At 36.2% G+C, this 72,089-nt stretch overlaps 3 protein-coding genes and 2 long non-coding RNA genes across 5 annotated transcripts; 3 read left to right on the top strand and 2 right to left on the bottom strand.

Moving 5' to 3' along the window:
* Nucleotides 1-6,382: 6,382 nt before the first annotated feature.
* LOC104104141 (endoglucanase 17) lies at nucleotides 6,383-9,850 on the top strand. The gene is made up of 8 exons (XM_009612146.4): nucleotides 6,383-6,977; nucleotides 7,651-7,857; nucleotides 7,944-8,144; nucleotides 8,236-8,328; nucleotides 8,444-8,605; nucleotides 8,688-8,799; nucleotides 8,880-9,043; nucleotides 9,121-9,850. Exons 1-8 carry the CDS (start codon nucleotides 6,723-6,725, stop codon nucleotides 9,451-9,453), a joined length of 1,527 nt encoding a protein of 508 aa, XP_009610441.1. The 5' UTR covers nucleotides 6,383-6,722; the 3' UTR covers nucleotides 9,454-9,850.
* Nucleotides 9,851-10,182: 332 nt separating this feature from the next.
* LOC117278705 (uncharacterized) lies at nucleotides 10,183-11,999 on the top strand. Its single transcript, XR_004509047.2, has 2 exons — nucleotides 10,183-11,262; nucleotides 11,782-11,999. It is a non-coding gene; the product is annotated as an uncharacterized lncRNA (long non-coding RNA).
* LOC108946482 (uncharacterized) lies at nucleotides 10,536-11,788 on the bottom strand. The gene is made up of 2 exons (XR_001970793.3): nucleotides 11,423-11,788; nucleotides 10,536-11,341 (listed from the first exon to the last, which is right to left on the bottom strand). It is a non-coding gene; the product is annotated as an uncharacterized lncRNA (long non-coding RNA).
* A 21,870-nt stretch (nucleotides 12,000-33,869) lies between the features above and the next one.
* LOC104104139 (uncharacterized) lies at nucleotides 33,870-38,577 on the top strand. Its single transcript, XM_009612144.4, has 7 exons — nucleotides 33,870-34,017; nucleotides 34,312-34,479; nucleotides 35,277-35,342; nucleotides 36,749-36,823; nucleotides 37,602-37,731; nucleotides 37,829-37,951; nucleotides 38,107-38,577. Exons 2-7 carry the CDS (start codon nucleotides 34,322-34,324, stop codon nucleotides 38,248-38,250), a joined length of 696 nt encoding a protein of 231 aa, XP_009610439.1. The 5' UTR covers nucleotides 33,870-34,017; nucleotides 34,312-34,321; the 3' UTR covers nucleotides 38,251-38,577.
* Nucleotides 38,578-43,380: 4,803 nt separating this feature from the next.
* Nucleotides 43,381-58,810, bottom strand: LOC104096609 (sucrose synthase 2). Its single transcript, XM_070187932.1, has 16 exons — nucleotides 58,673-58,810; nucleotides 58,481-58,585; nucleotides 57,817-57,949; nucleotides 56,910-57,061; nucleotides 56,630-56,822; nucleotides 56,169-56,287; nucleotides 55,845-56,061; nucleotides 55,324-55,419; nucleotides 55,067-55,240; nucleotides 54,459-54,575; nucleotides 54,185-54,351; nucleotides 45,903-46,127; nucleotides 44,448-44,769; nucleotides 44,118-44,362; nucleotides 43,857-43,995; nucleotides 43,381-43,693 (listed from the first exon to the last, which is right to left on the bottom strand). Exons 2-16 carry the CDS (start codon nucleotides 58,576-58,578, stop codon nucleotides 43,658-43,660), a joined length of 2,433 nt encoding a protein of 810 aa, XP_070044033.1. The 5' UTR covers nucleotides 58,579-58,585; nucleotides 58,673-58,810; the 3' UTR covers nucleotides 43,381-43,657.
* Between the last annotated feature and the right edge of the window lie 13,279 nt (nucleotides 58,811-72,089).

Below are 72,089 nucleotides of genomic sequence, written 5' to 3'. Positions count from 1 at the left end.
AGAGCTTCTTTAGCCTTTCCTTCTGTTTACTTGGTTGATCATCTAGCCTTCTCCTGTGACCCTTTTATATGGGTGTGGGGTTAAGTAGCCTCCAAGAAAACCCTATTGGGTCATTGGACTTGAGGCTCATGGCCGACTCAATTGATAGAAGACCAACTAATGAGCTAGCCCAATAGTATATTAGACTTTTATTTAAATCAATTTAATTAGATTTAAATAACAAACCCAGTTACACCAGTCCATATTAATTAATTGGACCAATATATATTTAATTTGTGGTAAAATCCAAATTTCTTATGAATTTAAATTTGATAAAATTTTAGTTGTCTACATGTCCATTCTTTATAGATGGTGGGATTATCTTTCGTAGTTATAATCTCACGATTATAATCCTATAATAACTTAATTTTTAACCAAACGGCAAGTGGATGGAAAATACTTACCCGCACTGAATGTTTACACCTGACTAAACAATTAACCTTAAGAATCAACAAATTAAAGTGAAAATGTATGTCACTTTAGTATGGTTAATTGTTAAAAAATATGAATACAAAACATATGTTTTACATTTATTCGCTTGATGCATGTAAGTTTTTACCTTAGGGGATAGGTTGGTAAGAGTAGCTTCCATCAGTGTTTTAAAAGGCGTGGGCGTAAGGCGAGGCGTTTTACATATGCCTTAGCGAGGCGTAAGCCCCGAGGCACGGGGCGTAAGCCCCATAGGTATTTAATTTTTAATATTTTATAAAATAATATAATTACAGTAAATATTTATAAACATATAAAATTGCATAAAAATTGAAAAGAAAACTATATATATATATATATATATATATATATATATATATATATATATGTGTGTGAGTGTGTGTGTGTGTGTGTGTGTGTGTGTATGTGCGCGCGTGCTTCATTCTCACAAAAAACTAGTCAAAACAATTTATTATACGTTACTTAGAAACCCAAGTAACTTGAGTCGAAAAGAATAAAGTTTTCTACAAAGAGGAACAAAAAGGATGACTAAGCTTCAATTTGAGCTTTGAACTTGCTGCTATGAAGGAGAATGGAGTTCTCTTTGTATTTGTAAAAAAAATTGAATATTCATTGCTTTTGGGAAATGTTAGCAGACTAGCGGACAAGATAAAGAATTGGGAAAGACCATAAATTGGAGCTTCAATCAATAAAAAGGTCTTGACTTTTAAATTTAATACATTTCAGTTCCTTTTTAAAATTTTTGAGTAATTACCAAGCTGAATTTTGAAAATTTGGGTATTATATGAAGGACTTATTCAACAAATTTTATTTTAATTTTAAAAAAAACTCTGGGGCATACGCCTCACTAAAAAAACCCGCTTCAAACGCCCGGGCGTACGCCTCTTGAGACTTTCGCTCCACACCATCGCCCCGGGACCTTTTTGGTGCGCCTCGTCCTGAAAACGCCTTTAAAAACACTGGTTTCCATTTTGTCATTTCCCAGAAAAAAACCGGGTTTTTCCTTTTTAGCGTATTGGCACGTCAAGATAGTTTAGGAATAAGAAAAATATTTATTCATCAAATGTAAGAGTCTGTTCTGTTTGTGACTTTGTTCTTACTAGCAACATCTCCTTTCCAACGAAATTTAAATGTTTCTTCTTCTCTTTGCTCTTTGTTCTTCTTCTCATTAGACTATTTAACATTGTACGTTTTCTATCCTCAAAAATCTTGAAATTGCAAGAGAATTTTCCAGTAGTATTTTTGGAGGAAGAGTGAGGCTGCATGAGATGGTATGATGTGTAAAGCAAATCTTTCACACCCGAAACTTAAAGGGAGAGCTCACCACAAAAGAAAACTAACTAGAAATCAAATGAGAGAATACCAATGGCATCTGCCGTAACACGCAAAAAAATACTAGAAGGCACACTACATAAATACACAAAAAAACTACTGATTACAACATACAACAATTAAGCCTCAATTTTGTGGCCGATCGAGTAAGGGACTTTAACAGGGACAACGACAAAAACAACCCAGTATAATCCCACTAGTAGGGTCTGGGAAGGGTAGTTTGTACGTAGACCTTACCTCTACCCTAGGGTAGAGAGGCTGTTTCCGATAGACCCCCGGCTCCCTCCCTCCAAGAACTCCCCACCTTGCTCTTGGGGTGACTCGAACTCACAAACTCTTGGTTGGAACTCCCCACTTTAACCGGGAAATTCAAGAAAATACTCTGCAATTGCCACACTTAGAATCTGAACTTTTGACCTAAAGCAAATTTTGAACTATTATTGCCACTATACTAATAGCTTCCCTTATAATGGGATTCAATAATTTATATATATACACAAATAATTATTTTTACCTTTTTGTATAGTACATTTTTATGAGGAAACTGATTCAATTGTTCATAGCTCCACATGTGCCTCATCCCAAACAAGTTGGGATCAATTTTATGAATCTTTATTGTCCATATTATAATTTTATTTAAGTTCGTCTTAGTCCAAATGTATAAAAGAATTTAGTAACATGACCTACAACTATGTAATAATAGGATCAGGAAATGCATGCCAACTCCAAAGGGATGAAACATGAAAAAGAATGTAAAGAGAGATTGGAATGATGAATCCTATAACAGCACATGCCCATGCCCCTTATTAGTTGTTATAGATGCACCCCACGAAGGGAAATAGGGAATGAATGAGAAGGAATAAATATACCCTCTCACTCTCCTATTATTGATTCCAAATGGGGGTGTTTTGGAATTGATAGAAAATCTAGTAGTAATGAGGCTGTCCATGATACTTCTCTAACTTTTAATCTTGAGGCAGTTTCCTCTCTTCAATAGAACTCAGACAAGTTTGCACAGGAAAATAAATCCAATGAGAATTGAGAAAAGGATAAAGTAGACTTTTGAGGTAACTGCACATGAAATGTGAGCTTTTAGCATGTGGAGAGAGATCAGAACTTCAGAAGAAGCACATGCTGATATGACAAACATGCTTCTAACTTCTGGTCTGGACCCAATGCCCTTAATTTGCTTTTTTGCTAACCAGAAGTTAGATTTTTCATGGCTACCTTTCCCTTACTACTTGTTTATATTAAGTAGTAATAACTATTTTCACTTCTATCAAAGAAGAATTAAGCCCCCCTCCTTGTATTATTTTTATCACATGGCCATTTGTGGATGATGTTTTTGGTATTTAATAATGGCACTTCTCACCCAATCCACAGCGTCCACTGCGCTGCTTTCATTCTTCGGCATCTTTTACCTGTCAGTCTCTATTGACTACACTTGCTCTTACTACAAGGACAATTATACCCTTCTTTTACAACAGTGGTGTGCGGGTGTACCTGTATGTATATCGACTGTTCCACTAAAGTATCGATTAGTTTTGTCTACCAAGATTTAGACTCAGAATAAAAATAACTTACGTAGAATTTTTTGTGATCTTCGTTGGATTTGAATTCTAGTCTCTTATGGTTTCACCTTTTTATTGATTGCTTCGCCATACCTTTTCGGTACACAAATCATGCACATTGTATTTGCACCCTTAACAGTTCTCACATAAACACGCACTACCAAGTTTGTATCTCTGCATTCCCAATTCGATCAGATTGATTACGATTAAAGAAAATAGCACAAAACGAAAACTTTGTTATCTTTACAGTTTTCACATAATCACGCACTAAGGAGCTACCAAGTTGGCCAACTTAGTAAGATTTTAGTATCAATTATGTGTATCACGAAAGGGAAAACTACAGATGTATATCTGCATTCCCAATTCGATCAGATTGATTAGGAATAAAGAAAATAACACAAAACGAAAACTTTATTATTTTTGATTCTTTTTTATCTTCATTGGGCTCAATGAGACAAATGGTGTGGCCAATGAGTTTCTTTTTCTTTCTGTTTTTATGGGGAGACTAGCTTAACAGCTGGAAATGGAAGCAGGGCATGTGAAGAAAATCCCATTTCTTTTTTCTACATCTCTGATCTCTAGACATACTATCAAAATGAAAGAAGAATTCAAAGAAATCGAATTGGTATATATTTATCCGCACATATTTGGCAGTCCAAATTAAAGTGAAAGTGTATATTACAATCATGGTTAAGTAATAATTAATATGTGAACAAGAGACACAGTCACACAACTTATTGATTTAGTGTAAACACAAAATAGAATAAAAATAAAAAAATTAATTACAAAATCGGTGATTAATTAGGTTCAGCGGCAGAGCCATAATATTAAATTTTATGAGTTCTAAATTGTAGAATAATGATATCTAGTGTTAGTAACTTAAGTTTAAAGTTAATTTTTGTACATATTTTTGAACTTTTTAATACATACTCCCTCCGGCCTCCGGTCCATAATTAGTGTCTTTTTTATCTCTGGCACACCTCTTAAAAAAATACAACTCATAGAGGAAAAAAAAAGATATATTCACTAAATTACCCTAAATTAAAATTTGCATATTGTTACCTTGACATATTGAGATATGTAAATAATGATAAATTCTGGAAAAATAAAATTAATTCCTTCTTGATTATATAAAAAGACACTTATTTTGGACCAAAACGAAAAGACAAAAAAATCACTTATTATGAACGGAACTGAATATATAAAATTTAAACTAAAGTTATTAAATTCGGCCAAAGCTCCTACTTAACCTTCTAGCTCCGAAAGAAGGATTGGGAGTTCTTAGTAGATTGTGCAATATAGTCTTTGTCCTGGATCGATAAATAGCTTCTTGGTTCAAGTGCATGAACATGAAAGCATGAGATTAATGAAGGACAAGGCATGGGCCTTTTGTTGACTCTTTTTTTGACTCACTCACTGAACTCAAGATTCAAGCACCAAATAAACCCATCCTTATTTTCTTTGCCTTTATCCGACACAAAGCTTCACTCTTTACTGCAGCGTTTCCCTTCCATGTAAATTGTTGCTAGTACTTTAGTATGGTGTATCTTTGACCCCAAGTGTTCCAAAGAAATGGGAGTGGCTATCTCCACTACTATATCAATGTCCGTATCCATCTTTAAAATATACTGCAATTTTGCAAGTATTTTCACAAAATTAGACGGTCGAAATTCAAGGTTTAGTTCAGTATCTAAAAGTACTAATAGTTTCACTACAATTGAACATGTATTAATGTCCATGTTGAGTATATAAGAACATATAAAAGGGATAATGAAGTATTAGATTATCTAGTACATTATTTTTAAAATTTTATATTGAACGTTCAAATTTTGAACTCCAAGATTGAATTAAGAGAATGCGTTTTTGAAATATTACATAATTTTATTAAAGGTCAAATATGTCATCAACCAACCTCACTAAACGTACGATTGGAAACAAATATCGTTAGTGATAGATATACAATTAATTGCAAGAATGAACATCCTTAAAGTTTTCCTTTTCTATGTTTTGAGCTTGTCTTTGCTTATTAAAATTATGACTTTGTAGATCAACCTTACAACTTTGAACTTCATTGTATTGCACCAATTAATTGCAAACTATTCACCAGAATATTAAATTGGCATGGTTGGGAAAGGATTGCAAGGACCTGCTTTTATACCTCGTCCATCTTAAGGATTTTCTCTTTGAAGAAAAGGGGAAAGAAAGGAGAAACATGTGACAAGTCACTCTCGTCACTAATGCTAACCCAACGTCTCACTATAACGAATAGTAATAGTCTATGACAATACCATGCCGACTTGCGTGATATCGAACTGCCAAATTTTGCAGTCAAAAAGCTTTTCACAGACAATAAAGGGTTCCCACGGTAAAAAAAAGAAAGGAAAACTAATTCTTGCTCCTTAGTTTAAACTAGTATTTGGACATAAATTTGGTTGAAACTTGAAAAATTAATTTTTAAAGATAAGATATAAAATGATGTGGTTGGACTTTTTTTTTTTTTTTTTAACTGAAAAAGAATTTGAAGTTTTGTGAGTAAAAAACTTTAAAAACTACTATAGAGTTGTTTTTGGAATTTGAAGATTTTATTTTTAAAATTTGCCCAAAAAATAATTAAAATCTATAAACAAACGGATATTTGAAAACAACTAAATAATCATGTAAAGTTAGCAGAAATGGATTAAGAGGAGGGTACAGTATTTGTGTCTGTAGAATGCTTGTGAGGAGTTAAACTGAGAAGTGTTGATTGTTGAAAAACATTTCGCGTTAAAATGCATTATTGACAAGATTAATTTTCTTTCGTGTACTATGAATAAATTTCTATTATATCTACCATAAAATGAAAGTACGCATAACTTTGCTATGTGATTTAACTAATTAATAGTATGTGTCACTTGTTCTTATGCAAACAACCCAATTTAGTGGTTCTTTACTATCCTTTTAATAGGGTATATATTTTTTTATCTAATCTTTGAATATAAAACACATTTTTCATAAAACAGTTCAGGTGATTTTACGTTCGCTAAATTGTAAGGGTACATCAAATTTTGGGCAAGAGAGAGTAATACTAGACTAATAGCCATCAATTAATTAAATGAAAGCCAAAAAAAAGTCACTAACTGCTAATGGGGCTTAATGATTGCAAGCAGGCAGGACGTTAAAGAAGCAGCTTCTTCCTTTGCTTTGCTTTATAAATTATAAATACGGAGAGGGGTTTCTTGTTTCTCTGCCACTGCAGCCCTTTGCCGGTAGTTAGTCGTTTAGCAGGTTTGTTGGTTGGTTTTAGGGGGCTGGGGGTTTTAGAGTGTACTTTTCAGTTAGGCAGTTTCCATTATGGCTTCTTCCTTTTCTTCTTCTTCCACATTTGCCATAGCCACTTTCCTTTTATTGCTATGCTTCACTACCCCTCTGTTTCTTGCCAAACCTCAACACCACGCCCACCATCCTCGCTTTGCTTCTCATAACTATAGAGATGCTCTCGCCAAATCCATTATTTATTTTGAGGGTCAGAGGTCAGGGAAGCTCCCTTCTAACCAGAGGATCACTTGGCGCAAAGATTCTGGCCTTTCAGATGGCAAAGCCATGGGTGTATGTTTTTAAAACTTTTTTCGTCTTTTTAACTCTACAAATAGTTGTTGTTCTATGTTGTTTTTGTTTTGTTTTAACGCTAGAAATGGTCCTCTTTTGATGTGTTTAGTTGTAAAGGGAGAATCTTGCACTTGTTTTGTTGATTTTGGGGTGAATAGTGGCAATGCAGGTTTACTTTTGACATGTATAGTAATTTTGGGGTGAATAATGGCAATGCGGGTCCTCTTTTGATATGTTTAGTTGTAAAGGAAGAATCTTCAAGCTGTTTTGGGTAATTTTTTTAGGTGAATAATGGCAGTGCAGGTCCTCTTTTGACATGTTTAGTAGTAAAGGAAGAATCTTGAATTGTTTCGTTGATTTTGAGGTGAATAATAGTAATGCAGGTCCTCTTTTGACATGTTTAGTTGTAAAGAAAGAGTCTTGAACTTGTTTTTGTTGATTTTGGGGTGAATAATAGCAATGCAGGTCCTCTTTTGACATGTTTCGTTGTAAAGGAAGAATCTTGAACTTGTTTTTGTTGATTTTGGGGTGAATAATAGAAATGCAGGTCCTCTTTTGACAAGCTTCGTTGTAAAAGAAGAATCTTGAACTTGTTTTTGGGGTCAATTTGTGTTTGTTGATTTTGGGGGTGAATTTATTTTTGTTGATTTTGGGATGAACATTGGCAATGCAGGTCGATTTGGTTGGTGGATATTACGACGCTGGAGACAATGTGAAGTTTGGTTTCCCAATGGCATTCACAACCACAATGCTGTCATGGAGTGTGCTTGAGTTTGGTGGAATGATGAAAGGAGAGCTACAGAATGCTAAAGAAGCCATTGGTTGGGCTACAGAGTATCTGCTCAAGGTCACTGCCCATCCGGACACCATTTACGTTCAGGTTCAATTCTGATCTCAAGAGTGGAATATCTCAACTCTGAAGTGAATAATTATTTTGTCTTGAAGCAAGTCTTTATCTTGTTGTAGGTGGGGGATGCAGGAAAGGACCACTCTTGTTGGGAGAGACCTGAGGATATGGACACCCCAAGAAGTGTTTTCAAGATTGACAAAAACACTCCAGGGACTGAGGTTGCTGCTGAAACTGCTGCTGCTCTGGCTGCTGCTTCGTTAGTCTATAGAAAATGCAACCCTTCTTACTCCAAACTACTAGTCAAAAGGGCCATCAGGGTATTTCTCAGAAACACCATCATTTGTTGTATATAGATCAAGAAAATGGGTGGCAGAACCTAAGTTTTTTTTTGTTTGTGTTCGTTTTTAGGTATTTGAATTTGCGGATAAGTACAGAGGTTCATACAGCAATGGGTTGAGAAAAGTAGTGTGTCCTTATTATTGCTCAGTTTCTGGATATGAGGTAAAAGAAAATCAGCTATGTACTGCAGTTTAGCTTGATATATTCTCAACACCTTAAGGTGAAACAAAATATTTGGTCTTAGCTGGTGCACTGATTTTGACTGATAAATGTATAGGATGAGCTGTTGTGGGGTGCTGCTTGGTTACATAGAGCCACAAAGAATCCATCTTATCTCAGTTATATCCAAAGAAATGGTCAAATTCTTGGGGCTGCAGAGACTGATAATACATTCGGGTGGGACAATAAGCATGTTGGAGCAAGGATTCTTCTTTCCAAGGTTCAATCTTTACCTGTGCATTTTTTGGTACTTGTTAGTTGGCTAGTATCAAGTTAATGGATTATTTTGTTTCTCATTTCAGGCATTTCTTGTTCAAAAGCTTCAATCTCTCCATGATTACAAGAGTCACGCGGACAACTACATTTGCTCCCTTATTCCAGGCACACCGTTTTCTCAGGCTCAATATACACCAGGTTAATTTCCTAGTTCATTTTTCACCTTTCTCTTAGTTTCCAGTTCAAAGCTGTGGATTAAAAAAACTTCAATTTTACAGGAGGGTTACTCTTCAAGATGGACGACAGCAATATGCAGTATGTGACCTCTACTTCTTTCCTGCTAGTCACCTATGCCAAGTACTTAACATCCGCTCGTATGGTGGTTAAATGTGGTGGAGTTGTTGTTACACCAAAGAGGCTACGAAACATAGCCAAAAAGCAGGTTTGGTAAAATCAATTTTGTAACATTTTAAGTATATAGTAGACCATCAGTGCATAAATTTAAACCCGTGCATGCAGGTGGACTATTTGTTAGGAGACAATCCATTGAAAATGTCATTCATGGTGGGATATGGAGCTAGGTATCCACAGAGAATTCATCACAGGGGATCTTCATTGCCCTCGGTCTCGAACCATCCATCAAAAATAGAATGCAGGTCCGGATTCAATGTGATGAGTTCACAAGCACCAAACCCGAACGTACTGGTTGGGGCTGTGGTTGGTGGTCCGGATGAGCACGATCGTTTCCCAGACGAGCGTTCAGATTATGAGCAATCTGAACCCGCGACATACATTAACGCTCCACTAGTTGGAACACTGACTTACCTGGCTCACTCATTTGGCCAACTCTAGAGAAGAAGTGTCATGGGCAACTAGAGATAGAATAGTAGAATCAAGAATGAAGCCATGTTGGTCTTTTTACTAGTGAAATAGGGAGTAATATAATATAGGTTCTAATTATCCTACTGGTATGTGCTGGTGTGTCGTGGGTGTATTGGCCGAGACCAAAAAAAGAGGCTCGAGCCCCCCCCCCCCCCTGCGGGTTCTTTGATGCCCCTTATGCACAGGCCTAATGCTGCTTTCATTTTTTGTATTGGCCTTGGAGCGTATCAGTATTATTAATGTATAACTTTCATGTTATGTTCCAGTTTTGAGTTTTGTAAACTTTGGAATAGTATAGGGTAATATCATCTGAATTTCGTCTTTGCAACGGTGCTTATTTGAAGTATCAAAATCAGTGACTTTCTAATTCATTTTTTCACTTTACGTAATTATGTAATGAAAAAAAGGACAAAAAGTGATAACTTTACTTGTGATTTCCATGTGTGGACGAACAAGTGCACAGCAGCTGAAAAACAAATTATGCATAGGCCAGATTTGGGTTTTAGGGGCAAACGTTCAGAAAGGAGATGTAATAGCTAACAAAGTACTACCATGAATTTAGGGGCCAAATATTTGACCGTTAGTTCTTAAAAGCTAGTGTAGCGAAGAGCCCAATAAGTCCTAAAACTCAACAAAATAACGACTCAAAATTGACATTGAAGTGTGAAGGCTGCAAATACTGCAGACTAAAGTAAAAATGTCAGTGACTTACATTTCTCTCTCAGTACCGGTAAATATTTAAAATCAATTTAATTTAGGCAGAATACAGCCCTTTAAATGTGGCCATTTTTTTCATTTGGATACCTAAACTAAGGTAGGTACCTATTGGGCACTTTAAGTGAACACAAATTGTGTCAATTAGACACACCGGTGAAAAGCCGTTTCTTTTTTGGCCAAATACATCGACAGCCCTTTAAACTTGATGCCAAATTTCACTTAGACATCTCAACCAACTTAGACACCTCAACCAACGCTTGTTCCTATTAACCACTTGAACTTCATATAAAATATACCTATTAAACACAAATTTGATAATTTCATACCAACACTAATACGTAAATCTCACTCTCTTTTAAAATGGAAGACCAAACCAATAAAAAAATTTCATGTCAGCAAAAATAAAATAGGCAATATTAAAAATAATCTGACCCAAAAAAGAAAGAGAAAAACAGAGTTAATGGCCGGGAATACCATAGCGGTCATCGGCAAAACTTGCTATCAACCAACTTTAGCTACAACACAAATCTAAAATGAAAGCTTTTTTGTATTCAAGTCTTGATGAATGACATCCCATAGCAGGCGGTCATTAGCTTGTCCGTTAATCCTTCATTTGCTTCGATTCTTCTTCCAAAAAAATAAATTTACTTAGATTAAAATGCGATTGTGGTGGTGGACGCCCAGATCTGATAAAGGGATGAAAATAGCAGTGATAATGGTCAAATTTGATAAAGAAGAAGGCAATGGTGGTAGTGATCGGACTTGAAGGAGGAGGTGGTGGTGGTGATATGTGGTAGCAACGCCGAATCCGAAGAAGAAAAAGATAGTGGTGAATATGGTGGCCGACGGCTGAACTGGAAAAGATTGGGGAGGAGATAGTGGTCATGTTGGTGGTTAGATTTGAAGGAGAAAGAGGTGGTGATGATGGTGGCAGTGGTCGAATTTAAAGGAGCAAGAGGAGTCGGTGATTATAGTGGTCGCCGGCAAGATCTAAAAAAAGAAAGTAAGCGGTGGAGATGGCCAAAGAAGAAGAAAATAGTTTGAAAATTGTTTAGAGAAAAGGTAATTGGTGTAGATTACTTTCCGGCCAAAAACTATGCATTTTTCGGTGAATAATATGTAAGACTAGCTTTTCACGCGCCTGTAAGATGTAACAAATACGTATTATTATATTTTAATAAGAACAATTTGTATAAAGTTTAGGTGTTCAATACAAACAAACCTCAGTTGAAGTGTCTTAAGTGAAATTTGGTGTCAAGTTTAAGGAACTGTGTATATATTTGGCTTTCTTTTTTCTTCAATATTCCTTCTTCTTCCTTTGTGCCGCCACCATCTCCACCACTATAACTGTTGCTTCAGCACCACCAGGCTTGCTCCACCACCATGCCAATCACTCTGTACTTGTCAAATTCGATTCCAGTGACCAAAAATTACCGTCAACACTATAAATATTTTTAAGAATACACTTCACATTCAATAAAAAAAAATGGTCAACTAGGAATGAAAGAAGCGTTGTTTGCCGCATCGCCACCACCCCGGACGAAAACCCACCTGAGGACCTAATAAAAGTAGTTTTTGCAGGTGTTTGAAGATGAAGAGGATAAGGCTATTAGAGTACCTTTCTAGTGAGGGATTACTGCGGTGGTGGGTTGGGTGCTGCTAGTAGGGGTGGCAAATCCATTTGCTTGCTGAAAGTTGCAATGGATGTAGGCATGTAGCTGAAAAGATAATGGTGATAATCAGCAAGAGTTGTTGAGTTATGAGCTTTCAAGTCTCGGCGGTGTCCATCGGCGGCGAAATAGTGGGTGGAGAAAGTGACGAGTCTTCATCTCCAAGGGCCCTTGAATTTTGGCTTTTTCCCTTTAGTGACATGTTTTTTTTCTTATTGGTCCTACTTTGCCACGTTGGTAGCAAGTGAAATACACACGCTTTAGTTTGTTTGGAGCCGCAAAATATGTGTCTAATTGGCACATTTTTTCTTCGCTTAAAGTGTCCAATAGGAACTACTGCTAGTTTAAGTGTTCAATTGAAAAAAAATGGTCAAGTTTAGGGACCGCCAATGTATTATGCCTTTAATTTATCATGCTTAAGTGAAAATATGAATTATATAACCATAATTAAATGATAAAAGTTTATATACAAACGCATGTGATGCATTCTTTTAACATATGACACATTATCGAACAAAACCAAAGTCACATGTACACTTTGCTTCTTGCAGCTTCTGACTTTGAGCTTTGAAGTTCTATCTAATTTACCTCTCGTCTTTAGAAGTTCGGAAACGGAGGTGACATTAGCCAAAGTAGAAAGAACGTATTTAAATGGAACTAAAAGATTATATTACTAATACAACTTGATGATTATAATATATTATTCACATCTACTAAATTAATATTCTTGCTTATTAATGATTATTTGAGTATTATTTTAAATAACTTGGCAGAAAAAATCATTCACTCTCTTAGTGCAAAACTGCAAACTTAGAACGATAGGAAAATATGATCCTAGCTAATGACACTTGATCTCCGGTTTCAAGATGACCAGCAAATAACATTGCCTTTGGAAGCTGGCTGAAGCCGAATGCAACGCTTGAGATCTCGTAGATAATAAACTATTTCATACTGTTCAACGTTCGCATAATATGATTCCTCATCTAGACCAAATTCATTAGTGAGTCCCCACAGTGATTAGGCGTCACACCAACTATGTAAATATAGTTCAACGGAAAGGACATTATCAATTGATCAAATTTGAAACAACCTTTAAGTGTCTTACTTTCCATCATCATTACCAGCAAAAATCTTCATCAAATCTTCTATGAGATTGAAAATTTGATATTAACATCTTCAACAGTTGTTGAATGGGGATTAAATCCTTTAGTAATAAAGTTTGTGAGAAGCTAATAAATTTTCTTATTATCTCACTTTTGTGCTTTATACCCAATAAGTAGACCATGGAAATGAACAACAGACAAGCTTCAAGAATGATGGTCCGATAGCTTTCGTAGCAAAAGATGTAGAAATTTAAACACGTTCACAGAGCCTACACAGTGGAATATTAATAGGAACGTACCTTCAGCCATGGTTGTTCAAGTGATGTGGGGAAGTTCAAGTGATGTGGGGAATTGCCTTAGAAAAACCTTGATAGAAAACCTAGAGCCTTCTAGCATGTGCCTTTCGTTGGTTGCCAGACTGATGGAGTCACAAGCGTATTTATAGATAGGCTAAGGACTCTTAGGCAAATACTATAGCCCTAAGGACTTCTTCATAAACTACGGACTCCTAATAAAATTATTTCTTTCCATTAAAGAAACTACCATATATACATAACTATAGAATATTATCTGATATACCATTTACTTGGGAGACAAGGTAAATAATTTATTACCTAATATGTGGGCCACACTAGAAGTCTCTAGAAGAGATGGTAAATTTCTAACATTCTCCTACTTGGCCCACGTATTAAAATCAGATAATCCTTTATGAGAGATAAACATATAATATGGCCATAGACTTTATTATTCAACTAAAAGTTATGCAATAATCACTTTAACTAGAACATATCATTACATGAATCATGGTGGTCATGCTCTTAAACAAACAATTCCTTCCATATATTACAATGTACAATATGTTCTAACAAAGTATCAACAACTTTATGAATGAACTTAATATAAGTTATTCAGAGTCCAACTTTATTGGTCCAATGATCACAAAATAATACATGAAAAAATAAAGTGTGCACTGTCATGTATATCAAAATAAACATAATGTCCAAACAAACTGTGAGGGAACAAAGCAAGGCTAAATTGAGCTACTAAGACCCATATGGGTTACATGATCCTTGAAAATATTGGCCGACAGACCTTTAGTCATAGGATCAGCAATCATCAAAGTAGTATTAACATGCTCAAAACTCACATCTTGCTTCTTCACAGTCTCTAACCATCAAGTACTTTATGTCGATGTGCTTGCTTCGGCTGCCACTTTTATTATTCTTAGAAAAGAACACTACAGCTGAATTGTCAGAGAAGATTCTCAATGGCCTTGAAATGGAATCGGCAATCCTAAGGCTGAAAATAAAGTTTTTCAACCATAACGCGTGTGATGTAACTTCAAAGCATGCTATAAATTCAGCTTCCATTGTGGATGTTGCAACAATGGTCTGCTTGACACTTCTCCAAGGTACAACACCTCTAACAAGAAGGAAAATGTATCTTGAAGTGGATTTACCAGTGTCTTTGCATCCACCCAAAGCAGCGTCTGAATATCCAATCACCTCTAATGAGTTAGAATATTTGTATGTGAGCTTAAAATCCTTGGTTCCTTGAAAATATCTCAAAACCCTTTTACCAGTTTTTCAATGGTCAAGACTAGGGTTACTTTGATATATGTCAAGCATTCTTACTGTATAAGAAATATAAGGTCTAGTACATACATGTGCATAGATAAGGCTCCCAACAAGCTGTTACACCTTATATTTTCGTACGCGAGAGTATATCATAAGTCAATTGATGTAAGCTCAAAAATGAGATCGTCTTTGAAAGTACATAAAGTAAGTTAATCATGTTACCTTGGAGGTTACAAATCTTTAAGATCATGGATAACAACTACCAAGAGGGTTGAAAGGCTTAGGAGGTAAGCAAATTGAAGAAAATAAGTTTTGTCGAATGTCGACAAGTTGGGAATGTTATAACATGTACTTTTGGGGTAATACTAGGGTTCTTAACGTGATAAGGAGGTTATGTTATGAGTTATTTTGGTCGTATGATAGTCATGTATTACATTTTGAAGTCAAGCGAGTTTTGGAACAAAAGTTGGCAAAGGTCATCACAAGTTACATTCATAATGTGCTGAATATTATGTCAAATATAGCAGAGCTTTTATCCTAATATACTTGGAATTACAAGATTATACATATATAAAATTGATGATCATATCCATTCATCGATATGATATCGGAGTAGAGAGATATTTGCAGTTTTACGAGACTGCGCAGACTGCATAGGTGACAAGTAGGTGGGTCACTAAAGCCTTTTGAGCAATACCTTACATGTGTTATATGAGGTCTTTGGGGGACATGTTATATACCAAATTGAAGGTCTTGGAATGTAGTTTCCAATGATTTTAACTGTTTGCTCATATGACATACAGATAAAAAGATATAAACATTGGAAGAAGGGCTAATGCTAGGGTGCCAAGTAGCACCTTTTTGACTTTTTAACAAATTGGATATTTATATCCCTTATATCGTCTCTTTCTTCATTTTTTCAGAGACCGCGACTAAATAAGACCCATAAACTTACCCTTAAGATCTCTACAAGGATTTCAAAGAAGATTAACATCCCCGGTATGAAATCAAGAAGCGATAATATTAGAACGATCCCTACGACGTAAGTATTGCTATATCGCCTCTCTTTTTCTTTGTAGTTTGAGTTTTGAAAGGTATTTAATAGTTAAGAAAATTCCTACTTTATGTATTTGAGATCTTAAATATCAAGGAATGTTGATAAATTCATTTCTTAATAGTTAGAACTTATGGGACGGTGATCGAAAATAGTGAGTTCGAGTTATTCGATTTGTAGTGGACTGTTTTGTGGGTTGTTTCGTGTTGTTTCTGGGCTGTATATTTTGATACTATTTAATGGAGTTTTGGAGGATAAATTGTATGGATAAACACCACATAATGGTGAAATGGTGGATTAGTCATTCTTTGTAATATTTTCGGGGTGTTTGACACTACTATAGTTGTCGTTTTTGGTATGAAGTGTCCGGGGTGTGTTGGTCTGTTGTAAGCTAAATATAACATGGATTTGACTTGAATACACTGTGGGAAGTAATTATACTGTGTTCTTACAAGTTCTTAAGGTTATCTTGATGTTGATTAAGTTAAATGGATGCGATAGACATGAACTAGCGAGTAAAGTTGCTAATTGAGGATAGTTGGAGTTGTGGATTGCTTTCTTTGTTATCAATATATGGTATAAGGGTGGAATCATTGAGAACGACTCCATTATCATGTTAATGATACTGTTAAGTTAAATTAAGGAGTTTATAAGGGGTGATATGGGGTACATAGGTTTCAATCGGAGTTTGCCGCTCGTCGTGAAGTAGTTGTGACTTGTTATTGTTATATGGTGTCTTGTTATTCATAATTATATATTGATGGATTCCTCTTGTCATTGTTGTTGGTATATGGTATTGGAGTTTGTTACAGGGGAGATACTTTCCAAATTTACATAAACGAGTTACTAGTTTAAGTTGCGGACTTAGCCTTTACTCAGCACTGATTTTGAATCTCTTTATGCTATGGTAGATTGAGTTGAGTTGCTTGAAGAATGCTTGGAAGATATTAATGACTCAATGGAGGTAAGGTATGTTAAGGCTATCCCTTCTTTCCTTTTGGCATGATCCATATGATGCAACGAAACGAGCAAGCACGCAACTTTCACAAATGATGATATTCCTAGAAGTACTAGGGTTGCCTATGTTCTTGATTTCCCATATGTCCTACTATCATATCGTCTGTTCATGGGTCTCATGTCATTCCGAGAGAGCTTATTGGCTTACTTCATTATGCATTGCATTCATTTATGCATGTATATTTACCCATGATTAGATGGCTTTATATACACGTACAATATATGTATATAGGGTATGGGGAAATATTATGGCGTTATATACGTACCTCCACCTGGTCAGATGGTCTACGTTGATGATTTCTCCCACAGAGGCCGAGATGATATGATGAGATACCCTCAGAGACTTAATGATATTATGTACGCACATACCTATGCATGATGTGACATTTATACGCTTATGCATGACATTATAAATGTTTCATGATTCACAGAGCTATTCAGACTTACAGGTTGAGTTCTTTACTTCATGTTTCTTTCATGTCTTTTATATACTGCTTTCATGCCTTATATACTCGGTACTTTATTTGTACTGATATCTCTTTTGCCTGGGGACGCTGCGTTTCATGCCCGCAGGTCCCGATAGATAGGTTGAGAGTCCTCCCAGTAGGCTATCAGCTCAGCGGAAGGTGCTGGTGCACTCTATTTGCTCTGGAGTTGCCTATTTGTTCAGTATGATTTTGACATGTATTGATTAGTATGGCGGGCCCCTATCCCGACCATTATGACGTTTATGTACTCTTAGTGGCTTGTATTCATATCCCATGTATATGGATACTTGTATGGCCTTGTCGGTCTATGTTTTGAGTGTACAAATGATCATGTCGGCCTTATAGGCTCGTATGTCACATGTATAAGATTGTATTCCATGTTGGGTCATCCTATGCCGAGTATTCCCTTATATTTTATTCTGGTTATATCATGATGGCCCTTCTGGTCCATTTACCCATGATGGTATAATAAGAAAGATACGTTATGTTGGTGCTCGGTTAGGTAAGGCATCGGGTGCCCGCGGCCCATCGGTTTGGGTCGTGACACAAGCGAAGCATAGGGAATGTATTTCATTTGCTCCTTTTCCAATGCATTTTGTGGACATTGATTCAATGAGAATTTGTCACCTTTAATTATTGGTGCTTCTATAGGTGAACAGTTCTTCATCCCGAATCTTTCTATAATTCTTTCAATGTAGGCCATTTGAGACGGTCTAAGTAATCTTTGGGATCTGTCTCTATAAATCTCTATGCCAATGACATAAGAGGCTTCACCCATATCTTTCATCTCAAAATTTTGGATAAGGGATGTTTAGTATCGTACAACAACCCCAAATCACTACTTGCAAGCAAAATGTCATCCAAATATAGGACTAGAAAAATATATTTGCTCCTATTTATCTTAAGGTATATACACTGATCAATGATATTCTCCGTAAATCCAAATGAAGAAATAACATTATGAAACTTAATATACCATTGGCGGGAAGCCTACTTTATCCCATAAATGGATTTATTCAACTTGTAAACAAGGTGACTTTTGTCCTTATCACAAAATCCTTCAGGCTAACGCATGTATACCTCCTCTTCAAGATCTCCATTCAGAAAAGTTATTTTTACTTCTATTTGATGTAACTCTAAATCAAAATGAGCTACTACTGCCATGATTATTCTCAATGAATCCTTCTTTGATATTGGAGAGAAGGTTTCATGGTAATGAATGCCTTCCCTTTGAGTAAAATCCTTGGCTACAAGTTTGGCTTTATATCGTTCGATATTACCATATGAGTCTCTTTTAGTTTTAAAAACCCATTTGGAAGCTATAGTAGAGGATCCCTTTGGTAATTCGACGAGATCCCAGACTTTATTTTTAGCCATAGTTTCTAACTCTTCTTTCATGGCATCATACCAAAATGTGAAAATTTCTCCACTCATGGCTTGTGAAAACAAGCATGGATCATATTTTAGTCCAATATCATAATCAAACTCTTCGAGATACACAGCATAGTCACTAGAAATTGCTGGTTTTCGAACTCTTGAGGATTTTCTTACTCCCATTGTGTCAGAGACTTCTTCAGTGGGTTCAAGTAAAGCGGGTTGTTCTTCATATGGCTCCTCAAGTGGCGGTGGATCTTGAACTTGTTCTTTCTCAAATAATTCATGAGAATTTTTCTGAGCAATATTCAAGTTCCCAATATATAAAGGTATCACACGTGGTTCCCTAATTTCTTTCAATTCCACCATTTGAGTCAAACCACTCCCACTTTCTTCATGCTCCTTAAAAAATTTAGCATTTCTAGCCTCAACAATTTTTAGGAGAATGAGAAGGAAAATAAAACCTAAATCCCTTAGAATTAACCGCATAGCCTATAAAATAATCGCTTATTGTTATTTCATCCAACTTTTTTAGTTGTGGGGTATAAACTCTCACTTCAGTTGGACATCCCCAAACGTGTAAATGATTTAAACTAGGTTTATATCCTTTCCATAACTCAAAAGGTGTCTTGGGGACAACCTTGGATGGAACCCAATTTAAAATATACACAATGGATTTTAAGGCTTCATTCCATAAGGATAAAGGTAAACTTGATCTGCTAATCATGCTTATTACCATATCCATTAATGTCTAATTCTTTCTTTCTGTCACACCATTTTGTTGTGGTATTCCTAGCATGGAATATTGAGCAATTATACCTTTACTTTCAAGGAACTCAGCAAATGGACCCTTAACTTGTCCCTTATCTGTGTACCTACCATAATATTCTTCACCCCTATCAGATCTTACAATTTCGATCTGAGCACAAGTTTATTTTTGTACTTCTGTTTTATAAACTTTAAAAGCATCAAGTGCTTCTAATTTGTTAAACGGAAAATAGAGATACATATATCTTGAATAGTCATCAATAAATGAGATAAAATATCTCTCACCATTCAAGCAAGGGGTAGGAAAAGGTCTTCATATATCTATATGTATGATCTCAAGCAATTGAAAACTCCTTTTGGCACCTTTAGTTGATTTGTTGGTCTCCTTACCCTTTATGAAGTCCACATAAGTCGCAAAGTCAGAAAAATCAAGAGTTTTTAGAACTCCATCATTAACCAATCTTTTGACTCTATCAATAGAGATATGTCTCAATCTTTTATGCCAAAGACTTGATGAGTTCTCATTGATAATACATCCCTTAGTGCCAATTTTTTTGTCATGCAAAGTTAAAATATTGCATTCAAATGTGGGGTCTAGCTCAAGTTTATATAAATTTTTATTCAAATTTCCAAAACTAATAACTTTATTATCTTTTAAAAGTTTCACAAAAAGATAATGAAAATTCAAATCATATCCACTAATCGATAGTCTTGAAAGAGAAATTAAATTTCTAGAATATTCTGGAACATAAAAAATATTTTCTAAATCTAAGTGAAAATCATCTTTTAAAATGAGCCTATAATTCCCCACGCCTTCCACATGTGAACGCGTCCTATTGCCATAATAGACATATTGTTCACTTCCTATCGGCTTTCTCTGAGTTAGAAAGCCCTGCATGATTTTGGCAATGTGAATTGCAGCACCAGAATTAATCCACCATGTATTATCAGAAATTTCAGTAAAATTAGATTCATAACATACAAAGGTAAAATTACCTTTATTCTCAAGCCATTTCTTGTACTTCAGGCAATCTTTCTTCCAGTGTCCTTGTTACAGAAACGACAAGCATCTTTGTCAAAAGTGCCTTTCTTCTTCATGGGAACACTTTTGCCCTTCTTTGCATTTGTCTTATTATGAGTCACCAAATTAACACTTTCAGGTATCTCATGCTTCAACCTCTCTTCTTCTTGAACACACATGGTCAAGAGTTCATTGATTGACCATTTATCCTTATGTGTATTGTAAAAAATCTTAAACGGACCATATTCCGCAGGAAGGGAGTTCAGAATTAATGAAATGCACAAGAAATGGTTCGGACGTATCCACCTCAAGGGACTTGAGTTTAGCGGCAATGTCTCTCATCTCCATAATGTGCTCGCGCACTGTACGACTTCTGTCAAAAGTCATACTTGAGAGCCTCTTCATAAAGGTGCTGGCCAATGCCTTGTCGGAGCTTATAAATTGTTCATCAATTTTCCTTCATGTAAGGTTTGACCTTATCACTATTAGGGATAGAACCCCTAATACTTTTGCTTATGTGGGCTTTGATGAGCATTAAACTTAAGCGATTGGATGCCTTCCACCGCTCATAATTAGCCTTAGTCATTGGCGTACTTGATTCCGTGGGAATAGGTGGTTCATCTACACAGAGTGCCAGGTCCATATTCGAGCACCCTAAAGTGAGAAGGACTTTCTCCTTCCATTCAGCATAATTATCATCAGAAAGCATTGGAATTTGAACATTCTCATTAAAAATAGCGGTAGGAAAAGCGGTAAAGACTGCAAAATAAGGATAAACATACATAAGCTATGAAGTACAATCCATCAAGGTGTGTCACATAAAATACCGAATCTAAGTAAATTCTAGACCCTCCTGTGAGCAAAGGTTGCAACCCATGCATAGAATTTACTTTACTTATTAAACTAGTAAACCAAAACACATAAAATTAATCTGTACCTGTGACCATAAGATGATTTTAAACCGTGGCTACTCCTAAGTACATCACATAAAAGAAAACTCAAAATGATATCTAAGTAATTAACCTTAATAATCAACTTAAGCAAAATGTTGATTAGCTTCAAAAGGGTATACTGGATATAAGCATGACGCCACATTTTCTCAAAGGTTAATTTTTATAATTAAAAAATTATTATAAGAACTTGAACCATAGCATAGTTGTAGAACATTTAGCTATTCCTTTTCTTATAACTTACTTAAGGACAAAACCATACAAATTTGGTGAAATATGAAAAGGAAACTTCAGAATATTAAGCATAATCATGGGCTTAATTAAAAATGTATAGATGACGTGATAACCAAAGGCAAACAAATTGTTATCAACACGTTGTGAATGCAAGCACCGTATATTTAACCCATCGTGATTTAGTTACCAATTAAATACCAAAAGTAGATTCAATTCTTTAATTATTGTCAAACGTGGAACTTCCTATTAGTCATACCACAGACTTGAGAAACCAGATCATGTCAAGTATTCATATAAACAGTAGGTTCTTACATATAAACAATCAAGTCAAAAGATTATTTTGGCCAATAAGATCTTCTTGTCAAGGTCAAAGGCAGAATCTTGAATAAGATCAATTTTCACAAAGGCTAACAGAAAGAAGGCAAATCACGGTTTCTTATAGAAGGCTAACAGTAAAAAGAGAAGTCACGACTTAAGACTACCAGTTAAGTTCAAAAATGTTCAAACAGAATACGCCGTAAAGCCAAAAATACAAAGAACACGATTTCATCAAATTTAACCCTCTTTCTTAGAATATATCATCAACGTATACAGCAACAATAGAAATGAGGGTCCCGTTTGTTTGAAGAATAGGGAGTAGTTGTTTAGAGAGAAAGAGAATCCTTTAAAACCGAGGGCTCCGACAAACCTGGCATACCATTGTCTTGAAACTTGCTTCAAGCCATAAAGGGACTTCTTAAGTCGACAAACATGGTTGGGGCTGGGAAAGACAAACCAGTAGGGAACTTCATATAAACCTCTTCCTGCAACTCCCCATGTAAAAAGGTATCACTCACATCAAATTGAGAAATAAACCACCTTTTCTTGACTGCAATAGAAAGCAAACATCTGATAGTTTTTATTTTGACAAATAGAGAAAAGGTTTCTATGTAATCAATGCCTTCTCTCTTCACATCATCCCTTATAACCAATCTAGCCTTTAACCTTTCAACACTACCATCAGCATGGTGCTTGACCTTGTAAACCCATTTACAAGGAAGAGTTTTCTTGCCAGAAAGTAAAAGAACCACACCTCAGGTGTGGTACTCTTCCAAAGCTTTGAGTTCATAAAACATGGCTTGGACCCAATCTGGATTGGAATAAGACTAAGTGTAACTGGTAGGTTCTGAAATGGTAGAGAGAGATTGAATAAGATGCTGATTAGGGGTAGAGAGTGCAGAAAAGGAGAAGGTAGGTGGTGAGCGAGGAGAGAAAAAATAAGAGGTGGTGAGATCAGTGAAGTAGATGTTATTGCAAATATAGTCTTTAAGATAACCAGGTAGGGTGCCTATATTATCTATGTTTGATCTCCTGAGGGGAATTGTTGGGGATGAAGAGGCAGGAGAAAGAGTAGATAAAGTAAGGGAAGCAGGTGAATGAGCAGGAAGTAGTATGTATAGGAAAACAAGTAGGATTGGTGTGAGGTGGGAGGTGTGGGTATAGATTGTGGTGTAGGAGAGTGCTGAGAAAGAGTATCATGAGTGAAATGACTGGGAAGAGGAGGAAAAATTAAAGGAGTTTGGACTGATGGAGGAGAGGAGCCTGTTGTAGAAAAGGTGAGATATGTGAATGGAAAAATATGTTCAAAAAAATGAACATTCCTAGAAACAAACGGTTTCTTAGTAGTCAGATCCAATAGTTTGTAACCTTTTTGTCCAATACGATAGCCAATGAAAACACATGCCTTTACCCTAGGTTCAAACTTTCCTCTATGATGTGACAAGGTATAGGCATAGCATAAACAACCAAAACTTCTCAAGAAAGAATAGGAGGGTGCCTCGTCAAACAACATTTCATAGGGAATTTTACCTTTAAGCACCTTAGATGGGAATCTGTTGATCAGAAAAGTAGCTGTCAATATGCATTCTCCCCAAAAAGGTATAAGCACCTTGGACTGAAATAATAGAGTCCTGGCTACCTCTAATAAATGTTTATGCTTCCTTCCTACAATACCATTTTGTTAATGAGTACCCACACATGAAGTCTGATGTAAAATTCCTTGAGATTGGAGAAATATAGAGGCAATATTGGCTTTCCCTAATTCTAAAGTATTATCTCATCTGATACTCTTTACTTTAGCATTGAATTATCTTTCCACCATGTTTAAGAAACATTTCAAGACAGAAAATGCATTGCTCTTTGTGCTTAACAAGTAAGTCTAAGTTGCTCTACTGAAATCATCCACAATGGTGAGAAAGTATTTATATCCATTATGAGTAGGTATCTTATAAGGTCCCCATGTATCAATGTGAATTAGATAAAAAACTTGCTTAGTTTTGATGTGACTAATTGGAAATGGTAATCTAGACTGTCTTGCTTGAGGACATGCATCACAATCACAAATATGAGTAGAGATAAATGAAATGGAACTGATGTGTTTTATTGCATTGAAAGGAAAATGCCCCAATTTTACATGCCATAACCTTACATTAGATCTGCTTTTGCTAAGATAGGAAAAGAAAAAGAAGCTGAAATTGAATTAGAAAAAGAGTTCTTAAACAAAGATGTTGTAGTTTTTGAAGATAGGCTCCTAGATTTTGTCACATTAGGCTGCAATAAGTAAAGTCCTTAGCTTCACCAGAAACTTAAGGGCTCTTCATGAGAGGGCCCTGCAAAATGCACCCAAAAGAAGTGAAAACTAAAAGACACTTGAATTTTTGACAAAGCCTATGTATATAGAGTAAGTTGTATCTGAAACTAGGAATATGAAGAACATGTTCTAACACTAAACTTGGAAATATGGAAACACTGCCTGAGTGATTAACTTTAACTTTAGAAGAATTAGGCAACCTCACCATTAATGGAGTAGGTAATAGTATTAAGAATAAGAATGTATTGGCATTGAAACATATGTGCTCAGTTGCTCCTGAATCTATGATCCAGGAGTTATCAAGGTTAGAATTAGCAATTGAATAACAAGTTGGAGAGTTAGTAAGTAATATACCAGCAGCAGAATTTGCATTAACCTCCTCAGTGCCTCCCTGCCCTGTTTGCATTTGATTCAGAAGGCTAACCAATTGATTGAACTGGTCTGATGAAAGCTTTTGAGCAAACTGAGGTCCTTCTGTCATGTTGCTATGAACTTCTCCTGTATCCTCTACTGCAGCAGCTGAATTTCCTTTTGCAATATTTTGCACCTTCTTGTTCTTAGTAAACTTGAAATCAATAGGAAAACCTATAAGTCTATAGCAATTTTCAATTGTGTGATTAGTCATCTTGCAATAAGAACACATCTGTGCATTTTTCTTCCCTTTGTATTCAGAGTTTCCTTTGTAGGAATTATGTCCAGTCTTCTGTTGAGTGCTAAATTGATAACCAGTAGAGGTTTGATGGTTTTGAGAAGCTTGATTTCTCACCATAAAGGAAGAACCATCTGTTAAAAATTGAGAACTGGCATGGATTTCCCTTTGATTCTCATCTTACATGAGAAGGGAATATGCTTGATTGACTGAGGGTAATGGTTTGATCATGAAAATATTTCTTCTAGCCTGTCCATAGGTCTCATTCAACCCCATGAGGATTTGAATGAGCCTTTCATCTTCCTTGAATTGCTGCATTTTCTTCTAACCACCAAAGTCACAACTACAAGAACAATACATGCCAGTGTTAAGTGTGTCTAACTCATCCCATAGTCGTTTCATTTTGGTAAATTAACTGGCAATATCTGGTGATCCTTGAACTAAATCAGCTAGTTCCTTTTACAGGTGGTATAATTTGGGTCCATTTGATTGGCCAAATATGTGCTCCAGATCCAACCACAAATCCTTAGTTATTTTTGAGTGAAGGACACTGTCAGCAATCACATTGGTCAGAGAATTCAACAACCATGATGTAACCATGTGGTTACATCTGCTCCAAGTTTGAAAGGTAGGATCAGTTAGGGTTGGCATAGGACAAGATCCATCAATAAAGCCCAATTTATTCTTCGCTAAGAGTGATATTAAGATAGATCTGCTCCATCCAGCATAACCTCGATCATCAAATGGTGTATTTACAAGTATCATCCTTGGTGCATCAGATGCATGAAGAAAGTAGGGATGTGAGAAATCAATGATGTTTCCATTGCCTATTGTTGTTGATGATGAGCTATGGACGATAGGAGTTTCAGTAGTATCGGAAGGAGACATGATTGATTTAGAAAATTGAAAAGAAGAGTTAATGCTCTCATACCATGTAAGATTTTGAAGAAGAGAATTGTGAAATTTTCTGTATATTTCTAAATGAAATTGTTGTATAAGATGACTGTATATTGACACAAGTATTAACTATTTTAGAAAGAATCAGAAAATAAAAATTGCCTATGAATTATGTACACTTATCCTGTTTCTACTAACTCAATTCTAACAATATAACTAATAACTATTATTCCTTTAGCATGTGGGTCTTTGTGTGCATGTGAGAAGGGTCTAGAATGTGACCATGCTTTGAACGGTCCAGATTAGATCCTTGATTATTTTACTTGTTGGTTGAGATGGTGCCACGTTGCATGTCACGTAGCTTTTCAAAGGATGGGCTAAGACTAAATCTTAGCATTGTTTTGTCCGAATTTATTTTGTCTAAGACCTTCAGTCCTTTCTTCTCTTCTTCTTCATCGATTCCTTTCTTCTCTTCTTCTGTACAAATTCCTTTCTGAGAAATCAAATAGTTAGAGTGATATCGATGTATTCCAACTAAAAATGTGATATGTCGGCACAAATATGTATAAAGGTCACAGACTTTATGAAATCAATGCCAAGCCAAACTGTAGTTTTCTCTGTAAACTAGAGAAATCCATGTTATATTAACACGACGACACTTAATGGTAAACAATATTCATAATCATTATCAACGGATACTAAACAACACAGCTAAAAGGTTGGATTTGATACCATGATGTAGAAATTTAAACACGCTCACAGAGCCTACGCAGCAGAATATTAATAGGAATGTACCTTCATCCATGGTTGCTCAAGTGATGAGGGGAATTGCCTTGGAAGAACCATGACAGAAAACCTAGAGCATTCTAGCCTGTACCTATCGTAGGATGCCAGACTGATGGAGTCACAAGCGTATTTATAGGTAGGCTAGGGACTTCTTAGGCAAATACTTTAGCCCTAAGGACTTTTCCATAAATTACGGTTGCCATAGGGACTCCTAATAAAATTGTTTCTTTCCATCAAAGAAACTACCATATATGCATAACTATAGAATATTATTTGATATATCATTTACTTGGAAGACAAGGTAAATAATTTATTACCTAATATGTGGGCCACACTAGAAGTCTCTAGAAGAGACGGTAAATTTCTACCAAAAGATACTAACTCATTCTCCAAAAAATAAAATTCAATATTGTTTAAAAATAGCAAATGAAAATATGAAGTGAAGAGAAAATAACAATTCTAATATCATTCACATCAAAGAAATTAGTACTGCCACTGTTCTCTTTCAACTGTCCACAATAGATTTTGCACTCCCCTTAAAAAATGATAAATAAAGTATATATTTTATCATAATACATATAATAATGATAAGTAGTTTCAATAAATCTTGAAAAATAATTTTGGGAATGAGTAGTTAGTGATAATGGTAAAATATAGAAGGATTATTTTTTTATTGATTTGCTAAGGCGGACAAGTATAAAGTAAAATATATTTTAGTGGACAAGTAAAAGAAAAGTGAGAGAGAGTAATATGCAAGCTGCAAAAATGATGCGCTCATACCATTATAGCAAATAATACTAAGTCATACTCAAAATGTAAACTAGATGAACAGTGAATAAGAATAACAAATGATACGTAGAGAGAAATAGCAATTTTGATATTATTTAATATTTTTTAAATGAGTACAAATAAAATATTCAGATAGTATACTTAACTCTCAACTAGTTGCCTCTATATTAGTGTAACTTTTTCTTTCTCAAGTGAGATGACTTAGCTCCCGTTTAGCCATAGATTTTGGCTTCATTTTTTCAAAAAAAAATTGAAAACATTATTTGTTTATGAAATAGAATCATGTTTTGAGAAAAAAAAATTTCAAAATTTTTCAAGTTTTCAAAAACTGATTTAGGGCAGTTTTTGGGTGAAAATTTTTCTTCTACTCATAGAACTTCAACTTTTCTTCAAATAAAATGTATGTCCAAACAGAACTTCAATTTTCAAAAATTATTTTTCAACACAACTTCAAAAATTCAATTTTCAAGTTTCAATCAAATGTATGTTCAAACGCTAGCTTAAAATATATGAAGACTTCAAGAGAGTAAATGAGTCAAATGATATAAAAGTAATGAATAATTATTCTAGATAATTTCCGGACAAAATTTCTCGATGCAATTTCTTTTCGTATTTGAAAAATAAAAAAGAGAACCCCGGTTGTACGGAAATAATAAATAAGGTAGTTGAATTGATTTAAGAATTGGTCAAACAAGTTTAAAAATACTTTTTGGCTTGTACAAACACCAAAAGTGCTTTTCAGAAAAATAAATTAAGTCATACCCAACTTAATAAAGCTATTTAACTTTTACCAAGTATTCCATAATTCCTAAAATACCCTTCATAACAAAAAGTCCTAACTCTATTATTTTCTTTCCTTGTTGTTTCCTCTGAATCTACCCTGGATTCTTATTTATTTCTGCTTTACATCTACGTCTTTCGTCAACTCTGTGGAGACAAGAAATTAAACAAATTGAGCTTCGCATATAGAGAATTCTTTATTTCTTTAAAGCATATGCAAAAAACCAATCAACTGCTTCTACAATAATAACATAATACACATAATAATAAGTAGTTGCAAAAGGTCATAAAAAATAATTCGGGGAAATGAGTAGTTAATGATAAGGGTAAATTAGATATTATTTTTCTATTTATTTGCTAAAGTAGACAAGTAAAAAGAAAATCAAAGAGAATTGAGGGAGTAATGTAACGACCCAGCCAGTTGTTTTGAGCATTTGTATTTCGTTCGACTATTTGAAATCCTGAGCAGCATCGTATGATATATTATGACGTGTGTGAATCGTCGGTTTTCGTTTTCAGATGTTTCGGAATTAGTTTGGAAGAATGAATTTCATGTTTGAAGCTTTAAGTTTGAAGAGTTGACCAAGTTTGACTTTTGAGTATTTGACCCCGGATCGGAGTTTTGATGTTTCCATTAGCTCTGGATGGTGATTTTGGACTTGAGCATATGCCCGGATTTGTATTTGGATATTTCCATAAGGTTTCGACGCTAATTGGCGAAAGTTAGAAATTTGAAGGATTGGAATGTTCATAAGTTTGACCGGGAGTTGACTTTGATGATATTGGGTTCGGATTGTGGTTCCGGAAATTTGAATAGCTTTGTTATTTCATTTGGAACTTGTGTGCAAAATTTGAGCTCATTCCATGTTGAATTGATATGTTTCGGCAGGAGTTTTGAAAATTAAAAATTTAAAGTTCATTAAGTTCGATTTGAGGTGTGATTCGTCGTTTCGATATTGTTATGTGTGATTTGAGGCCTCGAGTAGTTCCGTATTACATTATGGGACTTGTTGGCATGTTTAAACGGGTCCTGAGGGGCTTGAGTGAGTTTCAGAGTAGTTTCGGACTACTTCTAGGCTATTTTTAGTTGCTGATTTTTTGCTACAGCAGTGTGCATTGCGATCGCGTAGTATTGGCCGTGATCACAAAGAGTAAAATGGGGAAAATGAGCTTGTGAATCGTGATCGCGGAAGGCTTTATGCGATCGAGTAGAGAAAAATTCTATTGTCACTAACCAAATTTTGGAAGCTTATATTTTGCAATCTATAAGGAATTTGGAGATGATTCCAAAATAAAAGTTGTAGCCATTGATATCTAGTTTTCAGAAATTTAAACCGTTTGTAATTTAAAATTTTATACAAAATATTATAGCTTATATACTATAGGCTGTCTGGAAGAGTTTGGGAGGAGTTAATAGAAGTTTGTTTGTCGCGATCGCAGGGATATGGCCGCGATCGCATAGAGTAAAATTGTCCTGGAAAATTTTTGTTATTGCGATCGCGAGGTTTTGACCGCGATCGCGAAGGGAACCCCTGGAACAGACATTTAAGTACTCTATTTCGATGGTTCAGGTATTTTTGCATATTTGGAGCTATATAGCTCGGATTGAGGCGATTTTCACCATATGGATTGGGATAAGTGTTCACTACTCGATTATGATTATATTTCATGAATCTATCCTTGCTTTGGCATTTGTTTGATAATTTCAAAAGAGAAATTGGGGGATTTTGTCTAAAATTTCTTAGAGTAAATTTTCTATTTTTGAACACCGATTCTGAGTCGGATTTGAGTGAAACTAGTATGGTTGGACTCGTAATCGAATGAGTTATCGGATTTTGCGAGTTTTGTTTGGCTTCAAGGCGCGGACCCGGGTTGACCTTTTGGTTAACTTTGAGCTTTTGATTAAAGATTCGACCTTTAGCAATTGAGTTTATTTTCTTTGGCATTATTTGATATTCTTGGGTTGCTTTTGGCTAGTTTCGAGCCGTTCGAAGATTGATGCATACGGGATGGAATTTCTAGAGTACTGTGTGGATTGCTCGGTATTGGATTTGGCTTGTTCGAGGTAAGTAATACTTCTAAACTTGGTGTTGAGGGTATGAACCTCTGAATATACGTGATATGTGTTTGGTGTTAAGGTGATGCACATACTAGGTGACAGGCATGTGAGCGTGCACCATGTGAATTATGACTCGATTGATTATGTGGTACTGTGTAGTGACCTAGTCTTGTTTGTATTCATAAAATTTCTACGTGCTAGAGTAATTGAGTTGTAATCTATGTTAGAAATCATGTCTAGGCTATATGCTTATCATGTTGAAGCCAGTGAGGTCATTTCTATTGTTGAGTTATTTGCTTACATTGCAATTACATACTCAGTCATACTCATTTATTTGCATATCATATCTCAGTCTCTGTTGCCACTTATTGATATATCATATCATCATTTTGGGCTGATTTTCATGACATTGTGAGCCCGAGAGACTTGAGAGATTGATGACTGAGTTGAGGCCTAAAAGCCGGATTGTGAGTTAAATTGATTTGATCGGACTGCACGACGCATCAGGCTTTATTGATTCATGCCATGATTGGCTTATTATAGCGCTTGGGATGGATATGTCCCTCCGGAGTACACACCCACAGTAAGCGCAGTTGTTATTGATTCACGATGGGATCGGGTTGCGCGCCGCAACAAGATTTATTAGCATTGGGGCTGGATCTGCCCTGTACAGTGTTGAGTGACTGAGTGTGCTGAGTGATTGAGCGTAATGAGTGGGAATGTGGAACTGTGATATTGAGTACTCTGAGAGTATGAGTACATGAGTTCATCATTATGACACATCGCATCTGATATGCATACTTGACATGCAGGCATAGAGATGCATTTCCTCATTTATACGGTTTTGTGATATTTATGACTTCACATGTACATTGACAAGTAGGCATAGAGATGTACTTTCCTCATGCTATCTGAAATTGAATCATCGTATCTGTTGTTGAAAATTTTTGGGAAAAAATCAAAGGTTTCTCACTTACTCATATTTTGGTGATTTCAATGAAGGATTTGGGTTTTATTGTTATACCTGAAAAGCATGACTATTTTCTATAACTGTGAATGAGCTGAGCATCATATCTCTAAGTTATTTCTTTTATCACTTTTATTATATTATTATGAACTGTTGTTGGCCATTGGTGTTGGACTCCGACCTTTGTCCCAGCTTGTCACTACTTTCAACCTAAGGTTATGTTTGTTACTTATTGAGTACATGTGGTCGGTTGTACTCATACTACACTTCTGCACCTTGCGTGCATATTTTTTATGCTGATGTTGTTGTGTACGATGGGTGTTGGCATTGAAGACGTACCTGCGTTCCGGTCATTGCTGTATTTTGTTCTTGGTAGTTTTAAAATTATTAATCTGTTCATCTATATTTCAAACAGATGATGAATTTATTTCATATCAGCTTTGTAAACTCTAAATCTTAGAAGCTCATGATTTGTACTACCAGTCCTTGAGAATTTTTTGTATAAAAGCACGGTTGTACTATGATTACTTCTCTTAATGAATCTCATTGGAATTAGTTTATTGTTAATTGGCTTACCTAGCGGGTTAGGGTTAGGTGCATCACGACTATTTGAATTTTGGGTCGTGACAAGTAAGAGGCAAGCTCTAGAAATGATGCTTTGCTACCAGTTATAGCAAATGATACTAAGTCATACTCAAAATTATAAAATAGACTAACAACGAATAAAAATAGCAAATAAAACATAGAACGTAAAGAGAAATAGCAATAATAATATAATTTATATTTTATAAATAAGTACAAATAAGGTATTTAAAAAGTATACTCAACTCTCAACTAGTTATATTTATATAGTGTATTTTTTACTTTCTCGAGTGGCCTGACTTAAAGTAGATTAAGAGAGTAAATGAGTCAAAAGACATAAAATAATGAATAGTTATTCTCAATAATTTTGGGACAAAGTTTCTAGCCGTAACTCTTTTTCAAATTTAAAAATAAAAAATAGAACCATAGGTCTATGAAATAACAAATAAGGTATTTAAATTGGTTTAAAAGCTAGTCAAACTAGTTTTAAAATATTTCGTTGACTCGTGACAAACATTAACAATGCTTTTGAGCTAAAATAAATTAAAAGTCATAACTCGGACAACCCAACTTATTACTTGTCACCTAAAAGCTACTCTATTTAACTTTACTAAGTATATTTTCTTATTGCTTATATATTTTTTTATAACTTCTATAATACCATTCACAACAAAAAGTCATAACTCTGTCATTTCTTTCCTTGTTCTTTCTCTCGACTTTACTCTGCTGAATTCTCATTGATTTCTGCCTTACATCTATGTTTTTTTTCATCAATTATGTAGAGACTAAAAATCAAATAAATTGAGCTTCGCCCATAGAGATCTTTTTGTTTCTTTAAAGTATAGGCAAAAGACCAATCAACTACTTCTACATATTTAGCTAGCGTTTGGTCATAAATTTCCAAATTTATTTTGAAAAATCTAATTTGGGTGAAGTTTGATTTGAAGATGAAAATATGTTTGGACATTAGTTTTCAAAACATATTTCACTTTTTTTTGAAAAAATATAAAATATGACTTAGACCCATAATTTTTAAAAACTATCACAAATACCCAACAATACCTTCATGAATAACATTCATTATCATTATCGCAAATCATAGTCCTGAACATAAATAAATTTGGTACAAAATTATCATTTTTATAATGAACTACATAATACACTATCAGATGACCGAGAAGATAAAGCAGCATTGTTACAAAATAATAAATTGTGGGCTCTTTTATAAAATATAAAAGTTTGGAGTAATTTTTAAAAAATATAAAATATTTTGGGCTTGCGCTAGTTTTGGGATTTGGGAATTTGCCAAAATATGAATAAAATTTATGAACAAACATGTATTTGCCAAAAACTATTTGGCAAAATCTATGGCCAAACTGGTCCTTAGTTTCTTCCATGAAAGTTCCTCGTTGAGCCATCTTTTTTCTTGAAATATTTTAGGTGATTTTTATAATTCCATATTTATTTTATTTTAAATTTGTGAAACATCACTGAAAATGGACATAGTGTATTATCAATAAATAAATCTGAATTATTGACTAGTCTTGGTTTCACTCTCTTTCATACTAGAGAAGAAATTGTTCTGATAGTTATTAAAATAATGATCTCATTTTAAGTCTATTAGACAATCGTTTCTCCTTTAGGTCTGATTATGTAATATATTCTATATATTTTTATGATGATATTATCCTTCTCAGATTATAATTATATGAATATTTTTCTATTTAAGCGAGTTGTATCATAATTTTCTTGTTAATTTGACCTAAAAAGGATGTTATACCCTTTTATTTAGAAAAAAATAAATTTTAAACTAAAAGTGTTTTATTCATCAAGTTTCATGTCTAGTTAAATGCATCACTTAAATTGGGAGGGCTGGAGAGAGTATTTAGCTAGTGTTTGGACATAAATTTGGTTGAAACTTGAAAAAAGAATTTTTAAAGCTGTATTAAAAATAGTTTTTAGAATTTAAAGTTGTGTTTGAACATATTTTACTTGAAAGAAAGTTGAAATCTTATGAGTGGAAGAATAATGTTCACCCAAAAACTAACCCAAACTAGTTTTGGAAGTTGAAAATTTTTCTTCAGTTTTTTTTATAAACTGATTAATCTCTATGAACAAATTAAAATTTTAATTTGTTTTGAATTAAAAAAAAAGACCTATGTCCAAATGGGAACTTAAATTCAGGTAACCCAAATGGGCTTATATTTATCCTAACGAACTGAGTTGGGGTGCTAAAAAGATAAAAACAGAAAGTTGTGACTAAACTGTAAAAGATGGAAACTCTGTTAACACACTGCTTCGGAAACTCAGGGTACCATTCGCTACAGCCACTACTCCCTCCTTCCTCTCGCGCTCGCCGGCACCTGCTCTCTCTCGCCGTCCTCCACAGATTCGCCGACTTTCGGCCATCGGAAACGAAAAAAGTTAGTTCTCTTAGTCTTACCATCTTTGTTTGTGAATAATGATTTAGTGATTCAATTAATGCTGGGAATATGTGATGGTTTATAACTAGTTGATATAATCTGGTTTTGATTAACCTTCTTCCCAAAAGGAAACCCTAGTTGGACATTTCTTCTTTTTATTGTAATGCCCTAAGTTCAACATTCAGGTTTCACCTTTTACTGATCTTACACTACATGTAAATTGCACAGGGAGATTGTAATTACTTTGTTTTCTAAGAATAAATATTCTAAAGAGCTGTGGAATTTGCATTTTAGGGTTTTGAAAATGCTGAGGTGGCGTACGTCTGCGAGTCGATCTATGATATGTAAGCGGTGGTTTTCTTCATTGAACAATGATAAAATTGTGGCTTCTGTGTTGTTCGAGAGATTACCAGTTGTTGTTCCCAAAATCGATCCAACTGTATATGCTTTTCAAGAATTTTCGTAAGTTTTTTCCTTCCTATGTGTGTGTGTGTGTGTGTGTTTCTTAGTCTCATTTTTGTCAATTCAGTTGTTTAGGAAATCGAAATGTTTTATATTTATTGCCTATAAGAGTTAAGCTTATTCGCTTTATGCAATCCAATTTCTATGAGTTATTTTTAGAGCAATAAATTTACTGACTATACGGGTGTACCATCAATCCTAAATCATGTAGATGCTGTAAAGAGAAGTCTTTCAAGTTCGTAAGCTTACAAAACATTTATTAGTGCAGATTTTTCTTCATTTTCCAAAAAATACGACTGTTAATTGAGGACTAAGGGGTAATTTGGTTTATGTACTTTGCAAAATAGTGCTACCAACAACAACAACAGCAAAATCATCCCTCAATTTTTTTTTTTGAAATGGAACAATCATGCCTTAATTCCAAACTAGTCAAGTCAACCTTATGAATCTTCTAAAACAGTTTTAGCGCTAACCGGAAGCGAAAACATGACCTTAAATTGCTGGAGTATTTCATTCTTGTGATTTGTAAGTGTGAGGAAGTATATCCAAGAAAGAATAGAGCCTCTTTTGTTCAAGCTTTTTTTTATGCCTTCTAATGCTAGGAGATAATATGTACAATAAAGTTGAGAATGATGAGGTCATAGATTGGGTTGATGACTAAGGCAACAGGAGAAAATGAAAAGGCAAAAAAGAGCAAAGTTTCTTGGATAAGAATTGGTGAATGACAATGTTGATAATTAAAGCTTAATCAGTGTTTAGTTGCTTGCAGTAATATTTTTATTAAAATGCAATTATAGGTTTCGTTGGAGGCAGCAGTATCGGCGGGAGTATCCAGAAAGTTTTCTGAAGAAATCTGATACCAGGTAGAGACTTAGAGTTTCTGTTGCATTGCCCGACTTACACCTTGTCATTTCTTTTTCCTTGTAAATTATGTACCTTCATTGTGAATATTAAGAACTAATGAATGTTGCTAAGAGTGTGCAAATGTAGAATGAGACAAGTTTAAACATAATAGACAAGTGAATCATTTTAGAAGCTGAATAGAAAGCAGAGAACGTAAAAGTCAAAAAGCTTTCAAGGTTTTCTATGCATTCTGTTTTACTCTAGAAATAGAGGTGTATGAGTGAGAGATCTTAGTTTAAATACTAGTTCATGTGCTTCAGAGCTGAATGAATTTTGTTCTGTATAAAGTGATTAACGAAGGCTATGGGCAGAACTGGTTGAGGCTATCCACAACGAAGACAATAACGAAGAGATGAACAGAAAGTTCAAAATTTGGATGCATAATAATTTATACAAGAAAATATTAGTAACTCATTGTTTACAATTGTAAGTAGTGTCTTTCTTTTTCCATAGATTGTTAAGTTCTGGAATTCCAGCGCTAGAGGTATTTTGGTAATTTTCAGAATTCCTGAATTTTGTAAATTTCTGGGAAAATATTATTTTTTGTAAAACTAGTTATAGTTATGATAATCTGAAGTTGTGAGAACAGGCATCATAAATTATCTTATGTGACATCATATAACTCAATCTGTGTAGCCTGTGAAGAACAAGGTTTGGCTTTTATAGTCACTTTAATACAATTTTTGCTTCTTTTAATCAGTCAAAATTTCGGTTGCCTCATCTGTTAATAGATGTGATTTTGAATTAACCTGTCGAAACTGTAGTCATTCTTCAATAATACGAGGCCAAAAAGTTTTGTAGTTGGAGATGCAACTGACTGACCCCCTATCAAATAAATAGGGTACAACATATAAAGGGGATGCCATGATGTATTCATCAGTTCCATGCGAAATTGATCAGTTTCTGTAACTCGGAAAATAATCTTTTGTACTGAGCAACACTATTTTAGTGCTGGGCAGTTTACGGTTAAAAAAATTTACTTTTTTTCGGAAAAAGTGCGTGGTGGTAGAAATGGCCTAATTTCATTAATATTTTAATTGATCGGGTTGTAAGAAATTGAGATCTCTTCATGCAACAGTGCACATGTTGGACAGTAAACACTGTCCCCTCTTTTTGTTTTTAGGCATAAGACCATTATGATTTAACTGATTTTTACTCTTTGACTAGTGTAGTATTATTGCCTTTTCTTTTCATGCATTCTTTCTGATTAGTCCTTTGTACACGGTTCTTTGAGCATGCTATCATCCTTTGTACACGGTTCTTTGAGCATGCTATCACATACCGTCCTATCTAGTTTTTGACCTTTCTGTCTAGTGTCAAATGCCACATGGTCAACAGCTACAGTAACATCTATATTTATATGCAGGGGAAAAGGTGATTATCAAATTGATTATAAACCAGCTCCTCGAATCTCAGAGGCTGATAAAACTAATGATCAAAGGTACCAAGCTTAGACTTATAACTTTGTCAAACATTTTACAAGAATTTGAATATGCACATTGCACTAAGATCTTTTTTCTATTCAAGAGTTGCTTTACCTAAATTCAGCAGATTCACCATTTCCTGACAATAGGTAATTATTGACTTCTAAATTGTTTACCATTACCAAATTTCTGATGTTGAAGTGCCTTAATATTGATTTGAACTAATTGATGTGATATTTACTTGGGATTTGTCTAATTGAACATTAAGTATTTAAAATTAAGAACAGAGAGCTATTGTCCATTGCTTTTTTCCTTTCCTTTTGAATGTGTTCATTAAGTATCTAAAATTAAGAATGGAGAGCTATTGTCCATTGCCTTTTTCCTTCCCTTTCGAATGCATCCACCCCCCCCCCCCCCCAACACACACACACACACACCCCACCACAAAATTAAAAAAAAAAATCCCCCAACAACAAGGCGAGCCTTCATTTCATCAACTCCCCCCCCCCCCCCCCCCAAACACACACACCCCACCACAAAATAAATAAAGAAATCCCCCAGCAACAAAGTTTGCCTCTGTTCATCAACTCATCACTAAGTCAAAATTTGCTAAAAGGTACTAACCCTCTTTTCACGTTGTTTTATTAGTGTAATCAGCTTTAGGCTCCAATATGCAAAACCTTTGCATTTGCCTGAACATGAATAATATGTCCATAGATATTCACAGCATTCATTTCCTTCCCGCTGGCTAGTGTTTCATGTGACTGATTATGAGATTTTGTTGATATTTATAAGATCATTACAGCGAGCACTAGACAGGAGACTCTATCTTCTTGTCCACGGTACCACACATGGCTCTCATAGTGGAATGCCTGTGTGGCATTTTCCAGAAAAAGTTTATGAGTCTGAAGAGACCCTGCGCAAGGTAACTACTACTACTCTAGTATTTATTCAATTTTTTTCTTTAGGGATTTCAGTAATTTGGGGTTAGAAAATGAAATATAAGTTGCAACTATTTGCAGTGTGCTGAGTCTGCCCTAGAATTTGTAATTGGAGATCTTTCACATACATATTTTGTCGGAAATGCCCCCATGGGCCATTTGGTGACAAAACCCACTGAAGATAAGGAAATTCCATCAATTAAGGTATGAGCATTTTAATTATTAAAGTAGTGAAGAAAAGAACAGTCAGAAATTCTTTCAATCCACAAGCAGTCAGGGAGGGAGGGTGGGAAATTCCCTGATAGCTTCTGCAAGTTGTATGTGCTTCTAATATATTTATTTTATATTTATTGTGACAGCGCTTCTTCTTCAAATCCCAAGTTATTGCAACCAACACATTTGATATTAGGAAGTGTGATGATTTTGTCTGGGTGACAAAAGATGAGCTGTTGGAATATTTTCCTGAGCAAGCTGAATTTCTGAACAAGATGATCATCAGCTGATGTTGGTTTATATTCAAACTTTAGGCTTGGTAGGATACCGGAAATAGTTTTGATTATATACTGATGTGAAAATCCGTTTCTTCCTACCAACATAATGGGTTTTGACTGCGCGATGATTTTATGTCCTGACAGTAAATCAAGTTTTGTAGAATTTTGGACATAGGATACTAAAATTGAAAAGGCCTTCTGCCTCCGTATTCCCCCTGTTCCTCTTTCTAAGAAGCTATGTTCAGAACTCTGAATTATTCATGCAATTCAGTATGAATTTGCTTGTAGATGCATGATTTCATCTCCTGCCATGAAATAAATTACATATTTTAGCCTTAACTAGATGTGAGATTTAGTCCAGTTATTTCATAGCTGCACTGAGCATAGAGAATGTTCTGATTAACAAGATGATTATATAAATTTTAACAGTTGCAATATCCTCCCACATGCAATTCAGCATTTGTCTCTGTTGTCTGCTTTGTGCTGGGCTAGTGAAAGCACTGCCGAGTCTTAAGGTTACAAGGCAAAGAATTGGATTCAGTTAGAATGATTTGAAAGAGGTTCCAAATTCAATTCTTCGAATTACCTATATTTCTATACTCCGTATTTAGTTCTCATTTGTGTGTTCAATGTTATCATATCTTTCTATGAAATGGTTCAACCAACAGAGCTTATCAAAGTCGGGGGAACAAATCAAGTTACCAGAACAGTTCATTAAAGTTAACTTTTAAAAAAAATAAAATCTAGTGGGTATTCTCTTTATCGTTGTCTTATTTGAAAGGCTAATACCCTGTTTGGCCAAGTTTCTCGGCATGCCAAAAGTGCTTTTTTTTAAAAGTGTTTTTTACCTCAATTTGAGGTGTTTGGCCACTTTTTTTTTTGAAAAAAAAGTGCTTTTGGTTAGAAGCAGAAGCAGTTTTGAAAAATCAGAAAAAAGTAGCTTCTCCCCAGAAGAAGAAGGAGAAGCAGTTTTGACTTTTCTTCCTACCAAAAATACCCTTTGAAAAATATTATATATACCAAAATAACCTTACTTAGTTTAAATTATTAAGTAATATAAAATGACTTTTGGGATGAACTTTCATATTTATTGGATGATTTTTGATATATTTAAATTATCTTGAAAGAATAAAGTACTTATCAATTTTATTTTTATAGTTTACTTAAATAAAATAAAAAAATTAATTATTATCTTTAATAATAAAAATTTATAATTATTTATCTGCTTATATAATATTAACTATTCATCAAATCTCTTCATGTTCTTATTTGTAATTTGACACATAAAAGCATTTTTTTAAAAACTTGGCCAAACATAAATTATTGTTCAAAAGTGTTTTTCAAATTGATTAGCCAAACACAAATTGCTTTTCTCTAAAAGTATTTTTTTGAAAAATACTTTTGAAAAAAGCACTTCTCAAAATAAGCTAATTTTTTCAGTTTGGCCAAATAAGCAATAAATACCCCTTAAACTTGGCACCATTTGTAAGTTAAACCTACAAAGTTTACTTGGGAAAAAATGTGTTTCAAACACCTCCGTCCATGAGATCATCTGTGTGAATTTCAATCGCTGCGGACATGTCTAAGATCAAATAAATCGGTGACGCATGTCATTTCCAGAAAAAAAGACTACAACTATAATTATATTTTTTCTAAAAGAGAAGAAATACATGTAACTCCTTCAATCTTCTCCCCTGTAGCCCCTTCTTTTACGTAACCTTATCCCCCGGTACAATCTTTCTCTTCATTAATCCTTTCCACATCTTAGAGCCCGTTTGGCCATAGGAAAATTTTCACTTTTTCGAAATTAATGTTTGTCCACTAAAATTTTAAATTTTACTTGAAGTTGAATTTTAAAATTTTTCAGAAATTTAAAAAACTTCAAAAAATTATTTTTTAAAATTTTCATTTCAAATCACTCACAAAAATTCAAAAATAACTCTAAATTGTATTTATATTCAAACACAACTCTAATTTTAAATACCATTTTCACTTAAATTTTATTTTTACTTTTTTCCGGAATTTTACAATTCTTATGTCCAAACGCCCACTTATTCTTTTTCTCCCCTAACCCCTTAGCACCACCCCGCCCCTAACACGAAAAATAAATAAATAATTGGACTCTTTCATTACATTGCTAAAATGCTTTTGGCCTTAAAAGATTCTCTGGGAATTTTTTGTCCCCACCAATTTTATCTTCCTCGGATTTTTTATAGCCATTTTTGTGTTTCTCTATTTTTATTCAAACAAGAATCTTCTTTCTTCTTTATTAATTTAATCTCTTTATTAAGTAGAAAACTTCGTTACTATTCTTACTAGAAGCCAAACCCCTCTTCATATGATGCCTATTAAAAAAAGGGGTTTACCCTATCTTCATATTTCTTCGTACTGTCGATCGTTTTCTCAGCACTGGGAGTTGTTCTCATAACTTCAGAGCACCAACACGGCTAGGAGTTGGATGAAGGAGGAAAGAAAGAATCTGAAAAAATTAGCGAGAAAGAGAAGGTGAAATATATGACTAAAAGAGAAAACGAAATTGAGAAAATGAATAAAAGATGGATGAATTTTTTGCATTTCAACTGTTGGTAAATAGGAGCCTATTGGCTTTTTCTCTCCTAAAAAAGGAAGGCAAGGAGACCCCATCTCCCCTTTCCTCTTTATTTTGGTTATAGAAGGACTCACCAAAATGTTGGAGAGGGCTAGCAACTACAGTGGATACAAGGTTTTCAGGTGGGAAGAAATCGTGTAGCGCAGTCATAGTATCTCACCTGCTCTTTGCAGATATACTCTTATCTTCTGCAGCAATGACATATCACAAGTTCTGAACCTTAACTTATCGCTGATGATATTTGAGGCACTCTCTGGACTGTACATTAACATGATAAAAAGTATTATCTACCCCGTGAATAATGTTCCTAACATCAAGGAGTTGGCCGACATTCTATGTTGCAACATAGGTACCTTGCCTACCACATATCTTGGATTACCAGGGGGCCAAGTTTAAATCTAATGAAATTTGGAGTGGTGTGCTGGAAAAGTTTGAGAAAAGGCTTGCAACATGGCAGATGCAATACCTCTCCATGGGCGGCAGATTAACCCTTATCAACAGTGTCCTAGATAGTCTCCCCACCTATCACATGGCATTGTTCTCGATACAGAGAAAATTCTTATGGGAGGGATGCAGCACCACACATAAGCTCCCACTCGTAAAATTGTCTAAAATAATTCGGCCAAGATATCAAGGAGGCTTGGGTGTTAGAGATTTATATTTGCATAGCAGAGCAATGTTATTGAACTGGTTGTGGAGATATGGGCAAGAGAAACTTGGACTATGAAAGAACATCATTGATGCTAAGTATGGGCAACATAATCACTGGTGTACAAAGAAAATAAACACTCCTTATGACGTTGGCCTATGGAAGAATATCAACAAGCACTGGGATGAGTTCTTTCAAAATATAACTTTCAAGGTTGGGAAAGAAGATCATGTTAAATTCTAGAAAGACAAGTGGCATGGAGATAATGCACTGATGGATATATATCCCAATCTATACCAGATTGCACTCAACAATGCACTGTTGCTTAGAACAAAGAAAATGGCACATGGTGCCCCCTGTTCAGAAGGAACCTACAAGACTGGGAGATTAGTGACCTACTAACTATGCTCAACTCTTTAGAAGGCCACATCAGTGATGATCAACAACCAGACAAACTTAGATGGGAACACTCTAAGGGGGGCAAATACACAGTCCAAGATAGATGCAAACACTTTTGCTCCCAGATCGAATGGTATGATAGATAACTGGCCTTGGAAACATATCTGGAGAACTAAGGCGCCTGCCAAGGTGAATTGCTTCACCTGGATAGCTATAAAGGGGGTATGTCTCACTCAAGACAACTTAAGCAAGAGGAACATTACAGATGTTACATGTGTCAACAAAATTCAGAGTGTCAATCATCTTTTCTTCCATTGCGCAATTGCAAGTGAAATCTGGAATCTCCTCTTCTCTATTTTTGGTCTGAAATGGGTTATGCCTCAGACAATAAAGCAAACATATGAAAGTTGGTATTTTTGGAGAGTTGACAAAGCCATCAAAATTATCTGAAAAATGGTTCCAACAGTAATTTTTTGGTGTATCTAAAAAAAAAGAAATCATAGGTGTTTTGATGGCATCTCAACTCCAACCTACTCCCTCAAGAATATTTGCTTAGTTAATCTATTTAGTTGGATTTATCTTTCCCCTGTAACTAGTGCAGATCACCTTGTGGATTTCATTAGCTCCCTGTTCTTAGTATAGATTTCTGTACTGGAACTAGTTATCTACCTTTTTATACTTCTTTATGCCTATTAATGAACCACCCTTCAAAAAAAAAAATTGAAGAAAACAGCCTAACTTTAGTGATTCACGCTCTCATGTGCATGTGCATGTGCAAAACATTTCTACGAAGTAAAAATGTCTAATTGGTCACTAGCAAAGTTTGTATGTTTAACTTACAAATAGTGTCAAGTTTAAGAGGCTATCTAGACATTTATCCTATTTGAAATGTTATCTTGGCGCAACTTTCAAAGCTTACCAAAACCTTGTTCACTGTGGGGTCGCTTGGTTTAAAAAGAATTTATGCAAGGATTAATAATATAAAAATTGTAATAATGAATCAATAATATAAGAGTCGTAACATGGTAATTGTATTACAAAGACCGTAATATGAGAAGTATTTACTATTAGATGTTTGGTATATTATTTAAATTATTATACACTATATTTTAAATTTTTTTAACAAAATAAATATTTATAGTTACATGAAGAGTTAGTTTTGGCATTTAATTGTATTAAAAATCAGCATACGTATAAAATAATACATAAATTTTCATGTAACTTAGGCATGCATTAGTTATGCCTAAAAGAAAAGTTGAAACTAAACGTTGTATCTCTTTTTTGGTACTTTATCCATATCATGCGAAAACTAGTAAAATAAATCTTGAACAACGATAATAATAAAACAAAAAAAAAATATACCAAAAGAAACACAAACATTTAACGTGATTAATTAACTTACGTCCACAGGTGAAGATGGGCAATTCACTATATAAAATTATGATAGCCTTTAATCGTCTAAGTACGCCAATCCTCTAGGAGCAACTTAAGTAACAGCATGTAGTATTTCATATTAATATTTCTCTTTTAACCAAAAAAAACAGTAAACATTGGTTTAAGAACTACAACAGGAACCTGGGAGTTCAAGTAGAATGGGGCGGTAAATTGCTTTTACAATAACATCACATTTATTGACAATGGCACAATGAGTAATGTGTAAGATTTATGTCTTCATTTTGATGGAGTTCACAACTGCTGGTCTGCTGCTACTCTCTATCCACGTACGCTATTATGATTATTTTCGCATCCTACTGCTTGCACCATCACTTGTCATCAATTGCCAAAGGAACAGATTTTGCCTGTAAATAGAGTAAGCCAAATCAATTCTCTTGAAAACTCCTTAGCTCAGGATATGTCCATAACATTTTCGACAGCCGCAATCACGGACATGTTTATGCTTAATACGTATTTAAACCACATATATAGTTGATTGGAACTGAAAATGAGCAAAAAGGCACTCACCAACTCGCGGAATTTGAGAATGTAGAACATCTCAAGGTATCGTCTAGTTTCGCGCCTCTCAAGTTTTGAAACAAGCTTCCAGAAACCATATACACCAGACAAAGTCATCAGCCTCTCGGAGTAAATTTTCCACGTATACCTAACAATTATTTAACACAAGAACTTGAGCGATGTTCAAAAAGAGATGTTACTGTTATTTTTCATTCAAATAATATCAAGGGAACAATCTTTAATCTTCTATATATGTACACAACTACAAACCTCTCAAGAATCCTTCGGAGACCAGATGCAGATATTTTTTCCCAGTGAGTAGGATCTTGTTTGCAGCGTTGAAAGAATTCTGCCATGAGTTCAGCAGCTTTATCAGGATGATAAGGATCAATATGGAACCCAGATACACCGTGTTCAATGATCTCGTTCGGACCACCATGGCAAGTTGCAAATGTTGGAAGACCACAAGTCATAGCTTCAACCACCGTGAGTCCAAATGCTTCATAAAATGCAGGCTAAAACAAACATATTTGTCACAATAACAACCTTTCTTTCGGTGCAAAAAAAGGAAATTGGACAAATACAATACAAACAGCGTACCTGAACAAATATACCTCTCTTGTCAGCTATATAGCGATAGAGCTCACCATTACGTGCCCGGTTTGTTTGGGCTGCTATCCATCTGAATTGCCCATCCAATTTATGCTCCTTAATAAGAGCATGCATCTTCTCAATTTCTGCTATTTCTTCTCTATCACTGGATTTCTTTACATCGTTGTATCCAGCTACTACAACAAGGTTAGCCAATTCCCTCAATGTGGCATTTTTAGCATAGCACTCAACTAGTCCCGTAATGTTCTTAACATGGTCTAGCCTTGCCATTGAAAAAATTATGGGTTTTGATTTATCATTCAGATTACCTCTGTAAGCAAAGATATGACATCAGTCACAGCCAACTTACGGATCACAATAAAATGACCAATCAGAAGCAAAGTACAATAGTCCATTCGCTATAATATGTTCGATATTTGTTCTTTGACAAAACCATTAAAATGGTTAAGGTTTTTACAGTCATCTATAACTAACTACGCGATCAAGCGTTGACCACCAGAGGCAGGTTCAAGAACTAAGACATATTGTTTATTGCCTTATTTGGGTCTTAGGAATGAGAAACTAGGGTCAATCAATCTTTATAAATGTATATAGTTATGACAATGGCATTTAATTTGGAATACTAACAACTTACCACTTATCAAAAAATAAAACCATCTAAAAAAGAACTTAAAAAATTAAAATAGAAAGGAAACAGAAAAGAAATAATTAGGGACATATATAATATATTAACACTTCTCAAGGTAGAGTTTAACCAGTAGTGGATCCAGGGTTTGAACTTTATCGGTTCGAGTTCAGGATTCTACTACAACTCATTTTGATTTACTGGGTTCAAAATCAATTATTTACTTATTTAGTGATTTTTTTAATGCATATACAGGGTCTGCAACAAAGCTGAACCCATATGTTGATTTCTACATCCGCCCCTAAGGTTACCTTCTAGTCTATCTTCTCAGATTCTACTCCTTATCCTCAAACGAACTTTTGAAGAAACAAAAAGAAAGATGTTCCATATGCATTTGATTGGATCAATTGTTAATAAACCAAGACAGTGAATACAGACAGTTTTGCATTTTATCAGAAGGAGCTTGGAAGTTAAGTTTAAAGTCACGTAAAAAATTTCACAATAAGGAGAAAAAGATTCTTATAGCTTCTCCAAGAAATCAAACAATAATAGTAGTTAGTTGAGGGTATGAGAAAGTGTTGGGAGCGATAAGTGGCGACTTCTCAAGATTAAGGGATTCTAGTGCCATCTACCCCTGGTTCTCTCATAATAAACTATCCAGGACTTTTTGAACAATATCACTGGGAATTTATTTGTAGAAAATCATATCAGACCCTCCTTTTCTAATGTAGGAAATCTCTGGGTTGTCAGTTTATATTCATGCAAATAAGTATGTCATCTATTCCAAATTAAAATAAGTACAAATGGATGTCACTTACATATGCTCTTCATTCTGCGCAGGATCAAATAACAACTTCTCAATCGAGCCATGCAAAGACGTTAGTCTTTTTTCCTTGTCAGAATATGGGAAGTAAATTGTCATGTCAGCTCCAGGAGACACTATATTGAATTTGGGATCGAAAACATCAATGCCATGAACGACGCGATATAGTCCTGGGAGGGTGAATGCAGTATGGCTCTCATACTGACCAACAGTATTCTTCCTGAAACAAGTGGCTATCAATTTGCATGCAAGCAATCTAATGTCTTAACATCTATGTTATTCGAATAATAAAAGTGTAAGTAACAACAGAATAGAACTCAGAAAGACAATATTGGTCGTGTAACAAGGAATTTGCACTGAAGAAAAGATTGTAGCTAGGCCAAATTGTATTAAGTATAGGGTTAAGTACTGTGTTAATCACAAACAAAAATAAATCTGTCCTATCACATTTTAGTCAGTAAGTGCATGTTTTGTGGATCATCAATCGACCAGTTACTATTTGTCAACCATGCAATTCTAGTACCCTATTCATGAATCATGACACGAGTTACAATGCTATCAAATACATAGGGAATTACACACTCAGGTCATTTTGACAGGGGAAAAATAAATTTGATTGATCATCAAATAGGATACATGTTTGCCATGTCGCACCAATATCAATCATATGGGATACATGTTTGCAATGTTGCAGCGATATGGTGAGCATTATTTATTTTTTTACAGTGGAAATTTCTTTGATGCAGCTAAAGCTAGAAAAGGGAGAGTGAAATCAAGGACCAAAGTATAGGCATGAATAGGAACACTGGGTATCCAGGTCAAGAAGCAAAGGGGTACCATCATAAATTAGTACTCCTCAGTCTTTTCTCCTCTTAACTATACGTAAAACTCCAGTGGACATGGAAACAAAACATTTAGGTCTAGTCACATCAATGTCACATCCATATGGCATAATATACATGTGGTTACAAGCCAAATTTCTATATATGTATTTTACAAGTCTCATCAATCCATGGAGAATGTTACGTTTGTCTGTGTTTTTTCACTTGTTCAAGCAGCTTTCAGTATTTACGAGGCGAATAACATTACACAATCCAGATTTACTTCTAATTTATGAAGCAACTTATAGAAATACTTGTAAGTTAATTAATTTTCACAATGAAAAACAAGGCAGGATACAATGCTTTAAAATTATAAGCACTGCATCTACTTATCCAAAATCTTGGGCAATGCTCAAATGTATGCCAAAAGGGTTGAAAACATGAACGTTTTCAATAACATTGGTCGCTCATTTAGCAAAACGTCTACTGATTTTAAGCATCCAACGATTTTTGATCACCTACCCTTGTTTTTTATATTGAGTTTCAGCCATGTAAACATGATCGGAACAGGAAGAAAAGCTCAACTTATAGAAATAGAAAAATAAATTGCAAATTGCCACACACACATTAAATATGTTGGGATTTTAAGCTTGTGTAGCTTAAAGAGGGTGAATGAGAAATGGAGGAAAATGAAATATTTGAATTTCCCTTGGCAAAGGGACATTGTCCCATATCGGAGGAAGAAAAGGCTTTTGATGGGTATATATATATAATTGCTCTTCTTCTAGCTCTTAAAGAGTTAAGAAGAAGGCAAGCCTCGCGCCGTTGTCGATTGATTAATTTTTTTGGACAAAATTCCTTTCAATTATTTAATTAATTAATTAAATAATTAACGAAAAAATTCAATCCGGAATAACCCATGACCCGCGACCTGGTTCGGTCAGGCCCGTTTTCTTTCCCGGATTATTTTAAATACATTTTTCCCGCAATTTTCAAACAACCCTTTTCCAACAGCCATGGCTGTTTCTGAAAGGTTGCAAACCTTTTCAGAAACAATGTCAGCAACTCTATAAATAGAGTTTGAATCCCAGAATCTTTCCTTACGAAATTTTCTGAGCTGCTTCTTCTTCTTCTTCTGCAACAAAAATTCCAGTGTGTTTTACAGCCTTCGAGTGGCTCGCTGTTCACCGGCGTTTTGGTACCAACACTCTGGTGCGTTAAATCGTTCTATCCTGGGAGGATATATTCCAGCACTTCGGGTACTTGAGGGGAATAATTTCCTTAAGGACACACTGTGTATTCAGTGGGCTCGATTTATTCCTATACTGTTTTTCCAGAATTTATTTCGTTAAACAAGTATTACTAACTTTCTGTTTTGTTTTTCCAGAAAGTTTAATTGTTTATTACAGCAATACAGAATTATAACATTCTTAAGGAAATTAATTTATTATATTCTGTATTTTGTTTGTGGAGATTAAAACCTGTGTTGTTTTCTACTCCTTCTGAATTTTACTATTCTGATTTGAAGATATAAAAAACTTCATCAGAGTATTGAAATTCATAAAACGATTTGAAGAACATAAAAACTTCATCGTTTTTCTGTGAAACAGTATATAAAAACTTCGGTTTTATTTATTATACATACTGTTTTTGTTAATAACAGTATTGTTTACTATTCTGATTTTGCCATTAATTGAACTCTTCTGTTGTTTACAGTGAGAAATGGCAATTGATAACGGAAATTCTTCTGCGACTATTGCGGCAACGACAATAGCCTCGTCAAGCCAGACTGTTGTTCCACCGGCAGAGAAACCGGGGAAATTTTCCGGAGCCAACTTCAAAGGATGGCAGCAAAGGGTGTTCTTCTAGCTTACCATACTTGGTATGCAGAAATTCACTAGTGAAGAACCTCCAGTGCCTGCTGCGGACATGCCGGACAACGAGAAATTCATGATTGTTGAGGCGTGGAAGCAGGTAGATTTTCTTTGCAAAGGCTATATCTTAAGCGCTTTAGAGGATGACTTGTACAATGTGTACAGTGCGATGAATACTTCGAAAGAATTATGGGACGCACTTGAGAAGAAGTACAAGACTGTCGTGGTTGCCAAATTTCTAGACTATAAAATGATAGACAGTAAAACTGTTGGAACCCAAATTCAGGAGCTTCAACTTATTTTTCATGACCTTATTGCTGAAGGTATGGTCGTGAATGAAGCATTTCAAGTGGCTGCAATGATTGAAAAATTACCTCCTTCGTGGAGAGATTTCAAGAACTATCTTAAGCACAAGCGCAAAGAAATGAAGTTGGAAGATCTTGTGATCCGTCTCAAGATTGAGGAAGACAACAAAACAGCCGAGAAGAAGTCTCGTGGAAATTCAACGATCATGGGAGCTAATATCGTTGAGGAGACTGCTCCAAAAAGTAAGAAGAGAAAGAGGTCTTCTGGACAGACTAAGGAGCAGAACAAAAAGAAATTCAAGGGCAGCTGCTACAATTGTGGAAAAACCGGTCACAAAGCCCCTGATTGTCGTCTCCCGAAAAAGTATAAGAAGAAGGGACAGGCCAACATAGTGGAGAAGAATGATGACATTGATGATCTGTGTGCAATGCTTTCGGAATGCAACCTAGTTGGAAATCCGAAGGAGTGGTGGATTGCCTCTGGAGCCACTCGACATGTTTGTGCTGTCAAGGAAACATTTGCGACTTACTCTACTGCTGGTCCCGAAGAAGAGCTTTCCATGGAAAATAATGCAACAGCCAAGATTGAAGGTTATGGGAAGATATTCCTGAAGATGACTTCTGACAAGGTGTAAACGCTCAACAACGTTCTTCATGTTCCTACTATTAGGAAGAATTTAGTTTCTACTTCTTTGCTTGTTAAGAATAGATTCAAATGTGTATTTGTTTCTGATAAAGTTGTTGTAAGCAAGAATGAAATGTATGTTGGAAAGGGCTACCTCACAGAGGGCCTCTTCAAACTAAATGTAATGGTTGTTGACAGTATGAATAAAATTGTAGCTTCTTCTTATTTATTGGAGTCAAATGATTTATGGCATATTCGTTTAGGACATGTCAATTACAAAACCTTGCGGAAGTTAATTAATTTAGAAGTGTTGCCTAAATTCAACAACAACAACAACAACAACAACCCAGTATAATCCCACTAGTGGGGTCTGGGGAGGGTAGTGTGTACGCAGACCTTACCCCTACCCTGGGGTAGAGAGGCTGTTTCCAAATGACCCTCGGCATCCTTGCCTAAATTCGAGTGTAATAAATCAAAATGTCAAATATGTGTTGAGTCTAAGTTTGTAAAATATCCTTATAAGTCTATTGAAAGGAATTCAAATTCTTTTGACTTAATTCATACTGACATTTGTGATATGAAGTCACACCATCTTGAGGTGGGAAAAAGTATTTTATTACTTTTATTGACGACTGCACTCGATATTGTTATGTTTATTTGCTTAATAGTAAGGATGAAGCAATTGAAGCATTTAAGCAATACAAGAATGAAGTGGAGAATCAATTGAATAAAAAGATCAAATGATTAGAAGTGATAGGGGTGGAGAATATGAATTTCCATTTGCAGAAATATGTTCGGAATATGGAATTATCCATCAAACTACTGCACCTTACACACCTCAATCCAATGGAATTGCGGAAAGGAAAAATCGGACATTAAAGGAAATGATGAATTCTTTATTAATAAGTTCCGGATTACCGCAGAGTTTGTGGGGCGAAGCTATCCTTACAGCTAACCGAATACTCAACAGAGTACCCCACAGCAAAACGCAATCTATTCCATATGAAAAATGGAAAGGAAGAAAGCCCAACTTGAAATATTTCAAAGTGTGGGGGTGTCTAGCAAAGGTACAAGTTCCTTTACCTAAAAGGGTTAAAATCGGACCAAAAACTGTTGATTGTGTTTTCATTGGATATGCTACAAACAGTAAAGCATGTCGGTTTTTGGTTCATAAATCCGATAATCCTGAAATTCACGTTAATACGGTAATGGAATCAGATAATGCTAAATTCTTTGAAAGCATCTATCCGTATAAAACTGAATGTGAGTCGTTAAGTGAAAGACCTAAACGACCTCGGGAAGAACCAAAGGAAAATACTCCAAGTATAGAAGATCCAAGGCGTAGCAAACGTCAAAGAACATCTACTTCCTTTGGACCAGATTTTGTGACATTCTTGCTTGAAAATGAGCCTCAAACTTTTAAAGCAGCTATGTCATCTTCTGATTCAGCGTTTTGGAAAGAGGCAGTCAATAGTGAGATTCAATCAATTTTGGATAACCATACATGGGAATTGGTAGATCTTCCTCCAGGAAATAAGCCTTTAGGTTCGAAATGGATCTTTAAACGGAAAGTGAAAGCTGATGGCACTATTGACAAATATAAGGCAAGACTTGTTGTCAAAGGTTATAGACAAAAGGAAAGCCTTGATTACTTTGACACTTACTCGCCAGTAACGAGGATAACATCTATTAGGGTGTTAGTGGCACTAGCGGCCGTGTATGGTCTTGAAATCCATCAAATGGATGTTAAAACAGCTTTCTTAAATGGAGAATTAGAGGAAGAGATTTACATGGAACAACTTAAGGGTTTTGTGGTAACTGGTAAAGAAAAGAAAGTGTGCAAACTTGTTAAGTCACTTTATGGACTTAAACAAGCACCCAAACAATGGCATGCCAAATTTGACCAAACAATGTTGGCAAGTGGGTTTAAAATCAACGAGTGCGACAAATGTGTTTACATTAAAAACACTCCAGGTCATGAAGTCATTGTTTGTTTATATGTTGATGACATGTTGATAATGAGCAAAAACATGGCAGATATAAATGCTACTAAGCGCATGTTGGCTAGCAAATTCGATATGAAAGACTTAGGAGTTGCTGATGTGATCTTAGGCATCATAATTCACAAGACTCCACAAGGTCTAGCATTATCACAGTCTAACTACATTGAAAAGGTACTTGACAAGTTCAAGTATTTGGATTTCAAAATTGCCAAGACTCCAATTGACGTGAGTTATGCACTTCAAAAGAATGAAGGTGAAAGTGACTCACAACTGGATTATGCAAGAGTATTGGGAAGTTTGATGTATATCATGAATTGTACACGACCAGATATAACATGTGCTATTAGTAAACTGAGTCGGTTTACAAGTAATTCCAATCACATACATTGGATGGCAATGAAACGAGTTTTGGGGTATCTCAAACATACCCAAAATTACGCTTTGCATTATAACAAATATCCCTCCGTGATCGAGAGATATAGTGATGCAAATTGGATCACTGGATCATCTGAAGTCAAATCCACGAGTGGATATGTTTTCACAATTGGGGGTGGAGCAGTGTCTTGGAAATCATCCAAACAAACGTACATCGCCCGTTCTACAATGGAATCTGAATTCATAGCTTTAGATAAGGCCGGTGAAGAAGCTGAATGGCTCCGGAATTTCTTGGAAGATATTCCATTTTGGCCCAAACCTTTGGCACCTATTTGTATACATTGTGATAGTCAAGCGGCAATAGGCAGGGCAGGGAGCGTTATGTATAACGGAAAATCTCGTCATATACGACGGAGACACAATACCGTTAGACAACTACTCTCTAGTGGTGTTATCACAATTGACTACATAAAGTCAAGAGATAACGTGTCGGATCCACTTACAAAAGGCCTATCTAGAGAGGCAGTTGAAAGATCATCAAAGGGAATGGGGTTAAGGGCTAGGACAAGTCATCATGACGGTAACTCTACCTAGCAAACTGGAGATCCCACGAGCTAGGTTCAAAGAGATCAAACAAAGTTATGAATGACGGTTCAACATTGTCAAATAACTCAACTCATTCTCGTGATGAAGACAATGTTCAGAAATCGAGGTAAAGCATTAAGGCTTTTTGATGAGTCAACAAAGCTTAAAGGTTTTTTAATGATTTGCTAAGTCTGGCAAGATATGACCAGATAGTGTGTCTACAGGATTACACGTTTAGAAATCACCTATGTGAATGTGAAGTGTAAGCCGCTTCAAGGGGAATGAAAATAAAGGCCCATTCTCTAAGCACTCATGAAACCAGGCAGTGTTCATGGCTGAAACGAACACAACCGTGAGAACCATAAATGGTTAAGAATTGATTGTGTGACTTATGTTGTCTAGGTATACAACAAAGCTCGACGGTTCAAAGATATCAAATCTACCGATTGACCGAGTATATCCGATATAAGTTCACTACGGAAAGTTCAAAGGGAAACCTACTTATCCAGATGCAATTAATTCTTGCATGTAAAACACACACGCGTCCGTGCATTCCTTTATTTTATAGCCATTCCCCATTCATGTGGGGGATTGTTGGGATTTTAAGCTTGTGTAGCTTAAAGAGGGTGAATGAGAAATAGAGGAAAAATGAAATATTTGAGTTTCCCTTGGCAAAGGGACATTGTCCCATATCGGAGGAAGAAAAGGCTTTTGATGGGTATATATATAATTGCTCTTCTTCTAGCTCTTAAAGAGTTAAGAAGAAGGCAAGCCTCGCGCCGTCGTCGTCGTCGCTCGCTCGGCTTCGGCTTCGGCTTCGGATTTGGTCAAAGATCGATCGATTGATTAATCTTTTTGGTCAAAATTTCTTTCAATTATTTAATTAATTAATTAAATAATTAACGAAAAAATTCAATCCGGAATAACCCATGACCTGCGACCCGGTTCGGTCAGGCCCGTTTTCTTTCCCGGATTATTTTAAATACATTTTTCCCGCAATATTTCAAACAACCCTTTTCCATCAGTCATGGCTGTTTCTGAAAGGTTGCAAACCTTTTCAGAAACAATGCCAGCAACTCTATAAATAGAGTTTGAATCCCAGAATCTTTCCTTACGAAATTTTCTGAGCTTCTTCTTCTTCTTCTACAACAAAAATTCCAGTGTGTTTTACACCCTTCGAATGGCTCGCTGTTCACCGGCGTTTTGGTACCAACACTCTGGTGCGTTAAATCGTTCTATCCTGGGAGGATATATTCCAGCACCTCGGGTACTTGAGGGGAATAATTTCCTTAAGGACACACTGTGTATTCAGTAGGCTCGATTTATTCCTATACTGTTTTTCCAGAATTTATTTCGTTAAACAAGTATTACTAACTTTCTGTTTTGTTTTTCCAGAAAGTTTAATTGTTTATTACAGCAATACAGAATTATAACAAAATATAGTTGCAGTATCATGCTACTTGATAGATATCGAACCAAGCTCGAAAAATTATTTCTCTGACTACAAGCTCAATAACAAAAAATCGTTTCTCCGATTACGAAATAAAATTATAGAGCTTCTACGGATTTGATAAGGTTACCAATCAGAGCTCCTCAACTGATGACATCGTATACTGAATTGAAATTCGGATTGAATAGATTACCCGGGAAAAAGTATCAGATTTAAACGACCAGATTAAGATGACTTACGTTCCTGCAATCTCTTGATAAGTACTGGTGATAATAAAATCTGAATTATTCATTGCCAGTAGATCAGCAGTAAACTGACATGAAAAATGATATTTCTCCTCGAACTTTTTCCAGTAGATGTCAGAATCAGGATACTTTGTTTTTTCCAAGGCATGAGCAATGGTACACTGGAAAAACAATTAAAAAGAAATGAAGGCAAAGCATAAAATTTCTATTGCAGATATATCACCTCAAGACTTTGTGCGAGCAAGATAAAGAATCATGTCTTTCCTACCTGTGTGACACCCATTTTATATGCCAAAAGGGAGGCAACTAAATTTCCATCACTGTAGTTGCCAATAATTAGATCTGGCTTTCCCTGGAGCTCAGCAGTCATTTCACTTGCCACATCCTGGTCAAGAAGACATTTACAAACATTAAATTGGCAAAGTGTTGGTAGTAGAGAGGTCGGGAGAAATGATGAAACGGCAAGTATCTCTTCTTCCAATATATATAAGCAGAAAAACATAAGAATTGCTTTATCCAGAATGACAAACCAACAACTATAAATCAGGACAAAAAAGTATATCAACATGTCGGCAAACACAATAGTTGGCTACAAGTTCTCCCAATTTGCATAGTTGGCCAAATTACTTTCAACCTAAACAACTTGAGCATAGGAATAAGGTACATGAATGACTGATGTTTCCACTAGTCATAAACTTTTAATATCATTTTTCTTGGAGGCAGCTTTCAAACTAGCACAAATCCTTTCTTGTCCCGTTGCTATTGCAAGCACTTGCAAGGGACTAGTTAACATCACTCAATTAAGCATACTGGCAGAAGCATCAGCAACAAAAGGCGATTTCCAAAATGGCGATTTCCAAGGGACAAAGAGGTTACCTCGGTGAACTTCTCCAGGTAAGGCCATACATCAAACCTAGATATCCATTTATGAAGGATTCCCCTCTCTGTCCTAAAAGGGACACGTAAAATATGCGAGTATTCAGTTCCACTAATCCTCTCCAACCTCTGGTTGCACGTGGTTCCTTTAGCATCAGGTATCAGCCGTGTGACCTTTAGTAATCAGAGTAAGCAAATTGATGTCAACTGCAATGCCACAAACCAAATAAGAGCTTGCATAATATATATGTACTCACAACGAGGATTCTAGGCTTGAAGTTAAGTCCTTGTTGCTTTATTCTAAGAAGCATTTCGGCCTCCAAGGCACGCACTTGATCCAGTATGTAGACAACCTGCAAAGCAACCAAAAGGAGAATAACATCAAGGAAAACCACGGATACTTCAGTAACATTAACAGTGATTAGCATTGCCAAAAATTAATGTAACTGTGTTTTCTAACACAGCTCTAGCTTCCGGCAACTATGTGAGCTATGTTAATTGTAACACAACAGCAGAATGCCTGACCAAGCCTACTGCAAGAACGGACAGAGTACTGGTCCCTTATTACCCTTACGTCTCAAGTTAAACTGGAACATCTAGAGATGATTCAGCAGTATAATTTCCAGGAAGAGGGAAAAACCCAAAGGTAATGTTTGGAATTTCTAAAGAACCACAAGTTTTACAAGTCTTCATTTCTTTCCGTACCCAGTCAAATAGGTTCACATAGATTGGAACGGAGGGAGTACATAATACAAGACCTCATTCTCCTTGTTATTACCTGGCCACCAGTGTCGGGCAAACCCAAGACATTTGCTTGGCCAAAATATCCATGAGGGGATAATATGACGACATTGAACACCATAGGTAGTCTACCAAGAAATGTCTCCAAGGTTGATGGATCAGGAGCCTGAAGAATGTCAGAAAGCAGATGCATCGTCTCCAAAACACGTCTGGCAGTATCACCCCAACCTCTCTCAAAGCCCATTTCTTGCAATCTGCATGCACATTGTTCCATAACAATGTTTCAACTCCTATAGATTTCCCTTTTCTTGAGCAATTACATACGCTTGAAAGAAAACAAAACAAATGTGTACAAACTCACGCGTATTCAAACTCATTATAGGATGTATCTAGTGATAGCTTGGAGAGATAATCCTCTGCTTTAGAAAGAGCAGACTCCAGCCTGGAGATTCGCTGTATACGATCATTCAACATCAAGACCTGCATAGATAAACAATCCATCTTACAAATAGAAGTAGTAATACTTCTTAAACATTTTCAAGTGAGACAATATTATTCCGAAAGGTCAGCTATTACAACTATGTATCCATTAAGTGGTTGTGAGAAAGTCCAGGGTACCCTTCAACCAAAATATCATCTGTTATGTAAACTAAACTATTATCCATCAAAAGGGAAAGATAAAAGGTAAAGCAGATAGTTTGTTGATGATGAAATTCGAACTAGAAGTATTTTACATTTCTTATAATGGTTGCGCGTGTTGAAAGATTTTGGTAGACAATAGGGACAAACATTTACAAAGGAAAAACTGATTTTGGTACTTACATTCCCTTTATGACTGTGTCCTCTAAGGAAATCAAGTAAGGGGTCCAGAGAGTCTTTGCTGCGGAACATAATTGAGGACAGATGACGATTGAGGAATTGGACTCCATTGCCAATGGATGACGAGCGTGTTGGACGAGGAACTGATGCATTAAATGGCTCAAAATCCAGCTCAAGCACAAAATGATTATTAACCCTGGCATACATTAAAAACCAACAAATTTGTTAATTATTCAACTTCTGTAATTTTTTATGTTTCGTATTGAGATAAGAAAGAACTTACTCTCCATCCACAAGTTCTTCCTTGAAATGAAGATATTCAGGAACAGTCAATTGTTCAACACTCAAATCATATACATTAACACGAACATACTCCCAAACACCTGGCCTTGGACGAACTGCTATGGCAACAAATGGTGGCAGCACAATGGCTTCCTATTTTGACAACAGAGCGCAAGCATTAACAGAATCCAAAGTACTTGTTAGCAAAATGAACAAGAAATTCAGTCAGAGACAAGTAAATCTCAGATTCCTGCCTTTCAGCAGTAAAACAACTGCGTAACCCGTTAAAGATTGAAACATCAAAAGCTGCTCTGATATAATCAACTTATTCAAACATCAAAACGAGTTCTAGCTCATTCAGCAGTAATAGCCATATGAAAGAAGTGGATGCATGGAGAGTGGAGACAGAGGCGGATACAGCCTGGTTTATTGGGATCCATTTAGCCCAATATTCTTGACACAGCAAATTAGATGTGAACATTTGCAAAATTTTCAACAAATTTTAGATTTTTGAACTCATAATTTCAAAAGTGAAATGGATTCAACGGTAAGAATTTAAAGGTTGAAACCATCAAGTTCGCCTCTGCAGGTATGATCAGAAGATCCAGAAAGTGGGACCAAAATAACAGTCTATATGTACGTCGATTACTTAAAGAGATAAGGGACACCATGTTTTACATCTTATATCTTTATTTCAGACAGGTTCTTAAGATGCTCCGTTCATACATTGTAAATCCGGTTTCATTGATAAACAAAGGAATTTAAGAGCATGTCCAGTTAAAAATAAAAACAGTGTGGATAAGGGCGCAAACAGAGAAAAGTTTCATTTCATCATTGTCAAATTTCTGAAAGACACCAAAATAAACATATCCAGTATCATCTTTAGTGCCCTGGATTAGTGAATATACCTGAGTAGCTTTCAAAACTTCACTAAAGGGACCATCTTTGAGCTTCTCACAAGCAGTGTCATCACATACAGCGTTGTTGAACTCATCGATCAAGTGGTGAGGTTGCAATATCCCCTTCCCCTGCGCCACGTATCTAAAAAATATACAGACATATATCAATCACTAAAACTGGAAAAACAAAAAGAAAAGCTGCTGGAACTTTCTCTAATATATTATTATTATTATTATTATTGAACTATAAATCACCAAATCAATCGATCAACTAAAACTAGTTGGGGACAAGCTTTACCAACTTATTTTTGCCAAGCTAACATGGTAGGAATTGAACTCAGACAACAACAACAACAACAAACAAAGAAAAAAAATTGAATTGCGACAAGTGGGGTCTATGGTGGGTAACGTGTACGCAAATGTTACGAGAAAATCATTCAAAATAAACCAAAATTAAGCTTTATATTTTTGGCCATCCACATGTTAATGTTGAGACATAATATAATTAAGTACATATTAAAATTTAAAAGTGTTTCTCAAATTTACCACAACAGAAATCATGCACCGAAAGCAAGATATCAAGAAGAAAACAGTTAAATTTATCAGTTGATCTATCAGTAAAGACAAAAAAAATAAAGAAAATAACAAGTATATATGTAGAGTTTAATTATACCTAGAGAGGAGAGCAACAAGCTGATTGCGGTGAGCAGAGAGAGTATCCTCAACTCTCTCCCTCATGCTAGGTACTCTTGTGAACTTTGGATTCGCCATTTCTTTTCTGGAACAAATTAATTATTAGAAATTTAAAGATGATGATATTGATATATGAGAAATGGATACAATTATAGAAGAAAGAAAAGCTCACAGAGAAAAAGGTGGCGGTTTACTGCGTATTCTGGTTTCCAGCGAGTCAGAAGCCTATATTACATGGGACCCATACAGCCCATGGTAATGTTATACTCGTGTAAGAACATGATTGTTTGTTCGCAGGTTTGCTTAGGACAAATGTTTGAATCAAATTCGAGACTCCTCCTTAATCCTTATCCAACAGAAAACTAATCTACGTTTCTTCCATTATTGTTCCAGACCAGATGTAATATGTCGGCTTAGCAATTAGTTTAGCACACCCATGATAACTTAAATAATTTTTTTTTTGTACTTCCAACTTATCTAAACAGTATTAATACTGTTTATTTTCACAATAGAATAATTTACAAATCCTATAACGTCATTGTATTGTAAGTTCAGTTTTATTTTCTTGCGCTCGTTATTGTAACGAGTAATGAATGCCTGATATATATTCTTTATAAAAAATATTATTTATTATTAAATGATTTGCTAAGATATTATTATATTATGTGAATTTGTACTTATTATTATGCAAATCATTTCTTAAGAGTTTAATTTGATTTATATATTCTACACTAGATGATGATAAAAAAAATATATAATTTGGATAGTTTAGTGAAGTTGGAATTTGAAACTTGCAATAGTCTTATGCGAATTGATATAATTACAACAATATAAGTACTAGTAATAAATTCAAAGTAATTGGTTTAAAATGTTGAATCCCACCCTTGCCATTTGACTTCCAGTTGTTTCACTACCCTTCTCTACTGTCCAACTAATATCTTTGCTTTTTCGTGGTTTGAATCAATTCATTGCTCGGATGATGCTGTCGTGCTCACAGCTCACATGCTAGCAAGCGATTGCTCCTTTGAAATGTGACATGTGTCCATTAGCAAAACTTAGGGAAATGGGTAAATAATACTCACAACAACAACAACCAGAGGCCGTTTCCAATAGACCATCGGCATCCTTCCCTCCAAGAACTTCCCACCTTACTCTTGGGGTGAATCGAACTCACAGCCTCTTGGTTGGAAGTGGGTAAATAATCCTCTATATGTTAATGTTGTGCTAAGCACTGCCAAATGTCGATATCCAATAAAGTAGGGGTCAAATTAGACGCGTAGCAGCCATTCATGGTTTATCCTTATTTCTTTTCCCTTTTTAATTTTGGATTAATTTGTGCATTACGTATAGCCGCTTCTTGATTAATTTACTCAATTACTCGCTATTCAGTTAATTCCGTCCAGAGAAAAGCTCTAAATTTAACGCTCTATTATAAAAAATATCTCAATTTTATTATCCGTTATACTTCTGGATCATTCGTATCTTAACATTAGTAAATCCTCATTTATTTATTCTTGACCTCAATGCAGTTCCAGAATATACTAGCTGGATTTGATATGTCAAAATGTTTTCGAAGAAGGTTCAAATTTTCCCCTCTAGCGACTTTTAGCTAACGTTTGGTCATAGATTTTCAAATTTATTCTAAAAAATCTGATTTGGGTGAAGTTTGGTTTGAAGATGAAAATGTGTTTGGACATCAGTTTTCAAAACATAATTCCCAAATTTATTTTGGAAAAACATGAAATATGACTTATGCCCACAAGTTCTAAAAACTATCACAAATACTCAATAGTACCATTATCAATAACATTCATTATATTATCGCAAACCATAATCCTGAACATAAATAAATTTGATACAAAATTATCATTTTTATAATGAATTACATGATACACTATCAGGTGACCGAGAAGAAGAAGCAACATTGTTACAAAATAATAAATGGTGGGCTCTTTTATAAAATACAAAAGTTTGGGGCAATTTTTAAAAAATATAATAGTGATATTTTGGCCCAAAATCAGCTATTGAGCTAATAGTTTGCGGGTATTTTTGCCGATTTTTGAGTTAATCATGACCACGATTTTTGTCGTCTATAACTTCTCCACTACTCATCAATTATACTCTTTACTTTCACTATTTTCATCAATTATACTCTTTACTTTCACTATTTTCACAACTCTTTCCTCTTCTCTGAATTATCTTAAAACTTTTGTTACCCCCCATATTTTTGTACGTGAAAGTACATCGTAAGTCAATTGATGTAAGCTTGAAAATGAGATCCCCTTTGAAAGTATATAAAGTGATTTAATGATGTTACGTCCCATTTTCGCAAGCCTTTAAGAGTTATCATTTGGGGACAAATGTTTCTAAGGGGACATGTTGTTACACCCTGTACTTCAGACGTCACTGTCATTATAGGATTATCTAAAAACAACAACAACAACACAGTAAAATCCCACTAATGGGGTCTGGGGAGGGTAGTGTGTACGCAGGCCTTACCCCTACCCCGAAGGAGTAGAGAGGCTGTTTCCGAAAGACCCTCGGCTCAAAAAAAATAAAAATACAAAATGACAAAATGACAAAAAGGAAACAATATTAGTATCACAACAACAATCATAGGATAAATAGGAACACCATGAAATCCAGAAGAAAGATGCAAAGCAAAGGGAGACAATATTAGTAAATATTAGTATCACCACAACAATCATAAGAAAAATAGGAACACCATGAAATCTAGAAGAAAGATGCAAAGCAAAAGCGATAGCTAGTAAATAGGACATGCACTGAAAAACGAAATAGTAAACCACAACATTGCCAATAGCTATCTTAGACAAAAACCCTACATGGCTAGTCCCACAATGGTACGAAGTAAGGCACGACTCAACTACCTCCTAACCTACAACCCTAATACTCGACCTCCACATCTTCCTATCAAGTGTCATGTCCTCGGAAATCTGGAGCCTCGCCATATCCTGTCTGATCACCTCTCCCCAATACTTTTTATGTCACCCTCTACCTCTTCTTGTGCCATCCACAACCAGCTGCTCACACCTCCGTACCGGAGCATCTGGGCTTCTCCTCTAAACATGTCCGAACCATCTAAGCCTCGCTTCCCGCATCTTGTCATCAATGGGAGCCACATGCACCTTCTCCCGGATATCATCATTCCTAATCTTATCTATCCTAGTGTGCCCGCACATCCACTGCAACATCCTCATTTCTGCTACTTTCATCTTCTGGATATGTGAGTTCTTAACGGGCCAACACTCAGCCCCATACATCATGGCCGGTCTAACCACCGCTTTATAAAACTTACCTTTGAGTATCGGTGGCACTCTCTTGTCACACAGGACTCCAGATGCTAACCTCCACTTCATCCATCCTACCCCAATACGGTGTGTGATATCCCTGTCGATCTCCCCTCCCCCTGGATAACCGAACCAAGGTACTTGAAGCTGCCTCTACTCGGGATGGCCTGCGAATCAAGCCTCACATCCACGCCCTCTTCCCCTGGCTCAGCGCTGAACTTATACTCCAGGTATTCTGTCTTCGTTCTGCTCAGCTTGAAACCCTTAGACTCAAGAGCCTGTCTCCAAACCTCCAGCCTCTCGTTAACACCGGCTCGTGACTCATCAATCAAAACTATGTCATTGGCGAATAGCATGCACCATGGCACATCCCCTTAAATATGGTGTGTTAACGCGTCCATCACCAGGGCGAATAAGAACGGACTGAGCGCAGAACCTTGGTGTAACCCCATTACAACCGGAAAATGCTCAGAGTCGCCTCCTACTGTCCTAAACCGAGTCTTAGCCCCATCATACATGTCCTTAATCGTCATAATGTAGGGAACCGACACACCTTTTGCCTCCAAGCATCTCCAGAGAATTTCTCTAGGAACCTTGTCATACGCTTTCTCTAGGTCAATAAACACCATGTGCAGATCCTTCTTCCTCTCTCTGTATAGTTCCACCAACCTTCTAACAAGGTGTATAACTTCTGTAGTCGAACGACCCGGCATGAACCCTAACTGGTAGTCGCATCCTCACCCTCGCTTCAATCACCCTCTCCCACACTTTCATGGTATGACTCAGTAATTTGATACCCCTATAATTGTTACAACTCTGGATATCACCTTTGTTCTTATACAATGGAACCACCGTACTCCACCTCCACTCATCCGGCATCCTCTTCCCTTAAAAATAATATTAAACAACCTAGTCAACCACTCCAAACCTCCTCTCCCCACACACTTCCAAAATTCCACCGGAATCTCGTCTGGCCCGGTCGCTCTGACCCTACTCCCACGACCTCCTCAACCTCGATATGCCTGCAGTACCCAAAGTCATAGTGACTCTCGGAATGCTCCAATTCGCCTAGCACAATAGCCCGATCCCCTTCTTCATTCAGAAGTTTATGAAATTAGGTCTGTCATCTCCTCTTAATCTGGGCATCTTCCATCAATACTCTACCATCTTCGTCCTTGATGCATCTCACTTGGTCCAAATCCCGAGCCTTCCTCTCTCTCAACTTAGCCAGCCGGAATAACTTCTTTTCCCCACCTTTTTTCCCAAGTTCCTCGTACATACGACCATAAGCCGCAGTCTTAGCCTCTATGACCGCCAACTTAGCCTCCTTCTTAGCTGCCTTATACCTCTCCATGCACACTCGCCTCTCCTCCTCACCTATGCTCCCCACTAACTTCAAGTACGCCGCCTTATTTGCTTCCACTTTACCTTGGACCACTTTATTCCACCACCAGTCTCCTTTGTGCCCACCAGATACGCCCGTCGAGACCCCTAACACCTCTCTCGCAGCCTCCCTAATATAGTCTGTTGTCGTTGACCACATAGTGCTCGCGTCACCACATAGGATTATCTAAAGTAAGCTCAAAAAGGACGAAATCTTTCTACAAGGATAAGAAAGGTTTACCGAAGTCTTAAATAAGTTAAGATGAATATGAGACTTTCTAATCATGATTTAAATAAGTTTAAGGTCATGATATGACTATATATGATGTTTGGATATGGAATATAAAGTTTGGGAAAAATCGGATTTAAGTTACGGAAAAATCGAGTTAAGATTTGCCTTGTAACGAGCCATTTTGAGAAATTAATTCGTAAGCTTTATGATGGCATTTTGGGACATATATCATACAAAAATGAAGGTATATGAAACTAGTTTCCAACGGTCTAAACCATTTATTCATACGATATCGGAGTAAAGAAATATGGATTTTTAAAGTAGGGTCGCCAAGTCACGTCGCCGCACTTCGGAGAAACTGGCAGGTTTATAGGCCAAGTTACGAGGCAGTTTTCTCCCAATATATTGAGAGTTACAGGTAGATCTTTATATTTAATTAAATCCCCATGTTTCTAGTTTCTAGCGCTATAAACCGTTCATCAACACGACATACGTGTAGATAGATATTTGTGTTTTCGCGAGACTGCGCATGAGGCCCCTATGGGACCCACTTGGTCGGGGCCCGATCTTCACTTATTCTTATCTCGTTTTTGGGATAAGCTTTGCTCATTTTTCGTTCTCCTTCCAGACTCACACTCTCCAAACCCTCCCAAACAGCTCCTCAAAGGCTCCAAACAAATTCCAAAGGAATATACCATAATCAAACATCAAAAGTTAGCCTAAGTGAAGAAGAGAGTCCCTATGGTGTTGTGATGTGATTAAGGGTGGTTGTAAGATAAGGGAAACTTTGGTTCGAGTTTTTTCCAGATTTTTTAAGGTATGTATAACACCCTATTTCTTGGGATTAATCTTATCTATATGTTGGTTAAGTTATTGGATGAAGATTATAAGATAACACATGAAAGGGGAAGAGTTGTTGTTATCTTTTATTGGGTTATTTTAAGGCTATATATTTATGTTGTTATGGCTGAAATTTCAAGTTGTATATACTGCCTAAGGTATGTAAATCATGTTCTTGGTTGTGCTTAAGGTTAATCATGTGTTGTTTGAGTTGATTGAGTTAAAATCTTCAAGATAGTAATAGACATGGCACAAGAAATCGTTATCTTTTTTTGTAGGATGTGTTGAGGCTATATATATGGTTGGTTGTGGCTGAAAATTGTTATAAATAGTTTGATTATGTTTATCTATGTGCTAATTCAGTGGATTGAAGAAGATAACATGAAAAATAAGAGGTTGACGATAAAGGTTAAGGTGCTAGGCGTATGAACTATTTTTGAAGATTATTCTTATGATGTTTTGGGATGAAAATGATATTGTAAGCATAAGTATGATGTTATACAAGTTGTAGGCAGATTCATGGAAAATGAATTGGATTAAATTAGATTTTGTTAATTGTAAATCGAGCTTGCCGCTCAAAATGGTTGTTGAAATAATCAAAGAGTTTATTGTGAATTATATTGTTGTTGTTTGGGCTGTTTGGTGAGTTTTAGTAACTTATGGGATGTAGTAAAAATAGGGGAGGTGCTGTCCATTGTTTTGTAGAATATTGGTTTTCAAATATGAGAGTTACAATGCTTATATGATGACGATGAAGTCGGGTTACTCATTGTAGACGTAAGAGGATCATACTGAGCTTGGTTGACAATTGGAGAGAATATTACAAAGGTATGTTAAGGCTAAGCCCTTCCTTAATCTCGTAACTATATGAGTTTGATAACGAGGTATAAAGAGAAGTTCATACTCCCGAATTTATATTCATTATCCTCGTCTCATAAGTTACAGTATTCTCCCTTATCGGGACTTTATATTCAATTGAGTATTGTCTTCTTCCAGTCAAAAGAGTAGAGGGTCTATATATATACAGTATTACAGTATTTTTACCACCATCGAGCTATAATCGGTGGGCAGGCCCCTATTGGGTAACCTCTAATCAGATGGTACGTTATATACCGAGCCTACTGTGGCTGAGCGCCTATGAGTGAGCCTAGAATGGCCGAGATACAGAGCCTAGTATGGCCGAGCGCCTATGAGCGAGCCTACTACGGCAGAGCAGTAACACATACCGAGCCTTATAGGCCCGGACAACTATTTTACTTACTATATTGAGAGAGATGAGTCAATATCAGTAGGTAAGCATATCTTCAAATTATATTTGACTCCCCAGGTACTTTCAGTTATTATATTATCAGTTCAGTTTCAGATTTCAGTTACCTTATTGCCTTACATGCTCGGTACATTATTTCGTACTGACGTCCCTTTTGTTGGGGACGCTGCATTTCATGCCCGCAAGTATTAATAGACAGGTGGATAGACCTTCCAAGTAGACAAAGTCAAATATAAGCTTGGTTGGTAAGCTCCACTTCCTCAGAGTTACCAGGTCGATACCTTGGAGTCCATTTTATACATACAGGTTTGATGGGTAGTTCGAGGCCCTGTCCCGGCCATGATACAATTCAGTTATTCCTAGAGGCTTGTAGACGAGTCTTGTACATTTTTATATCAGTATTGTGGTTTTACCAACCCTATGTAGATGTTTAGTTTGGTATTGCTGGTTGTAGACGTTATTTTCAGATGATTCAGAATATGTCCTCATCGGCCTAAGTTGAGGGTTTCCCTCGAGAGTTCACAGTTACGGAGTGGTATGCTCGGGCCGAGTATGGCACCGGGTGCCGGCCACGCCTCTTCAGGTTTGGGGCGTGACAACTTTTCTGCAACTCTCAACTTTCTCAGTAAGAACTTCTCCTCAGATCTCTTACCATCATATCTTCTTATACTATCAACACTGGTCTTCTCTTCGGTGGAGGTCCGAAAAAGAACAAAACCAAAGAGGCTGACGCCGAGTCTGAACCTCCAACCATAAACACCATCATACCACTTCATCTTAGCACCACATCAGATCTCCAAGAGCAAAAAGCACCTACAAATTCCAAGAATGGTAGATTTTGGCCTATTCGTAGGTACCCTTCCTCCATTCGCCCTTCTAGCATCCCTGTTGTGAAGGATGAATATAACTGCAACAATGTCGAAATATGCGCCCCAAATGGGTAGAATATTCCAAGGCGGGGTTCATGTATGTCTATATATAACCCTTCACTTTGGGCCCCTTCACCTTGGGATCGGGCGAAAGACTTGATCCAATAATCTTGGAGTTCTGCCACCGGTATCAGGTCTACTTGGCACAAGTAGGCCCATCTATATGGCGTACAGTGGCTTGTCTCCTCCAGCTGTGCTATAAGACCGGGGAACCCTAAGTCTTGCGCACATGATGAACCTCTACTCCCCCAAGATTTTCTGTGGGGGTGTTCTAAACCTCAGCAAACGTGGTCATCACGCCCTTTCACCAGTGTTGATGACGACAATGATCGTGGGTGGATAGAACAGTTTGTTGTCAGTGATACTAGGGGAATCATCTCGTCCACAGCACCAGCAATCCCGGAATCATGGAAAATTTTCCGTTAATCTTCGGGTCTTCGTTTTCTTCTTACGTAAAAAAGAAAACTTTTTTCTTTGCTGACTCCCCCCCTTCCCTCTCTTCATCTACTCACTGGGAACCACTACAGGTTCAAGGGATGGCCCAATGGATTTAGAAAATTTTAGATATCACTACTCCGAAAACCCGACGGTGGAATAACATGACCCCCAAATACGGGTTTAAAGCCAAGAACCATGGTGAGCAAAATTCTTCTTTCTTTCAATCCTATATGTGTAAAACATCTTAAGAAAAATTTACTAACTGTCTTTTTGTTCGTATAGGACTTTCGAGGGGTTCTGTTATGTTCACCGATGTCGAAGCTCTCGATGACCCCGAGGAGGTCGAGCGGGTATTGTAGAATCCCCTTAACCAGAGTAGGGCTCATAGATCTACTCGAGCCTCTAGTGAGGGTGCCTCCTCTCAGAGTCTCCAGTCTAAAAGTTAGAAACCAAAGAGTAAGCTTACCTTCTCGACTAGTGCTTAGGAGAAGAGAGTGACAAGATCATCAACTGAACAGGTCACAATGGTCATTGATGATGTAGAAGGGGTTAATGTTGAAGGCGCCCATCTTCAAAGAAGAAAAAGGTCTTCATCAGCTCAACCGGGCGCTCAGCCAGTAGAGATTCAAAATCCATTGTTAGAGGAAGTTCAGACACTCTGGGGGGAATGGGTTTGGTTGAAAATGTAGATTCCCATTTTTCGATCCCTACCGATATCCCCGGTCTTAGGAGTTCGGCCCTTGACCTTCCTATGTCATCAACTACTGGGCCAGCCACAATTGTATGCCTTCTAAACCAGATATTTCTTCCCCATCCGCACCAGCTACTCCTTCTCTATCAGCATCAATTGCTTCTTCTACACTGGCATCAGTCGAACAAGAAGGGGATGCCTCTCCCCCACGGTCTCCCGATCATGAAAATGTGGGAAATACTTACTCGACTCCACCTCAAGAGCCCAATAGAAAAAGAAGTGTTGTTCTATTGGTCTCAAGTGGGTTCTATTTGCTTTCCAAGCCGGTGGAGCTCGCCAACTATCTGAAGCCGCTGGCTTCAGCGAAGAACTAGAAAAAGATAGAGTCCCTTTCGGGGGAGTGCCTAGTAAATAACAGCATGCACTACTCAGCACAGGTACAATCTCACTTTTTTCTATCTTCATTCAATTTACATTTCGAAGTCATAAATTTGGTTTTATCCCTTTTCCAAGCCAACCTTCTTGCCTCTGAGGGCCTGCAAAGGTTGGTTCTGGACAAGCAAGAGTTTGCTTCAAAATGAGATAAACTTTTGGCTGAGAGGAATCAGCTTGATGAGCGCCTCCCTATGTTGGAGGCCAAAATCGCTCAAATGGATGAGCTTGAGGCCCGACTGCAGTAGTATGAACAAGATAGGATGGCTCATAGCCAAGAAGCCACTCAGCTACATGAGAACCCTAAGGAAGAAAAGGCTAAGTAGGTTAAGCTTCACGATACTGTGATTACCGTTGTCGAGCGTGAGTCTGCCTTCATGGAACAAGTTAATAACTTGGAGGATGGCTTACGTGCCAAAACCGAGGAGGTCACTACTGCTGAGGAGAGGAAAGACAAAATAGAAGAGAGACTCAAGAGAGTCATGGAGCAGAACCGACTTCACTCAACCACCAACGTTGAGCTTGATTCCAAAATCAGCACAATGAAGGCTGAAAATGAAGTGCTCCAAGACAAAATTGATGAGCTCCGAACAAAAGTACAGGATCAAGAGGAATCCCTCGTATTCGAGAAAACCTACTCCATGTATTATATGAAGAGGAAGACTTTGGATGAGGTCAAAGAAAGTATTGCCAACATCGATGACTGCATTGCCCATGCCCGAGGACTGGAGATAACCGCTCGTGAGAACCTTCCTACTCGGCCTACTACATTTGACTCCTCGAATACTAATTCCGAGTATCTGGGATTCGAAGTGGAAATTGAAGAAGACGAAAGCCCCGAACCAGCAGCGGAACAACCTTTTTCCACCAGGGAAAATGAAGATCATTCTCTTCCTTTAGGTTTTAGCAGCAAAGAATGATGTATTTCTTTTTTAACTTTTGTAATTATGCCAAAACCTCTTACTGTGTTTGGCGCTTTAATTAATAAAAGAAACTTTTTGCCTAAGTGTTGTGCAAAAGATATTCTCTTTCATTTAATTGACAAAGCCTTTGGAATATTTCTACATCCGAAAGCTTTTCATTCCGGGCATAAATGCTTCAGGGATCTACCATTTACTATAAGGATTTCATAAGAGAGGGTCGTTATGTTTATGGTGCTCTTGAGGAGGACATCTCTTGTTCATTCCGACATCAGCATTTGAAGTTTTTGTTTACTCTCAAATGATAAAATAAATGAACTTATCACTCAGACAAGAAATAAGATTAAAACAAAATGACTTTGATTTTTTCCTTCTATCCTTAAAAGTACATTTACATAAACATTTATTTGTTTAAGTAAATAAAGATGCTAATACATGGGTCTAACTTATACAACTTATTTATACGGGGTTGATTATGCAGTCTCTGATCATGATAAGGCATCGAACACAGTTCAAACAGTCCCCGATTCTCGTAACACTTTTAGTGCTTTGTCATGTATTATTTTTTCCCAGTGTTCGGATGCTAAGCATGTGAATTCGAACACTGGAGGTCTTGTATTCACTGATGATATTCCTTTCATAGCAAACTTTTGCGTTGCATCCTCATTAATGGAAACAACTTCTGGATGTATAAACAATCAGTTATCGGAGGCCGATGAGACTCTTGGGAGACGAGTTATGCTATCGGGCCAAAGAATGTTTAACCATCCACAGGTTGATTTCCATATGAGTTGATCCACACAGAGCTTTTGGTCAGCTTACCGATGATCCTTTCTTCGTTGTATGCTTTACATTGCTGCCTCTTTAAAAATACTTATCAGAAAAACTCAATTGGGACAAAAACTGGTTGAATGGAAAAAAGAGTGCAACACATATTTTCAGTATCAGTAAGGATCTTAAAAAATAATACCTTTTGAGGTGAGTCCCATTCTAACTGCTTGTCAATTTAACTCCATCTTGATTTTTTCAACTATTATGAACCTTTACCGATTATAGCTAAAACCCGGTAAAGTCCTTCTCATGTTGATCCTAGCTACCCAGCGTTGACCTCACGGGTGCTTTGAGTGACTTTCCTCTGAACCAAATCCCCTACTTTGAAAATATTGGAGATTTTCCCTACGATTATAATACCTTTAAATCCTTTGCTTTTGTGCCACCATCCTCACATATGCCAGATTTCGGTGCTCTTCAAGCAAATCTAGCTTGACTAGCAATGCTTCATTGTTTACTTCTTCATTTGCTCGGGAAAAATTTAGGGTTGGTTCCCTCACTTCTATCGGTATTAAAGCTTCTGAACCGTACACGAGTGAAAAGGGGGTCTCTCTCGTGCTTGATGTGAGCACCTAATTTTTTACCGTGTTTGAATATTCTCCGCTCTCATCTTCCCAGGCGTGTCCCCACTCCACTTTCATTTGTCCCCCATGCTTGTCCCCCACACACTTTGCTCCCTACTCCACTCTCCATTGTTCCCCACTCCTTGTCCCCCATGTTTGTCTCCTATCACCAACCCCATACCCCATTTTCAGCTATAAGATACACTTCAACACCACCCAATAGACACACATACACAAAAAGAGAACGGAGGGGACGAAAATAGAATCGGGAAAGGGATCGATACCAAAAAAGCACATCATACTTCTTCATTCAAAGACCAACCTTCAACCACCCAAACAACCCCTTTCTCTTCGTTAAAATTCAGCTGAAAGCAGCCACAACTCCTCCCATTTTCCTCCACTAAACAACTCCATCAAAATCCAGTTAATCTCATCATTTACAACCACAGCCACTCAAACTCCAGCTGAAAATCGGCAACAAACCCAACAGCAAAAACACACCAAAACCCACCCAAAACACCCCAAAATAGCCCCCTAAACCACCGAAATCACCCCAAAAAATAGCCCCCAAAACCCAGCAAAACACCAGCTGAAACCTGCTGCCGAAATCGCTCAAAAATAGTCCAAAAATCTGGCCAAAAAGCAGTCAAAATTCAATGAAAAAACAGCCATAAAATATGCCAAAAGCACTAGCTCATCCGTAAAGTATTCGAGGTTCCGGCGCCGCTGCGTTTCGGTTCGGGTTCTGGCAGGTTTTCTCTATTGGAGTCCATTCGGCTTTGATTTCAGCTGTTGTAATTTCACTGGAGGTGCTTACAAATAAAGAAAATATCTTTGTTACTAAAGGTCCGACCGTTTACTTTAAGTTTCGTTATTTACATATTTGTCTGTGGTTTTTCTTAGATATGGGTTTGAGTTCATTTCGATAAAATTGTTGCCTGAAGAATCATACTGCGTATTTGTTGCTCTGTGTACCTATGCCATATTTAGTATAATTAATCATCCATTTGTTAGCTATGGAAAGAGAAGCATGATAATTTTAGGAGTAAATGTATAATTGGATCTTTGTCTTTAATCAAGTGGGTCGTTAGTTCTTTTAAGAGTACTTGGGCTTTAAGACTATTATTTGGACAGAGTATTTGCATTTATTTGAATCTCAGTAATATTCATTGGCAATCTAATTCACTCTGTAGTTTAATTTGTAATTTCGAAAGAATGTTAGCAATTAATTAAGTTGTAACATAATTGTTCTTGTTAATAATTTTTAGTTAAAACATAGATTGCTTCCTCAAGTAATTCCATAATTCATAACCTTATAATAATCTCAAACTTTAAGAAGAATAATGAACACCGATAAAGTACTTTAGGCACGCTTTTAATTAGTTTAATGCGATTATGTATACGTTCGCGTGACATAATTGTGATTTTCAAAATTAAAACAGAAGTATGTGTTCACGTAACTTTGGTAAAATTAATCTTAATATAATAAAATGCTATTAATTGTGTACACGTACGCGTGATATAATTTTTGTACAATAAACAAAACGGATTCACACACAGTGATTCGTTTCAAAGATAGTTTCATATTTTAATAATTAAAAGCGGATAGATAAAACATGAAAACCAATAAATCACAGTTTATCCAAAATTAATTCAAGCCAAGTTGTAGTCAATAAAGCGACCGTGCTAAAACCACGGGACTCGGGGAATGCCTTACACCTTCTCCCTGGTCAACAGAATTCCTTACCCGGACTT

This window comes from Nicotiana tomentosiformis, chromosome 1 (genome assembly GCF_000390325.3).
Source record: "Nicotiana tomentosiformis chromosome 1, ASM39032v3, whole genome shotgun sequence".
Lineage (NCBI taxonomy): Eukaryota > Viridiplantae > Streptophyta > Magnoliopsida > Solanales > Solanaceae > Nicotiana > Nicotiana tomentosiformis.
Note: the sequence above shows the minus strand (reverse complement) of the source record. Positions and strands in the feature narration are given on the sequence as shown.

Excerpts from the sequence above, each read along its gene's own strand:
- LOC104104139 (XM_009612144.4), top strand. The coding sequence starts at position 34,322 with ATGCTGAGGTGGCGTACGTCTGCGAGTCGATCTATGATATGTAAGCGG. Across the intron at positions 34,480-35,276 it reads TATGCTTTTCAAGAATTTTC|GTTTCGTTGGAGGCAGCAGT; the intron begins GTAAGTTTTTTC and ends ATGCAATTATAG. Across the intron at positions 36,824-37,601 it reads GATAAAACTAATGATCAAAG|ATCATTACAGCGAGCACTAG; the intron begins GTACCAAGCTTA and ends GATATTTATAAG.
- LOC104104141 (XM_009612146.4), top strand. The coding sequence starts at position 6,723 with ATGGCTTCTTCCTTTTCTTCTTCTTCCACATTTGCCATAGCCACTTTC. Across the intron at positions 6,978-7,650 it reads CAGATGGCAAAGCCATGGGT|GTCGATTTGGTTGGTGGATA; the intron begins GTATGTTTTTAA and ends TTGGCAATGCAG. Across the intron at positions 9,044-9,120 it reads GAAACATAGCCAAAAAGCAG|GTGGACTATTTGTTAGGAGA; the intron begins GTTTGGTAAAAT and ends CCGTGCATGCAG.
- LOC104096609 (XM_070187932.1), bottom strand. The coding sequence starts at position 58,578 with ATGGCGAATCCAAAGTTCACAAGAGTACCTAGCATGAGGGAGAGAGTT. Across the intron at positions 57,950-58,480 it reads CTTGTTGCTCTCCTCTCTAG|ATACGTGGCGCAGGGGAAGG; the intron begins GTATAATTAAAC and ends TATATTTTTTAG. Across the intron at positions 56,062-56,168 it reads TATAATGAGTTTGAATACGC|ATTGCAAGAAATGGGCTTTG; the intron begins GTGAGTTTGTAC and ends ATGTGCATGCAG.